Consider the following 61,133-nt stretch of genomic DNA (forward strand, 5'->3'; position numbering starts at 1 on the left):
TTGCAGCCAAGAATTTTTAACTACTGAGTCATCTCTCCAGCTCTCACTATTGCTTTTATTTTTTTTTTTAAATTCTCTGAGTCTTGGTGGGTGTGTTTTAATTTTTTTTAATTATTTATTTATTTATTTATTTGAGAGCGACAGACACAGAGAGAAAGACAGGTAGAGGGAGAGAGAGAGAATGGGCGCGCCAGGGCTTCCAGCCTCTGCAAACGAACTCCAGACGCGTGCGCCCCCTTGTGCATCTGGCTAACGTGGGACCTGGGGAACCGAGCCTCGAACCGGGGTCCTTAGGCTTCACAGGCAAGCGCTTAACCGCTAAGCCATCTCTCCAGCCCTCACTATTGCTTTTATTGATGAATATATTAATATCAGTGGTCTATTCTGTCTGCTATTGGTGTTTACTGGGAATGTTTCATTTGGAGAACATGGTAACATATGGTATAGAAAATTTATAGGGTGCTAAGAATATCTTTAGAGCTCTCTGACTATATGAGGCCCTGGTCCACTGTCATATGAACAAGAACAGCAGAGCTGAGAAGCAGTGCTGTAGTGGCTGAGGAGCAGAAAGGGGTAGAAGGCTGGGTAGCATGCAGACATTGCTACTTTGGCATTAAGCATCCAGAAAGTGGTGACATCAAATAAGTGAAAACATACAGTTAACATGGAAGAGGTCGTGTATAAGAGCAGGAAGATGGTAACTAGGGCGAGGATGCTTTTGGTGGCTCTGATCTCAGGCAGTGACCGAGTAGACAGTGATTTGTGGAGGTGCTGTACCCTCTGTTTGTGCTTCCATAACATAAGCACCATCGAGGCACTGGCCCACAACATGAGTCCCACACATGTGAAGTCAATGAAGGATAACAGGAATAGATACGGTGGGTGCTTTAAGTTATCTGGGTCTATCACAGCACAGTGTACAAAATCTCTCAGCACAGTCAGATTTCTTACCCTCCTCGTGTCTGCCACAGTCTTGAGACTGAAGGCATTTAGCAGCAGTTGCAGGGCCCAGCACAGGCCCAAGGAAGGACCAATGAACTTGGGGGCTCTGACCTTGAACTTTCCACACTTGGAATTACTGGGACTGATCATCAAGGCCTGGAAAATACTCAAGACTGATGTGGAACCAAGAGATACTCCTCTGGCTACTCTATAAAAATAAAACACAAGTTTACATGAAACCTCATCTAGAAAATAAATCAGACCAAAAGAAGCCATTGTCTGAGGGATTCCTTTAAAGAGAAGAACTATGAAGTTGGCCCAGGTCAGATGTTTGACAATGAGATCTGTGGGCTTCGCCCTTCTCCCAGTGATGTCAGTGAGAATGAAGTAGCCCAGGCAGGCACAGTTCCCCAGGACTCCCAGTGCCGTCTGTGACAGGAACATGATCCCCATGGTCAGGTTTGTGGGCATTATGTCATTTTCCTGGCATGTCTCCTAACAACATATGTGCAGGACTCTTGGTAGACAGGCAGGATGATTTTCCTTATGGCAAGTAAAATACTATGCCACCTTCCATAGCCATCCTTTCAGTAATTGGTAATAATGACATTTGTTCTTTCCATGAGTTTCATAGTATTTTATGTTTCTTCAATTGCAGGAAAATTTTAGTCATGGCTTTGGAGTGAATCATAAAGTGTATATTGTTCTCACTCAGACTCAGGTTTTTTCACCATGCTTTGCAAGTGATAAGTATTTCAATTTAAGAATGGTCTTGTCCATAGTTTCAACTGGAGAGGTTAATGGTGAGTGCAAAGATCCTCAGATCTTCCAGAGACACCAGGGGAGACAACGCAGACTTGCCATAACTCAGACTGTCTGCAACAGAAAAAATAACAACTAACAGAACAGAAGAAACAAGACTGCTTCATTTCATCTTGGTAAATGAATATTATCTCAATTTTTCATTTCATGACTTTTCTGCTTGTTTTTTTTTTATGAAGGAAACATGAGAAGATACTAGTGACAAATTACAGGAAAAAATAAGACTACTTATTTGGTGAATGTGTTGAGTGCAAAACTAGCGTGATATTAGGATGGCACAGCTTACATAATATGCCATTTTTAAACCTAGACAGTTTCCCCTGATATATTAAAGATTTCTAAAAATGTAGGAAATAAAATAATTATTAAACTATGCTTCACATAGTTAATATGATATACATTATGTTAGTCCTGAACAAGTTGGAAAAGGAACCAAGCACATGAGACATAGTTTCACTCAGAAACAAAAGTAATACATATATAAACACAAATCCAGAATAATTGAAAATACATCCAGTGCTATGAGAAAAATCTTACTGGGAACACTGAAATTGAATATTTAGGAGTCTTCTTTTACACAAACTATGAAACTTAGTGTTTTTCATTGTCCTGTCTCCAAGAGTGATGGAGAAGCCTGCCATGCTGCAGAACACGTGTGCTTAAAACACAGGGACGGATCCTGCTATGACCTTGGAGTCCAGGGTCAGAAAAGCCAGGAAGCTGAATCCAGCCCCCTCTAATCTGTGGGAAGTGCTCTCATCACTCAATTAAGCCTGCAAGATTTTCTACCATCTGATTCAATAGCTTCTGAGTGAATTTCAGTAGAAATGAAGAGAAACTTAGCTCTGAAACACAATCACAACCCATTTTAGTCACTGTGAATCCCCCTTCTCTGCAGTTTCTAAGCAACCCACAGAGGCTCCCTTGGCAAATAGATTCAAGAAAGACAATCCAGGGCTCAGGCATCCTCGGTCCTACAGGATCCCTGCACCAGTGGTGAGCACAGCCTCAGGTGAGATCCTCTCCTCTGTGTGAATTCTTCCTGTGCGGGATCCTTTCCCTGAAAGAATGAGACCACCTCTGAGAGCAGCACTCACCTAGCTCCAGTGTGGAAGGTGCCGCTGTCTAACGGTGGAGAAACTCACCTATGCAAGGAGAACGCTCCTTTGATATCAGCTGTGGCCTGGCGAGTCAGTGGTCAGAGGGACAGCTATGCCATGCAAACAATGGAAGGACTCCGTAACCCAGGGTGAGCTGTTGATATTCTGAGATATCATCTCCCCTGTGGTCAACCTGATCATGTCACAGGAGGCAGTGATGACAGTGCCTGCTCAGGGAGATGACATCAACCCTGAAAGACACTTCTTCCTGTCACTAACTAGAAGAAACTTTTGTGTCATGAACTTCTGTAAAGGGACATGCTGGGGATCTAGAGGGGACTGTCTCTTCTGGAGTGTGAGGATCAGAGAGGGTGTCCAGGGATTGGCAGTATATACGGCTTGTGTTCTGATGAAGAAGAGTGAGGATGAAAGGAAGCTGTGACCTGTCTTTGATTTTCCCAGCAGTCAGTCTCCCACATTAGACTGAGGTACAAACTGCCAGTGCCCTGACTTCACTGACACATGGACCCTTTGCTCACAGCTTTCAGTCCTGCAAGACAAAACCTCCTATAATGACTGCATGGATATGCTAAGTAACTGACTATGACACCATCCTTCATTTTGTCAAATGAAGGGGAATGCTATTGTTTTAATTTAGCAACCCATTAAGGATGTTGAGTATGTTGAGAATGCACTGTTAAAAATCACATATATTTTTCCTTACAGGTAGTTAGTATTCCTACTGGACTCTATGTCACTCTGCTTCAACCAGACACCCCAAGACCTCTCCTATTGGTTTTTTTTTTTTTTTTTTTTTTTTTTTTTTTTGAGGCTGTCTCTGAAGACTCCCTGCCTGTCACATGCTCTGGGTACATCTTCTCTGCCTGCTCTCTCCTTTGGGTTGTATTCTACTGGTATATTCTGTTTTTTGTTTTTTGGGTTTTTTTTGCTTCAGTTTTTGAGATTGGGTAGCCCAATATTGCTTGAAATTAGCATGTACCCGGGCTGGATTACCATTCTCTACCTTCTTTGTTTACTTGTACAGAAGAGTGGATGAACTGGATGTGTCCCACCTTCTATGTGCAGATTTCATTCCTCACACAAACAAGTGATGAAGTAATTAGAACACCTCTGCTCTCCAAGCTAGACTTGCTTAGGATCCTTTATTTGATCTGTAGTCAGCACAGTATCTTGGTGAATTGTATTTTTTCATATCAGGATCTCTATACATAAAGACATGCAAGAACAATAGGCCATATTAAAGTCCAAAGATGTCATACTTAATATTAATTTGTAATATATCAAAAGCCTGCTAATATATAAAATCAGTTAAATGCAAAAGAAAACATGAGGGCTGCAGGGATTGCTCAGTGGTTATGTCGCTTGCCTATAAACCCAAAGGACCCAGGTTTAACTCTTTAGGTTCCACATAAACCAGATGCACAAGGTTGCATATGCATCTGGAGTTTGCAGTGGCTGGAGGTCCTGGTGTGCCCATTCTCTCATTCTATTTGTCTCTTTCTCTCTCTCAAATAAATAAAATATTTAAAAAAAACATGTGAATAAAAATAAATAAAAAGTGACCTTGCAATGTAGATAGTGGACAGTTTGGGTGCGTTTTATGTAATTTTTAATCAAGTTCAACAATATGACCTCAAGTATAAATGTTATGGCATGTAACTATGGATTATCACATTGTTGGAAATAACCTAATGACAAATGAAGTCAAATACACTCCAGGTGATTCTGGAAGTTCTCACCTAAGAAGCTCTAGATGATGCATGAAGAGAAAGCATTGTGCAGCTTGATTGACAGAAGTCACTGACAGAAGTCACGCTGAGGATGGAAGGACAGGTGCTGTCAGATTCACGTTCATTTTTATTCTGGGCTCTTTCAAGCCATTCCCTGTGTGCCCTATGGAAACATCATTCCAGAGATCACAGAACATGGGACAGGAACTGTGAGAGAGTGCGGACGGAATGCCGTCATGGGATAGGACCAAAGCAGCGCAGCACACTCAGAGGAGCAGCCATTACACAATGGGGCTGATTTCAAAGCCGTGTCCCAACGTTTCAGTATACAGAAGCTGCAGGTCAGGAGCGAAGTAGGGGTTGTAAGGTATATCATGAAGTTCCACATGAATAGTCTAGAAATATTGAATTTATTACGTTTTAAAATATTTATTTGCTTGTTTTAGAGAGAGAGAGAGCAAGAATCAGATACAGAAAGAGAATAGGCACGCAGGGACCTCTAGCCACTACAAACTCCATACACATGCTACCTTGTGCATTTGGGTTTACATGGGTGCTGGGGGAAAGAATGTGGGTCCTTTTACTTTGCAGGCATGTGCCTTGACCACCAAGCATTCTCACCAGTCCCTATGGTGATTTTTAGCTGCGAAGATGGATGTCTAAGGGCAGATATACAATGGACAGAAGGATGGTCTTAGTGTTCCATGAACATTCAGAAGATATCAAATCCATCAATGCCCTGAGCCCTCAGAGAAGGTTGTGAACCTGTGCACTCAACAGACTCTGGTTTCAAGTGTATTTCTTTTACTTAATATAAGATTTAGCCAAGATTATAGAAATGGCTCCATATGCAAAGTGCTTGATGTACAAGCACAAGACCCTCAGTTTGGATCCATAGAACCCACATAAGTTGTCAGACCGAATGGCATTCATTGGGAATTTCAGTTCCTGCAGGACAGACAAGGAATCCATCCGGGAGGCATGCTCGCTAGTCTAACTGGTGAGCAGTTGGTTCAGTGAAGCATCTTGTCTCAAACAATAAAATAGACAGCGATTGATGTAGATGCCCGAGGTTGAACTCAAGCCTCCAAATGTGCAATAACGTATGCACATGAGACTAACACATGAATATGAAACTGCCCATACACATACCCTCACACGGGTATAAATATGTATAGTAACAGCACACACACACACACACACACACACACACACACTCACGCAGAGGGGGCTGAGATAACAGATTAATTGTGCAAAAAGATAATAGAAACATAGGGCTGCAGATATCCACTTGCAAAGGAAATAATTTTATAGTGAAGACATCAAAGTTCATGGTTTTTTCTCTTTTCATTCTTCACTTTCCTTCACTCCCCTATTATCTTTACTCTTCCTTTCCTTCCTACCTCATCTCCTCTCCTCTCCTCCTTCTCAAAGCACTCTTTTCATCCTCTCTCCTTATAACATTTAAGAACGAGTGTTCCTGATACAAGCTTCTATATCTTAAACAAGGAAATGAGATGGTCTATTTCTCTTTTCCTCCGCCTCAGGAGGAGGAAACTAAATGCATGTCATTGCACCCCTGCTTGGTCCTTCTATCCTCTTTCTACAAAGCAAAACTACAGAAAGCAAAAGCCCACACACATACCAGCACTTCTCATTCAGACACAAGGTGTAGCTGGGCACATAAGGGCTCAGGTGATATCAAGTCATTTATCCCATGTTAGTGGCATAAAGTTTTAGCATTGATGCAATGTTAATGGCATGTCTATTAATGGTTATTCAGGACAATTTAACAGAGTTCTGTACAAAAGGATAAGAGAAATGGCACACAATCATGAGCAAAGAGTGAACAGTCAGTTTCTAGAAAAAACATCAGCCCTTAATATGTTTTCCTATGAATAGTACTGTATTCCAAATCACAATTCCAGGCCTTTATTTTTATGTAATTAGGGTTTCTGATGCCTGCCTCAAAAAGAAAAAAGAAAAAAGAAAATCAATTCATACCATAGCAGAGCAGAGGTGGCCAGGTGTACTCAAGTGCGTTGTCTTCCCTTCCAGTAGTTTAGAGTGATCAGAGACTTCTAATCAGCAAGATCAAAGGATACAATATAGACAAGAAATCCAGAAATCCTTGATGTGCTGCCATGGAGAATCAGAAAGAGCTCATACTGGATGTTTCATTACTCATCCAGATGTATGGTTAGCACTGATTTGAATGGACTTCCTAAAATCAACTTCGCATGTCATTATGTGGATGCTATCAACCCAAAAAGTTCATCAAAGATAATATAAAAATAATCAAGTAACTTTCATGCAATAGTTACAGCTTATGAATAACATACAAGAAAAATATATTTCACAACTGTCAAAAGAATGTGCTGCTCTTTTAAGTGGAATTTTCTTTCTGAGCAGTGAGAGTCCTCAGGCTGCATCACATGCTGTTATGCAGAGCCATGAGATGACTCTTGGGTTCCATGTTCTCACAGCATTACATGCTGAGAATTGATAATTTTTTCACTTGTAAATTCAGTGACATTCTCTGAATGTGGACTGAAGACTGAGTGTGGAATGAAGTGCATTGAAATAGAAGTCCCATGAAACAAACAGTACTCTCAAGGTACATTGACAGAACACATGAGAGAGGAAGTTGAATGTATAGTTCTTTTATTAGAGTTTTCTAGACAAACAGAATAAGTCGAATGCATATGCATATATTTTTTTAATTTTTTTTAAATTTATTTAATTTGAGAGTGACAGACACAGAGAGAAAGACAGATAGAGGGAGAGAGAGAGAATGGGCGCACCAGGGCTTCCAGCCTCTGCAAACGAACTCCAGATGTGTGCACCCCCTTGTGCATCTGGCTAATGTGGGACCTGGGGAACCGAGCCTCGAACCAGGGTCCTTAGGCTTCACAGGCAAGCACTTAACCGCTAAGCCATCTCTCAAGCCCTGCATATGCGTATTTATATATTCAAAAGGAGGTTTTATTCGATCTGCACACACACTGGGGATGGGTAATCAACGATAGCCATCAGCAAGTGTAGAGGGAGAGAACCTGAGAGCTGCTCGATCCGTGGAGGTGGATGTCTCAGCTGTCCTAACCCACTGCTGAATCCCTGCCGCGTCCTGCAGAGGAAGCTGTACTGAGTCCCTGGAAGAAGCTGAAGAAGCAGGGCTGGACGTCAGCACAGGAAGACAGCAACGACAACACCGTCACTAGTCAAGTAGAAAAACAGGAAGGAGAAGCACAGACATCATTCCTGAACTTTCCTTGTCTATGGCATGCACACTGAAAGGTTACACTGATTTTAAAGGTGAATCATCCCACTTAGCTAATTTTTTCTGGACAGACACTCTGATATGTGTGGATCAAAATGAGATTCTAAATTCCGTGAATTCAAAAGCACGGACGAACTACCAATGGTGTAGCTCTTTTAAAGCTGGCAGCAAGCACATATCCTTATATGGTGCCTAATTTCCAAATGACGGCAGCCACAAAGTCCCAATTCGCTCTAACATGACACAAATAGTTCCCAAACAGCTAAAATGTAGTTATACAGATAGAAAAGGCCCTTGAGGAACGTTTACACTTTCAATATCTGATAATTTTAACATAGCGATAAAGATTTAACTACATTGAATTACTCATAATAACTCAATGGCCATAAAGTTATACAGTAAGGCACTAGGAAAGGAATGAGGGAACATACATTTACATAGTGCATTTACACTGTGTATGGAAGTATATAAGACAGAAAATTACTAATAAACACTATAGTACTTGTTTTTGAATTGTGGTTGCAACTGATATTTATAATGAAATTAAATTATTTGTGATTAAAAGTGATACTTTGCAACCATTACACAGGCTGAAGAGTTTATTCCAAATGGATATTAGGGAGTAGACACTGTCTACAATGGGTGTTTAATGGGAAGATTTCATGTTGAAAGATTGATCAGACAGTAGAATTTAATAGAAGAATGAATGGAAAGAGTACACAGAGTTTTCGTCTTAGAGCTCTCTGTACAAAGGCCGTGTATTGTCTTACATGTGCAGCAAAGCACAGGAACAGTGGAGTCATGTCTCATGAGTAGAAAGGAGCAGAAGGCTGGGAAGCATGCGGTCATTGTTCCATTGTCTCATGATCAGAAAGGGGCAGAAGGCTGGGAAGCATGTGGTCATTGCTCCATTGTCTCATGATCAGAAAGGGGCAGAAGGCTGGGAAGCATGCTGCCATTGCTCCATTGGCATTGATCAGCCACCTGCTGGTAACATCAACACACACAGATAAGATGACCGAGGTCACATAAAAGAGCACAACGATGCTCACTAGGGCAAGGATGCTCTTGGTGGCTCTGATCTCAGGGCATGATCTTGGACACAGGGAGCTGTGAATGTGTCTGGCCCCCTCTACCTGTGCTTCCATAGAATCCACACAACGGAGCCACTAACCCATATTATGAAGCCAAACATATGGTATCAATGGAGGCCAACAGAACTGAAAAAAGTATGCTAATTGTGTGGGGAAGTTCTACAGCACAGTACACATAATCTCTAATCCCTGTCAGATTTCTGGCCTCCAAGATGTGAGTCGTCCTTGTGGGAATGAAAACATTTACCAGCATGTGCAGGGCCCAGCACAGGGCCTCGCCCAGTGACCTTGGGGGCTCTGACCTTGAGCTTTACCCACTTGGAATAACTGGGGATAGTTGTTATGGCCTGATTGACACTCAAGAAGGATGTGGAACTAAGGGAGACTCCTCTGGCAATTCGACTAAAGTAAGAGACAAATTTACACGAAATATCATCCAGAAAACTGATCTGACCCAAAGCAGCAACTGTGTGTGGGATTCCCTTAAAAAGAACAACCATGAGGTTGGCCCAGGTCAGGTTCATGACGACCAGGTCTGTTGGCTTGGTCCTATTCCCCGTGTCAGCAAGGATGAAGCGACAAATGTAGCATTCCCCAGCATTCCCAGAGCCGTCAGGAACGGGAAGTTCATTCCAATGGCTAACGTTGTGAAGACCATTCTGTTATCTGCTTGGGAAGGTCAATGACAGATGAACCCTAATAGATTGGCAAGATTAATTTCTTCAGTAAATGTAAAATACAATGCTATTAAGTAATGACAACTTTCCTAAGTAATAATAAAATGTGTTTTTATTTTTTTTGTTCTTTTGGTATTTAATATTTTTATTAATTAGTTTTGTATTCAGCAAATACAGGCAGTTTGGTACCATTATTAGGCTCATCTGTGACTTACCCCCTCCCCTTAGGCCCTCCTTGTGGAGGTATATGGGTCATGCATTATGGAGTTAGCCCACAGTTATGGCTAAGACAAATGTCTCTGCATATCATGACCCAACATGTGGCTCTGACATTATTTCCGCCCCCTCTTTGGCAAAATTTCCCTGAGCAATGTTGGGTTCATTTTTGGTCTGCTTCAGTGCTGAGGTGTTGAGGCCTCTGAGGCTCTGGCTCTCTGATTTGGTAGGAGTTGATTTTTCTCTGTGTTGATCTCCTTCCCCCTTGTGCTGGTATCCAGTTCACCAGGAAAACAACACCCTTGCTTGTTTTGCCAATTTTTCTTAGTTTCAGCCAGAGCCCTTTTAAGGTATGATGGGGTGGCTCTCTCCTTAGGATCTATATCTATCTGAAAAAGAGAAGCAGATTATCCAATGGAGAGTAAGTAAGCACCAAGACAAATGAGATAACCCTTACTTTTTCTTATAGAGAACTTAATAGGTGCATGCCCTCTTGTAGCCCATGATTGATGGTAGCTTGACAATGGAGAGCAGGCTTATGTTTGGATATGGTTCTGACTTGTTTCCCAGCTCCACCTATGGGTCTCTTACCACTGAGAGGATAAGTGAACCAAATCAAGAGCAGTTGGTTCCACAGCATGGCTGTGTGCCACTGTTGCACTTCTGTGGGCATCACAACGGGTTATTTGCTGCTAAGCAGGTTAGATGCTTGAACAGATATTGGACATTTTTCCCCAGTCGCCCATATAGCACCTTCTGGCACTAGATGCACTGACTGTCTGGGGACTGACTCCCTTCCAGCTTCCAGCCATGTCATTCCATTTTACATTTCAACCACATATAGTGTCTTCAGCAGTAGGGTCTTACCACTAACCTTTGGTGGGTCATCAAGTACTCAGGCAGAAATCTGTCTTTCTTTTAGGAAACCTTATAGGTCTCTCTGATCAAAAGCTCATTGTGGATGATAACCACATGCTGATACTGGGAGTTACAGGTCAGTGCCACTAAGAAAAGGAAGAAAAAAGATAACTAAAAGATAACTAGGGAGGGAAGCGGTAGAAGATTAAGGTTGGTCTTCATGATACCGTCTCCAGTGTCTTGTAGGAAAATTTTAGTTATGGCTTTGGAGTGAATCATAAAGTGTATATAGTTCTCACTCAGGGTCAGGGTTTTTCACCATGCTTTGCAAGTAATAAGTATTTCAATTAAAGAATGGTCTTGTCCACAGTTTCAACTGAAGAGGTTAATGATGAGTGCAAAGATCCTTAGATCTTTTTGAATACTGCCTTCCTACTTTATGTACAATAGGGAATCCCCAGAGAGAAATCCTTGCTTTTCTCATCACACGTGTTCACACAATGTGTGTAGCAATTTCATACAAACTGAAACATCCCATCCCAGAAGGAGGCTCTTTAGGCAGTTCCAGTTGAAACATAGATTCATTAGGAAGCAGAAGGTTCTGGAGTCCATTACCAGAATTCTAAATGACACATGATATCAAACCCGCCCAAGTCCCAGGAACCTTCTGAAACTTACAGGGTCCACAAGGCTATTCTCAAGGTTATATAAAAAGTAATAATTAATGGGGAAAAGACACACATGCAGCAGACAAACTGCTGCGGAGTCAGGCAGTGAGCCTCAGGAATACGTCTTTCAGGAGCCATCACCTGTTCTGGGATGTGGTTTTGCTGAAGCAGCTGCCTCTGAGGGATCCACTCTCTTTAAGTCCATCCTCCCCCCCACTCCTGTCAATTATTACTTTGAACACATTGCTCCACTAACACATTGGGTGCTACTGTCATTGTGTTGGGTCTGTTGACTGTACCCACCTGTTAAATTCTCACACAGCACGGATATTGACTCCAGGTTCATTGGTTCTACAAGCAAGCTGAGGTTGGAATTCTCTTTTTGGTATTTAGTCAGTACCTTATCTGGGTAACAAATGTTTAGTCATATTACAAAGGAAAAGTTCTTCAATAACAGTGGGTCTTCCTCGTATCCACAAAGCTCATACACTTTCAAACCAATTTTAATATGTAATGTGTAGAAAATGTGCCAATGAAATTTCAGTCTTATAGGAGGACCATGTGAATCAAAATGTGAATTGTCTAGCTGTATAAATGTTTGGAGCTATTAATATACTATGTAACTTTTAAACATATCTGTATTTCTGATTTCTCCTTAGTGAAACAAACAAATTATTGAAAAGACACCTTCTGTCTACTAATGGGGTAATATCCACTTTCCTCCCATAATGATGGAAAATTCTTAAAGATGCAGAAAACATTCTATGTTTCTCTCAAACACCCCAAATATGAAATTCCGGGAACTTTAGATAATCACCTCTTCCTATTAAGTGTCTCTGTCATCAGCCTGGGACCATCTGAGCACTTGGGCTTGCTCTTCGTTTTGTTCCTCCTTAGGCCCTAGTACCTGGTTCGTCTGGTTGCTATTATTACCTGGACTGTGGATCTCCACCTGAGCATCTTACATCTCCAAGATTTATCAAAGACTGTGTCAAGTTTTGCTCAGTTTCTTTATGTATGAGCAGTGTCAGGTCATTCCTGATCCTTTTATTTGCTTCTGTTGTAACCAGACGACTGTAAAGTTTTGTTACCATTGAAAAAGCATACAAACTGTGGGCAGAGCTTCTCAAAGGGCTTCACTTCATTAAGACCAGCAAAAGCATCAGTTTGCCAAAGAAATAGAAGATGTCCCTCTCCAAAGCAACGAAACCAGCCCTTCATCCTAGCATTGCAGATTCATGCTGTTTATCTTCAACACAGTGGAATCTTCATGGCTTTCTACCTTGAGACACCTGGATTAACAGAAATGAGGCTTTCTCTGTTCCACCTAGAGTTGTGATGGTGATGCTCCGAGGTATTTCTCAGTGAGGTATGTCGACTAACTTGATTAAATAGAACAGGCTGTGTAGAGGAGGTGAGCATGGAATCTGGGACAGGGAAGGACTGCTGGAGGATGGGTCATCCAGACATGGGATAAGTTATGTTAGAGGTCTAAGTTCTTCAGAAGGTGGAATCACAAGAGGGTGAATGGTCTGTCAGGGCAGCTTCTCCCTCTGATTGATCTGGAATTATCAACCAGAGAAAGGATACGATGGTGGTTTGAATTACATGTTATCCACAAAAGTATATGTTATGAATGCTTGGTTTCTGTCTGATGGAAGTTGGGGGAGGGATGTGGTGTTGAAGGCTGGCTCAGGGATTATTGCCAGCACCCCATTGCTAGAGTTTGGCTCACACTCCTGCTGGTGTTTCCCATGCGCTGTGGCACATGTGATATCCAGCCTCTGTTCAGGCCACTGTGCATCCAGTCATCATGTAGTTTCCCTATGTAAGCCCCTCCCTGCCAAATTCCTCCCTTTCCCTTTATACCAGGAAAGAGTGAGTAAATGCAAAGAAAAGTTGGTACAAGAAGAGTGGAATAACTGCTGCTAGAAACCCGTGTGGCTTTTTGACCTTTGGAAGCTGATTTGCTGGAGAAGTGCTGAAGGATGTGAACCTTTGGTCTAAGAGGTACCTTGAAATGCTAAAGGCAAATATTCATGGATCATTTTGGTTAAAGTTTGAGAGATTTTAATGCAGGGGAATAAAAGCTATGAACTGTACAGGCTTGGTTAAGGGGAAGAAATTTTGTGCAGACTGAGATAGTAGCAGTTTGTCTCAGAGTCTAGCTGTGTTCTTACTTTGTCCTGTGAACTTGCACAGTTTTGAGTTTAGAAGAAATGGATAGGTATAAACAGAGGGCTATGACACAGGAAGAAATTAAAGTCAGCCTGGAGATGACAACCCCACTCAGCCGCAGATGTTTGAGATATTACCACCATTGAGATTGCACCAGGTGTTCTACATTGGAAAGCGGGAAGAAGGCAGATGTTTTTGAAAGTAGGTGGACAGAATGCTAAGTGAAATTTCTTGCTTTGTGAAGTCAGCTTTACTCCCCACTGGACTAACAAATTTGAATGCCCACCTTGTGGTATGGGAGTAAAAAAAAAAAAAATGCAGGGAATAGAAGACCATGGAAACTTCAAAGTGGTATTTCAAAATTCTCACTGAGGAATGTGAGGCAGGGTTGTGAGAGTCCCTGCATGATGACTGCCTGGAGCCATGAGAATGAACATGGGTTGCAATGGAGATTTCAGCCAGGGCTCTGTTCAGTTACTGAGGAGAGCTGCTGCTATGGGCTGGATTGTTCCCCTGGCTGTATGAAGCCTGGCTGGAGGGGACAATCAGAAATCCAGACTCTGTAACTAGTTACAGATATTAGAGGTGAAGCTACAAGATTTGATCTTTGTTGTGTTTATTTTAGATATTACATTGGTTCAATATTTTCTTGCTATGCCATATTTTGTAGTGTGGCTCTTGACTCTATGCAATTATGTGATTTGGTTTTACAGCTCCTATTAAAGAGATACTGGGCTATGGGAAAATTTGAATTTTATTGAGACTTCAAAAATTTACGGGGCTTTTGAAGTTTGACTGAATAACACTTTTCACTATGGATGGTCAGTCATTAGTTTATGGGGTCAGGGGTGGAGCGTGGTGATTTTAGTCAGATGTCCCACATAAAATCATGGGTTTTGAGTGCTTCATTACCAGCTGGTGGCAATTTGAGAAGTGTAGCCTTGCTAGAGAATGTGTATTTTGGGGGGAGGATTTAGGATTGTCCTAGTCAGCTCCCTTTTCCTAAAAACTGGATCACCCTCCTGCCGCTGTTTTCCACTGCTGTGGCAGACATGATGTCCAGCCTCTGCTCAAGCCCATCTTTCCTGCCATCACGGAGCTTCCCATCCAGACCCTGTGCAGGGATAAAAATGCATTCCTCCCATCTCCTGCTTTTTGTCACTCATGTGTTTAGTCCCAGCAATGAGACGGTAACTGCACAGGTATAGCAGCATTTCTTACTATCTCAGTGTTGTCAGGGCCTTACATCTTCTCTTGCTGGTCTCCTCCTTTCCTGTGGTGACTTTTGATGACTGCCGAGGATTCTGCTCATGCCCTTAGCATCCCATTCCTCACAATTAGAAGAATAAGTTCACCCAATTGGCACATTTAGATCTTTTCCCTATTATGGAAAGCTTCACTGAGGTTCTAGGATCAAGAGAGTACTGAAGTCTCAAGATTATTGAGTTAACACTTTCAACACCTGTGGGAGGTAATACTCTTTTTCTCTAAGGACTCAACAAATGTTTGCTGTCAAAGGGAACAAGTGATAATCTGCTTTGTCATTTCCTCCTTTGTTTCTTTCCTTTCTACTTTCCCTAGTGGTCTGCATATGCTCCAAAAGAAAAAAAAAGAAGTTGGGAAATAAGTCAACCTAGGGTATGGTATTGAGAACAACTTTTAAATTAATTTGACCATAGGCATATTTAGATAAAAATACTTTAAAAAGTGATTAAGTAAATTGTTTAGCAACCTTCTGAAAGGAAATTGTGTTAATATACGTGTTAGGTAGTATTAAAGAGCTCTTAGTGGTCAGGAACCTTGGGTTCTGCACCTGACTAAACTTCAGTTACTTCACAACAGTAATTTATTTTTATTTTTATTTTTATTTATCAGTTTTATATTCAGTGAATACAGTCAAGCTGGCACCATGGAGTCTTCAGCAATAGGGTCTTACCACTGGCCTTTGGTGGGTCATCAATTACTCTGACAGAAGTCTGTCATTGTTTTGGGAAACCTTGAAGGTTTCTCTGATCAAAAGCTCATTGTGGATTGTAGGCCCAAGCTGGAAGTGGGGGTTACAGGTCAGTGTCCACTAAGAAATTGAGGAAAAAGATAACTAATATACAAGAGTTAGAGATGAGAGAGATAGAGGGGAGAGGGGGAGAGGGAGGGAAGGAAGATGTAGGAGATTTAGGTCAGTCTTGATCCTACCCTCTCCAGTGTCTTGTGGTTCAGGTGTTTCCTGTAAGGGACTAGTGAAGGTTCAGTCTGACACGTAAAATGGAATGACATGGCTGGAAGCCAGGAGAGAGTCAGTCCCCAGAGGTCAGCGTGTCTAGTGCCAGAAGGCGCTACATAGGCGACTGGGGGAAGTGACCAAGATCTGTCCAAGCAACACATTGTTTAACCTAAGTAGCAACAATTAACCGGATGTGATACCCACATAAGTGCAATAGTGGTACACAGCCATGGTGAGGAATCAATTGCTCTTGATTTGGCTAACTGATCCAGTCAGTGGTACTAGACCCTTAGAAGGAGCTGGGAAACAAGTCAGAACCATACCCAAACACAAGCCCACTCTACAATATCAAGCTACCATCAATCACGGGGTATAAGAGGGCCTACACCTATCAAACTGTCTATCAAAAAAGTAAGTGTTATCTCAATTTTCTGGGTGCTAACTTACTCTCCGTTGGAGAATCTGCTTCTCTTTTCCAGATAGATGCAGATCCTAAGAAGAGAGCTGCCCCAACATACCTCAGAAGGGGCCCAACTGAAACTAAGGACAACTGGCGAAATAAGCAAGGGTGATGTTTTCCTGTGAACTGGATACCAGCACAAAGGGGAAGGAGATCAATGCAGAGAAAAATCAACTCCTACCAAATCAGAGAGCCAGAGCCTCAGAGGCCCCCAACACCTCAGCACTGAAGCAGACCAAAAATGAACCCAACATGGCTCAGGGAAATCTTGCGGAAGAAGGGGCGGAAAGAATGTCAGAGTTACATGTTGGGTCATGATTTTCAGAGACATTTATCATACTAATAACTGGGGGCTAACTCCACAATGCACGACCCATTTTCAATAATAAGGAGGGTCTAGTGGGAGGGGGTAGATCACAGATGAGCCTAAATAATGGTACCAAACTACCTGTATTTACTGAAAAGAAAACTAATAAATTAAATTAAAAAAAAAAAAAGCTGGCACCATTGTTAGCCTCCTCCCTGTCCTCCTCTCCCCACTGGCCCCTCCTTGTTGGGGCATATGAGTCATGCATTGTGGGGTTCACCATCAATTATGGGTAGGAGGAAATGTTTCTTTGTATCATGACCCATCGTGTGGCTCTGACATTCTTTCTACCTCTTCTTCCACAAATTTCCCTGAGCCATGTTGTGTTCATTTTAGGTCTGCTTCAATGATGAGGTCTTGGGAGCCTCTGTGTCTCTGGATACCTGGTTTGGTAGGGGTTGATTGTTTGCTGTGTCTATCTCCTTCACCCCTATGCTGGTACCAGTTTCACCAAGAATACAGCACACTTGTTTATTTTGTCAATCATTCTTAGTTTCAGCTGGGACCCTTTTGAGGTAAGATGGGGTGGTGCTCTCCTTAGGATCTGCATCTATCTGAAAAATAAAAGCATATTCCCTGACAGAGAGTAAAGTTAGCACCAGAAAAATGGGATAACCATTATTCTTAGGGAGAATTTAATATGTGTAGGCCCTCTTGTAGCCCATGATTGGTGGTAGCTTGATAATGGAGAGCAGGCTCATTTTTGGATCTGGTTCTGACTTGTTTCCCAGCTCCAGCTATGGGTTCTGTTCCACTGAGCCAATCAGTTAGCCATATCAAGAGCAGTTGGTTTCCCATCATGACTGTGTACACTTGTGTGAGCTCATGGCAGGTTATTTGCTGCTAAGTAGGTTAAACCATGAGTTGCTTAGACAAATATTGGTCATATTCCCCCAGTTGTCCATGTAGCACCTTCTGGCACTGGCCACACTAGCTGTCTAGGGACTGACTCTCTAACAGCTTCCAGCCATTTAACTCCATGTACCGGTCTTCCAAATTCTTTCTAGGTATGTCAGCATCTTGGCTAGATTCAGGTTAGGTGCTGTGGATGAGTAAGACTATGTGGTGATTATCTTTCTGTGACTGGGTGAGTTCACTGAGAATGATCTGTTCCAGGTTCGACCATTTTTCTTCAAATTTCATTGTGTCTTTTTTTTAAAAAAAAAAAAAAACTTTTGTGTAGCATTCCATTATGTAAATATACCACATCCTAGTTATCCATTCATCTAATGATGGACATCTGGGTCTTAGCTCTTAGCTCTTAGCTATTATGAATTGAGTAGCTTTCTATAAACATGGTTGAGCAAATCTCTCTGGACTGAAGCTTGAAAGTTTTATAGTGCATGCCCAGTAAGGCATTAACTGGGTCTGTTGGTAACTCTATAGTCAGCTTTTTAAGTAGTTTCCATATTGCTTTCCAAAGTGGTTGTACCATCTTACATCTCACCAGCAGTGGATGTGGGTTCCTATTTCTCTCCATCCTCGCCAGCATTTTTCATTTGAGTTTTTAATGTTTGCTGTCCTTTCTGGGGTAAGGTGGAATTTCATAGTTTTAATTTGCATTTCCCTGATGATTAGGGATGACATTTTCTTAAGTGTGTGTTTGCCATTTGTATTTCTTCCTCTGTGAACTGCCTGTCTAGTTCCTTGCCCCATTTTGTGAGTGGGCTGTTTGACTTTTTCTTGTTTACATTTTTGAGTTCTTTGTACATTCTAGAAATTAGGCCTCTGTCAGTTGGATATTCAGCAAATGTTTTCTCCAGTTCTGTGGGTAATCTATTGTCTTTGCTTATTGTATGTTTGTCTATGAAGAAACTCTTCAACTTCATGTGATCCCATTGGTTGAGTGATTGTTTAGGATCCTGTGCTACTGGGGTTTATTAGGGAAGTCTTTTTTTATTCCTATATCATGGAAAGTTCCTCTTATATTTTCTTCCAGTATTAACTGAGTTTCTGGTCTTATATTGAGATCTTTCATCCATTTGGACTTGAATTTTGTGCATGGTGAGATGTTTAGATCAAGTTTCAATTTCCTACATATGGTTATCCATTTTGTCCAGCACCATTTGTTGAAGATGCTGTCTTTTTTTTTTTTCCATTTTATATTGTTAGGGATTTTGTCAAATATCAAGTAGCTGTTATTGCTTGACCCAAAGTCCAGCTCCTGAATTTTATAGCATTTGTCTATACTCCTTTTTTTTATGACAGCACCATGTTTTGTTTTGTTTTTATTACAATGCCTTTGTGATATAGCTTTAGGTCAGGTATGGTGATGCCTCCAGAGGTATTTCTTTTGCTGAGGATATGCTTGGATATCTGAGGTGTTTTAAATATTTTATTTGTATGAAGAGATATGATATGCAGACACACACAGACACACACATGAGAGGGAGGGGAAGTGGGCACACTACGGTTTGTAGCCTCTGCATATGCAGTCGAGATGCATGTGCTAGTTTGTACATCTGGGCTTGCATGGGTACTGGCTAATTGAGCCCAGGATATTAGGATTTGCAGACAAGGCAAGTAACTTACCTGATGATCCATCTCTCCAGTCTCCCTGTGCACAGTTTTTATGTATGTGTATTGCATATGTTGGTCATATTTCTCTCATCTACCATTTGTTCTACACTTCCCCCCCCCCAGTTATACCCTTCTTCTTCTACAGTAATACACATCTGACTTTCGTGCCTTTCTTTTCATAATCCACTGAGTTAAATTTGGGTTGCTTGCATCATGATGAGTAGATGTTTATATGCTGCGAAGTGAATGTAAAGGAGGAAGTGAGTGGAGCACCAGCATTCGTATTTGTTTTTCCTGACAGTTGATACAATGTGACACTTGCTTTGTTATCCTGCTACCATATGTCACCCACCATGCTGCACAGCACCCTCAGTTTGCGAATCAACTGTATTTTCTCCCCCAAGTTGAACTTTGTGAATAATTTTGTCATAGCAAGAAGAAACATAGCTAATACACCTAAGAACATTATTGGTGTAATGGAAGAATGTGTGCTTGGATTTGGGGTGGGAAATTGATGAACAGGATCCAAAATGACAGAAGCATTCAAGAAAGAATGTCATATTTTAAAGAGGCAAAGACTATCTCGCTTTTCTCTCAAAGGCCCCCAACACTTCATCACTGAAGCAGACCAAAAATGAACCCAACATGGCTCAGGGAAATTTTGCGGAAGAGGGGGCGGAAATAATGTCAGAGCCACATGTTGGGTCATGATATGCAGAGACATTTATCGTACCAATAACTGTGGGCTAACTCCACAATGCACGACCCATATACATCAACAAGGAGGGGACATTGGAAAGGGGGTAGGTCACGGAGGAGCCTAATAATGGTACCAAATTGCCTGTATTTGCTGAATAGAAAACTAATTTAAAAAAGAAAGAGTATCTCACTTTTCTATTTCACTTCTCTATTTTGCTAGGATGGAAGAAAAGAGTCCATGAGGAGCATATTTATAGCATCTATCCATTTGCCTGTCTCTATCTATCTATCTATCTATCTATCTATCTATCTATCTATCATCTACCTATCTTCTAGCTAATCAATGCAGTTATATATTTATCATCTATATATCTAATATGTGTTGCAGGAAGAGGAAGTGCATGCAAGGGCTAAGGGAGGGCTTTGAGTGACATAAAATGAAGATCTCAGCACAATTTATGTAAGACATGAAGCAAGAATTTGAAGTATATAATGATGAGTTTCTTGTGCTAACAATATAGTACATTCATTCATTCATCTTTTTCTTTGTTCTCACATAAAAAAAAAAGTATAGCTAATCATATAGTATCCAGACCAGTGAAAAACCCCTCTTGCCCATTTCACTGGGAGATTCTTAGGTCACTTAAAAAGTGACTATTATCATGATGCTTACTGAGTGAAAAATGTTTGTTTGATGTTAATTGTATGCCCAGAAATAAATCCCGAACACAATTGCAGAAGTAAGGCAATTATGCTTTAATGTTGCTTTCAGAATCAGAGACATTACAATAAACATTTTATGGGCACCAATTCACCCATTACAAGGTTCATCATCTTTTGTTAATACCAATTCATCATCCCAACATGTGTGTGCTCCCCCCCGTCCCCACCCATGCGTATTTCCAATCCTCAGGTACTTTCAAGTGTGTCATCTAGGAACAGGACACTTGTCTTTATAGACTCTGCTGTTGTTAGCCTTAACACTTATGCAAAATATGGTACAGTTTAGTTTTCAGTCATTGCTCAAATAATCCCTTTCTAATGTTATCTTTGCTGCTTGGACATGCCTGTTAGACACATGGCTTTTGTTAACCACATGTAAGGCACCTGAATCTGGGACACTTCTTCATGCTTTATATTTTAAGGATTTGCATTTTGTTAATTAATGGCATGTTTGAGAGAAGCAGAACACATAAATTATGAAACTGCTCGACTTCAATCTATCTTCTCTAGGGAAAACCTAAGCTCATGGATGTATCACATCCTTTCATTCTATTTCCTGTTATTAAGATGATGAAAGAGGGCTGGAGAGATGGCTTAGCAGTTAAGCGCTTGCCTGTGAAGCCTAAGGACCCCGGTTCAAGGCTCGGTTCCCCAGGTCCCACGTTAGCCAGATGCACAAGGGGGCGCACGCGTCTGGAGTTCGTTTGCAGAGGCTGGAAGCCCTGGCGCGCCCATTCTCTCTCTCTCCCCCTCTATCTGTCTTTCTCTCTGTGTCTGTCACTCTCAAATAAATAAATAAATAAATAAATAAATAAATAAATAAATAAAAGATGATGAAAGAAAATTGCACCCTATTGGCCCTGTCATCTCACACTGGCTTGGATAAATTCATGACATATATTACTCCAATAGCACCTCCTAGGTAAACACTTAATTCTATCCAAATGCCCACCAGACAAGGAAGTTAGTCACAAATTTGACTTTTTAAAAATTGGCTTATTTCTATATTTGACAGTAGGAAACAGTAGTCCATTTTATTGATTCTGAAAGACAGACTCATATCAACAGTGACATGAGAAACAGAAAAAGTAGCTACCACAAACCATCCAAGCCATGACTCCTGAAAGAATATCATTGAGGACTAGGATAAGTGAATTTCCTGTTCAAAGGAAATATATGCATTTAAAGTTTCTGTTATTACTCCCAACATATCTATTTGCATTTGTTTATATCTATTTGTATTTATGAGGTGCCGTTAAAATATGAAATTACTTACTCTGTATGACACATAATGACTTGTGTCAAGAAATTCTGTGTATATCTTGAAGAGAATAAGAACACAAAACAAGATTTATGCAAAATTTTTGGAAAGTCTGAGCATATTAGAGGAACAGAAGGAAGTCTCTGCACATAGTAGAGAAAAGAAAAAAATAGAAGTGCTAATTCCTCTGAATTGTTCAAGAAACATGTTATACATGTATTTCATGATTACACCGTACACCACCAGCACATGGTCTGATATTATGTTGTTTTTCAATAAAAGTTGTTAGGGGAGAGAAAAATGGAGGGAATCAGGAGAGCAGTGGAGGATAAGAGAAAGAGGTCAAGAATATGTTGATTAAGAGTGAAAAGAAAGAGCTAACAAAAATGGTTTTACTCTTTCAGTAAAAACTACAGAAAGAAAAAAACACACAGGACTATTTAAGCCCACTGTAAGCTGTACTTACATACATGCATACTAAGATATTTCTATATATACTTTTAAAGAGTTAAACAAATGAACTTAGTAAGCATGAGATTTGAGGGCTATCATGATGTGAAAGAAATTACAAATAGTGTATTCAGAGAGATCATGAACACATTAAAGAGTAAAGAAAGGCTCTGAGAAGTCTGAGAAGTTAATGATGCTTGCTTGTTAAGTTTGCTGGTCCAACGTACATTTCTCAGCACTCATGTAAATTCAAGTGTAAATTGATGCACGATCTGCGATCCCAATGTGCCTATAAAATGGGATGCAGAGCCAGGAGTCTCTGAATATATTGGGGAGTCTGAGATTACTTTGAAGCCTCTCAATTAATTTTTAGTACCAAGAAACCCTGTCTCAAAGCAGGTGAGCACAGACAGATCAAAGTTGATCTCTGATTTCTATGTCACTATTGTGGTATATGTACTCAAACAAGACACACACACACCAATAAACAATTAATTTTTAAATAAGTAAAAAAGGAGCTGATATCCAGTGAAATATGCTTACTCAAAATTGAGCTAAAGAGCAATAGACTAGTGGGATTAATATGAGAAAACTCACATTGAATGGCTAGATTTAAAAAGGGGGGTGCATGGGTGCTGGAGAGATGGCTTTGTGGTTAAGGCACTTGCCTGAAAAGCCAAAGGATCCCAGTTCAATTCCCCAGAACCCGTGTAAGCGCACGAAGGTACATGCATCTGAAATTTGTTTGCAGTGGCATAAGGCTCTTACTTAGTCATTTTCTCTCCCCCTTAAATAAACAGGTAAGAGGACTTCTGGGTAAGATGGCAGGATAACGGTCACACTAATGCAGCCTAGCGAGGAACCTGAGCAAAACCACAGCAAAACACACTGTCTGCAAAGTGAAGGTGTACATGTACTTTTTCCACCACAGCAGAGAAATAGGAGACACCGAGATCTATCAGAAAGGAGAAAAACGGCCAGAATCCCAGTGAGGTGCTTGTGGGCTCTGAGCCATGGGACATACGTGGATCCACATGCCCATTCGGCACCGAGCTGCAGGTGTAAAGACCAAACTAGGGGATTTTCCAACCTCATCAGCCTCCTTGCAAAGTCAAGAAATCTGAAGGGGAGAGAGCTGGACCCAGGCAGTACAATGAGCTGAGCAGATCCAGCACAACTCCAGGATTCCAAACTCTCCCACCCTCCAGAGAATACATTCAGCTGCCAGTGGCAGGGCATCCAGCACAGCTGATCAGAGCACCATACTCACGGAAAAGCACAGAGGGATTGAGGTAGGCACTCGGCATTGGTAAGATTTGAAGCCACCCCAAAAAAGTAACAAGGCCAACTGGCAACAAAATAAAGTACATATGTCTGCATTAGAAGTGCAGATCTTTCCTTCTATTGCTGGGCAGGTTATGGGTTACATATTCTTGGTTGGATTTACCATTCTTAATTAAGCTGTATTTGGGGGTTGTCTATTGTTACCTTTAATGCTTTCAGTTTCTTAGGGCCTTTTTCTTTTATTTTTTTTCCTTTTTCTTCTGTTATTTTGTAGGCAAGGTCTGATCCAGACCCAGGCAGACCTGGATCTCATTACAGAACAAAAATCTCAACCTCCCAGCTGACAAGATTAAAGTTGTAGACAACACACACCTTTAGGATTTGTGGATTTATTAGGTTATCTGTTTGTTTCAATCCCACATTTGCACAGCCATTACTGGTTTTTATTGTTTGTGTATATTGATCAGTTGAATTTTAGAAATTGGCAGTAAAATGCTCCATTCAGTTCACTAGAATACTTGAACAGCAGGCAAACTCAACATCTAGGATTAGTCCTGTGGCTGGATTGGAGAACAAGAGCTACATTTGACTCTTCAAACTCCTATTCTGAAGGTGCATGCACATGGACTTCAAAATGTAAAAGCAGCACAGACTATTAGAACACCCAAGCATCTAATCAAATCATGATGCAAAAATTTAAACATTATAATATAAGAAGCACAAAGAATCAAGATAATACAATCCCACAAAAAATTATAAATCCATCAGAAATGGTCCCCATTTGGACTGTTTTAGATAAATGCCTGATAAAGGTTAAAAAAAAAATAATTTTAGGTATACTCAAAGAAAACAAAGAAAGTAAAGAAGAAACAAATTCCTCCGGAAGGAATTCCAAGAGGACACAGGCGACCAGCTTAATGGGGCCATTATAAGACATGAGTAAGGAAATAGAAATGCTGAAGAAAAACCAGGTAGAAATTCTAGCTCTAAAAAGCAGTCAGTCAGAATAGATGAAGGAGAGAACAAAATATCTGAACTAGAAGTCTAGGTGTCATATCTAATACAGCCCAATAAAGAGAAAGACGAGCTAATAGGAAGTTATGAGTGGGAATTTCAAGATATACGGGACACTGTGAAAAGATCAAACATAAGAATTCAGGGTATAGTAGAAGAGGAAGAATTTCAATAAAGAGGCTTAGTAGATATTTTCAACAAAATCTTACAAGTAAAATTCCCCCACATTGGGAAATAAATGCTAATGTAGATACAGGTAGCTTTTAGAACACCAAACAGACAAAACATGGAAAGAACCTCTCCTCACCATTTTATAATTAAACTACTAACCACACAAAACAAAGAAAATATATTGAAAGCAGTTAGAGAGAAAAAAGCAAGTCACCTACAAAGGCAAGTCCATCAGAATAACAGCAGATTAGTCAACAAAAAGCTTAAAAGCCAGAATGGCTTGATGTATTCCAAGTTCTGAAAGATTAACAACTGTCAACAATGATTCTTTATCCTGCAAAGCTGTCTACCCAGGTTGATGGAGAAATAAGGACATCCCATAACAAAAACAGGCTAAAGGAATTTATGACAACTAAGGCAGCTTTACAGAAAATACTTGAAGGAATCTTTCACACTGAAGAGAAAGCAAAACACACACATGAGGAAATACAAAAAAAAATAATAAAAAATAAATGAATAAATAATCCATACTCAAATAACAGTTAAAACAAGAAAGTAAAAAGAGGAAGCACTAAAAACAAAGAAGAATGGAGAGAAAAAATACACATCTTTCAGTAATATCTCTTAATATCAATGGCCTCAATGCCCCAACCAAAAGACACAGGCTTGCAAACTGGATTAAAGAGCAGTATTCTGCTGTTGGTTGCCTACAGGAAACTCATCTCTCAATAAAAGATAGATACTTCCTAGGCTAAAATAATAGAAAACATTATTTCAAGAAAATGGACCTGGGAAACCAGCATGGGTTTTAGTCTTAATATCTGACAGGACATATTTCAAACCAACATTAGTGCGGAAAGATAAAGACTGTCACTTTATACTTATTAAAAGAACACTCCAATAGGAGGACATTAAAATCCTAAATGTATATGCACCTAATTTAGTGGCTCCAAATTTCATCAACAAAACACCATTAGACTTAAGGTCACAGATACCATCAAATACATTGTAGTGGATGACTTCAATACCCCACTCTCATCAACTCACAGGTCATCTCCACAAAATATAAACAGAGACATATGAATTAAATGATTTCATGGAACAAATGGACCTAATAGATACCTATGCAACATGCCATCCAAATGATACAGAATATACATTTTTCTCAGGAGCACATGGAACATTCTCTAAAATAGACCATATATTAGTACACAAAGTAAATCTTAACAAATACAGGAAAGTTGAAGTAATTCCTTGTACTCTTATCTGACCAAAATGGGATTAAGTGGCAAATCAGCAACAAGAAAAGCTATAGAGCATACACGTATTCATGGAGACTAAACAGTACATTATTGAATGATGAATGACTCATTGAAAAAAATCAAAAAGGAAATGAGTAAATTCATAGAATCAAATGATGATGATAATACAGCATACCAAAGCCTTTGGGACACAATGAAGACAGTCCTAAGTGGGAAACTTACAGCCCTAATTGCACATAGTAACAAATTAGAGAGTTCATAGATAAAAAATTTAATGCTTCACTTTGAGGCCTTAGAAAAAGAAGAACAAAGCAAACCAAAAATCAGTAGATGGGAATAAATGATAAAGATTAAGGCAGAAATTAATGAAATAGAAACAAACAAAAAAAAATTCCAAAGAATCAATGAAACAGAGCTGGTTTTTTGAAAGGATAAACAAGATTGATAAAACCTTACCAAATAGGACCAACAAAATGAGAGAAGAAACACAAATTAATGAAATTAGAAATTAAAAAGGCACAATTTAAACAGATACCAGAGAAATTCAGAAAACCATAAGGATATACTTTTAGAATATATATGCCTCTAAGTATAAAAATCTTAAATAAATAGATAATTTCCTTGGTTCATATGACCTACCAAAATTAAATAAAGATGAGATAAACCAATTAAATACACATATTATAAGTATGGAGATTGTTGTCTGTTAAGTATAGAAGTTGACAATTAAAATATATCTATATATATAGTCTCCCAACTAAAACATATCCAGGCCCAAATGGATTCACTGGTGAATTTTACCAGACTTTCATGGAAGAACTAACACCAATGCTTCTCAAACTTTTCCATAAAATAGATAATGAAGGAACTCTACCAAACTTCTATGAAGACAGCATCATCCTGATACCAAAACCCGACAAAAAAAGAAAATTACAGGCCATTTTACCTCATGAACATAGATACAAAAATTCTCAACAACCAAATTAAAATAACTGTGAGATTCTACCTTACCCCAGTAAGTATACCAAATGTTAAAAAATAAAATGAAAATAAATGCTGATGTAGATGTGGAGAAACAGGAACCCCTCATCCACTGTTGGTGGGAATGTAAGATGGTACAACCACTTTGGAAAGCAATGTGGAGACTCCTAAAAAAGTTGACTATAGAGTTAACAATAAACCCAGTTATTTTTACACTGGGCATTTATACTAAAAGTTCCATGTCTCAGTTCAGAGAGATTTGCTCAACCATGTTTATAGCTGCTCAATTTGCAATAGCTAAGAGCTGGGATCAAACCAGATGCCCATCATTAGATGAATGAATAACTAAGATGTGGTATATCTACACACTGAAATTCTATCAAGGAGTAAGGAAAACATGAGACAATGAAATTTGAAGAAAAATGGTCAAACTTGAAACTTCATTCTCAGTGAACTCACCCAATCACAGAATACAATTGCTGTATAGTCTCACTCATCTATGGCTCCTAACGTGAACCTGCCCAAGATGCCAACATACCTAATAAGCATCTCAAGGAAAGGAGAACAGGGCAGGAGGGGAGAGAGGGGAGGGAGAGGAGGTAACAGTGGGGGTGGGGATACAAAACTGGACCCAAACAACAACGGTACCATTAAATTCTACATCCTAAAACAGACTAAATAGTTGAACCTTCATCAGGCACTTATAGGGAGCACCTGAATTACAAGGCCCTGGAGAGGGAATGATGCAGTCTCACCTTAATCTTCTCCTGTTTTGTTTTTTTTTTTCTCAATCTCTCTTCTCTCTATCTCTTTTGTATTTGTTATCTTTCTTTTTTCTCTTCTTTGGTGCTGACCTGTAATTCCCAGTACCAGCATGTAGCTATCATGCAGAATGAGATCTTGATCAGACAGACCTACAAGGTTTCCCAAAAGAAGACAGATTTCTGTCAGAGTACTTGATGACCCACCAAAGATTAGTGGTATGTCCCTACTGCTGAAGACACCATACACTGATGGTATGGAACTTGACTGACATGGCTAAAAGCTGGGATAGAGTCAATCCTCAGACAGTTAGCTTGTCTAGTGCCAGTAGGTGCTACATGAGCAACTTAGGGAAAATGACGAATATCTGTCCAAGCAATCTAAACTACTCAGCAGCAAATAACCTGTCATGAAGCTCACACAAGTGCAATACTGGCACAATGCCATAGTGGGAAACCAACTGCTTTTGATGTGGCTAACTGATCTGCTCAGTGGAACCAAAGCTAGAGCTTTGAATCAAGTCAGATCCATATCCAAAATGAGCCTGTTCTTCATTACCAGGCTCTCGCCAGTAGCAGACTACAGTTAAATTCTCTCCAAAAAACAAAGGTTAACCCCTTTATCTGGGACTAATTTCACTCTCCATTGGAAAATTTGATTCTATTTTTTCAGATGGATGCAGAATCTTGGGAGAGAACCAGGCTATCACATGTCAAAAGGACCCCAGCTACAACTAAGAATAATTGGGGAAATGAGTAAGAGTGCTGCCTTCTTGCTGAATGTGGTACCAGCTCTAGGATAAAGGAGATAGACACACAAAACACCAGACTCCCATCAAACCAGATCCCAGAGACACAGAGGTTCCTAAGACCTCATCAATGGAGCCAACCTAAAATGTACTTACTCAATGACTCATGGAAATTTGCAGAAGAGGGTGCAGAAAGAATGTCAGAGCCACACATTGGGTCAGGATACAGACAGACATTGCCTCCTACTCATAACTGATGGCTATCCCCACAATGCACGACCCATATATTTCAATGAGGAGTGTCCCTGTGGAGGAGGGATGATAGGGAGGAGACTAATGACGGTACTGGCCTTACTGTATACACTGAGTACAAAACTAATAAAAATTTTTTACAAGCAAAAAAAAATTCTCAACAAAATATTGGCAAATGGAATACAAGAATATTAGAAAGATTATTCAACCTGACCAAGTAGGGTCAAGGTGCAGGGATGGTTTAAGATATGCAACTTGATGAATGCAATACACTATATAAATGAACTGAAGAGCAAATATCACACGATCATCTCAATAGATACATAAAAGGCATTTGACAAACTTAACATCCCTTCATAGTAAAAGTTCTACAGAAACTGGTAATAATAAGAACATATCTCAACATAATATAGGGTATTTTTGACCAGCAAACTGTTAGAGCTGATTAAACACATATAGTAATGTAGCAGGAAACAAAATAAACACACAGAAATCAGTAGCTTTCCTAGACACAAACAAGAAACATGTGGAGGATAAAATCAGGGAATCTCTCTCATTCACAATTGCCACAAAAAAGTACCTTGGGATAAACATAACCAAGGAAATAAAAAATCTCTACAATGAGAACTTTAAAGCACTCAGGAGAGAAATTGTAGAAGATACTAGGAAATGGAAATATATCCCATGTTCTTGGATTGGAAGGATCAGTATTGTGAAAATGTCAATTTACCAAAAGCAGTCTGCACATTTAATACAATACCCAATAAAATTCCAATGACATTTGACACATAAATAGAAAAAAGCAATACTATAGCTCATTTGGATACCCCAAAGTCCTTGAATAGCCAAAACAATTTTGAGGGACAAATATAAGGTTGATGATACCAACTATGATTTTAAGCTATATTACAAACCCAGATCTAATACAATCCAACAAAGAGAAAGACAAACTAATAGAAAAGTATGAATGGAAATTTCAACATATTTGGGACACTACTATGAAAAGATCAAACATTAGAATTCAGGGTATAGTAAAAGGAGAAGAATTTCACTCCAAAAGAAGAGCAGGTCTCCTTAACAAAATCATAGAAGAAAACTTCCCCAAACTGGGAAAGGGGTGCCAATGCAGATACAGGAATTCTTTAGAACTCCAACCAGACAACACCTGGACAGAACCTGTCCTCACCATATTATAATCAAACTACCAAACACACAAACAGAAGAAAAAATATTGAATGCAGTTAGACAGAAATATCAAGTTACCTACAAAGGTAAGCCCATCAGGATTACAGCAGATTATTCAAAACAAACTCTTAAAGCCAGAAGGGCTTGGAGTGATATATTCCAAGTTCTGAAAGATAACAACTGTCAACCAAGGTTACTTTATCCTGCAAAGCTATCCATTCAAAGAGACAGAGAAATAAGGATATTCCATAACAAAAGCAGGCTAAAAGAGTATTTGAAGACAAAACCAGCTCTATAGAAAATACTGGAAAGAATCCTCCATCCTGAAGAGAAAGAAAAACACACATATAAGGAACCTGGAGAAAAAAAAAATACTCAAAATTAGTTAACACAAGAGAGCAAAGGTAGAACTGAAAGAACTACAAAAATGGCAAACATACATACTCACCTTTCAATAATATCTTTTTAATATCTGTGGCCTCAATGCCCCAACCAAAAGACATAGGTTTCCAAACTGGGTTAAAAAGCAGGATACTACAGTTTGTTGCCTCCAGGAAATCCACCTTTTTAAAAAGGAGGGACATTATCTTAGGATGAAATATTGAAAAATCATGTTTCAAGCAAATTTGCCTAGAAAACAAACAGGAGTTGGTATCCTAATATCTGAGAAGGTAGACTTCAGTTTAAAATTAGTTAAGAAATGTAAGAAAGGACACTTTATATTGATTAAGGGAACACTCCAACAGCAGGACGTTAAAATCCTAAACATATATGCACCTAAAATGGGGGCTCCCAAATTCATCAACCAAACTCTATTAGAACTAAGGTCACAGATAACACCAAACACAGTGGTAGTGGGTGACTTCAACCCCCACTCTCATCATTTGAAAGGTCATACAGGGGAAAAATAGACAAGGAGGCACTTGGACTAAATGAGGTCATAGAAGGAATGGACCTAACAGATATCTTCAGGACATTTCATCCAAATGCTGCAGAATATACATTCTTTTCAGCAGCACATGGGACATTCTCTAAAAAAGACCATATATTAGTTCACAAAGCAAATCTTAAAAAATACAGGAAAATTGAAATAATTCCTGGCATTCTATCTGACCACAGTGGAATCAAACTACAAATCAGCAGCAAAAAAAAAAAAAAAAAAAAAAAAAAAAAAAAAAAAAAAAAAAAAGCTATAGAGCATACACAAAATCATGCAAAATAAACAATACACTCCTAAATGATGAATGGGTCAATGAAGAAATCAAGAATGAAATCAAAAAATTCATAGAGTCAAACGATAATGAGAAAACAACTTACCCAAATCTCTGAGACACAATGAAGGCAGTCCTAAGAGGTAAATTTATAGCCTTAAATGCCTATATTAAGAAATTAGAAAGGTTGAAAGTAAATAATCTAATACTTCACCTTAAAGCCTTTGAAAAAGAAGAACAAGGCAAACCACAAATCAGTAGACAGGCAAAAACAATAAGGATTAGAGCAGAAATTAATAAAATAGAACAAACAAACAAAAAAGAACCAATTCAACGAATCAATGAAACAAAGAGCTGGTTCTTTGAAAGGATAAACACAATTGATAAACCCTTAGAAAATCTGAACAAAAGGAAGATTAGAGAGACATAAATTAATAAAATTAGAAATGAAAAGAAGCAATATCACAAGTGTTACCAGAGGAATTCAAGAAGTCATAGGGACATAGTATAAAAACATACTCCACTAAGTGTGAAAATCTGAAAGAAATGGATGATTTCCTTGATTTATATGACCTACCTAAATTAAATCAAAATGAGATTAATCACTTAAATAATCCTATAACAAGTGCGGAGATCAAAGCAGTTATCAAAAAATATCCCAATGGGGGGGAAAAAAAAAAAAGCCCAGGCCCAGATGGATTTACTGCTGAATTTTACCAGATCTTTAGAGAATAACTAACACCATTGCTTCTTATGTTTTTCCATAAAATAGAAAAAGAAGGAATCCTACAAAACTCCTTTTATGATGCTAGCATCACCCTGATACCAAAACCATGCAAAGATTGAGCAAATATGAAAATTGCAGACCAATCTACCTCATGAACGTAGATGAAAAAATTCTCAAAATATTGGCAAACAGAATACAAGAGTATATCAAAAAGATCATTCACCCTGACCAAGTAGGCTTTATCCTAGAGATGCAGGGATGGTTCAACATACGCAAATCTATAAATGTAATACATTATATAAATGGACTGAAGAACAAAAATCATATGATCATCTCATTAGATGCAGAAAATAAATTTGACAAAACCCAAAATCATTTCACATCCCTTCAAGTCTTACAGAGACTAGGAGTAGAAGGAACATATCTCAACATAATAAAGGCTATTTATGACAAGCCAACAGCCAATATGTTACTAAATGGGGAAAAACTGGAAACTTTTTCACTAAAACAGGAACAAGAGAAGGGTTTCCACTGTCCCCACTTTTATTTAATATAGTTATGGAAGTCTTAGCCATAGAAATAAGGCAAGAGACACACATAAAAGGGGTACAAATTGGAAAGGAAGAGATAAAGTTATCATTATTTGCACTTGACATGATTCTATATATAAAGAACCCTAAAGACTCTACCAGCAAAATGTTAGAGCTGATCAACACCTACAGCCATGTAGCAGGATACAAAATAAATACACAGAAATCAGTAGCCTTCCTATATGCTAACAAGAAACACACAGAGGATGAAATCAGATAATCCCTCCCATTCACAATTGTATCAAAGAAAATAAAGTACCTTGGAATAAACCTAACCAAGGAAGTAAAGGATCTCTACAATGAAAACTTTAAAACACTCAAGCATGAATTTTCACAAGACACTAGGAACTGGAAAAAAAAAAAAATTCTTGTTCCTGGTTTGAGGAATTAATATTGTGAAAATGGCAATCTTACCAAAAGCAATCTACACATTTAATGTAATCCCCATCAAAATTCCAACGGCATTCTTTACGGAAATAGAAAAAAAGGATTCAAAAACTCATTTGGAATCACAAAAGCTTCAAATATCTAAACTAATACTAAGCAACAAAAACAAGGCTGGTGGTATCACCATACTTGATTTTAACCTATACTATAGAGCCATAGTAACAAAAACAGGATGGTACTGGCACAAAAGCAGACATGTAGATCAATGGAACAGAGTAGAGGATCCAGATGCAAGTCCAGGTAGCTATAGCCACCTAATATTCGATAAAAATGCCAAAAATGCTCATTGGAGAAAAGACAGCCTCTTCCACAAATGGTGATGGGAAAACTGCATATGTATCTGTGGGAAGATGAAAATAGATTCTCCTCTTTCTCCGTGCACAAGAATTAAGTCCAAATGGATTAAAGACCTTAACATCAGACCTGAAACTCTGAAACTGCTAGAGGAAAAAGGAGGGGAAACCCTTCAACATATTGGTCTTGGCAAAGACTTTCTGAATATAACCCCAATTGATCAGGCAATAAAACCACAGATTATCCGCTGGGATATCATGAAATTACAAAGATTTTGTACTGCAAAGGACATTGTGAATAAAGCAAAGAGTCAACCTACAGAATTGGGAAATAGCTTTGACAGGTATACATCTAATAGAGCATTAGTATCTAAGGTATACAAATACCTCAAAAAAGTTAAATAAGAAATCAAACAAGCCAATTAAAAAAATGACAATGGAACAAAATAGAGAGTTTGCTAAAGAAGAAATACGGATGTCATATAAGCATGTATAAACATGTTTTACATCCATTGTCATCAGGGAAATGCAGATTAAAACTACATTGAGATTCTACTTCACTTCTATCAGATTCGCTACCATCATGAAAACAAATGACTATAAATGCTGGCAAGGATGATGAAAAAGTAGAGTAACACACCTTTGCTATGTAAATATAATATTCTGCGTTTCTTATTGAGCAAACCTCCTGAAGGAAAGAAGTTCAGACCAGGAAGAACTAGAGGGATGGGCAAGATTCTCCAAAATAAACTCAATGACATAAGAGCATGGCAGTCTTTGTAAAGAAATTCCATTATCACATCACCAACAGTTGTCCATAGTGTCATGAGGATTAAAGTGCAAATCAGGAAAGAGAAAGGAAGAGAAAGAGAGAGAGATGCATTTCTCTACTGCTCAATAAAATAACCAAGGAAGTAAAGGATCTCTACAATGAAAACTTTAAAACACTCAAGCATGAATTTTCACAAGACACTAGGAACCAGAAAAAAAGAAAATCCTTGTTCCTGGTTTGAGGAATTAATATTGTGAAAATGGCACTACAAGATATAAATGAGAACTTCCTCACTGACTATTTGCAAAGTCATAAATAATTTTGTCCTCATGATTTGTTCATTTCATTCCTGACTCTGTCCACTTTCTGACTAGGTTGTGATCAGTGTTTAAATGTATGGAAGAAACAATGAATTTAACCTACTCAATCTCTAGAAGTATGCATTCTACATTCACAGTTCTGTGAACTCTTTACAGAAAGGGTTAATCATCACACAGCAGGTAAAACACAACCTGGAGACGCGGGGGTCTCTGCTGATGAGCACAAAGGGGCAAAGACAAGGGAAGCTTGCAGCCATAAGAGCGCTGGTGTCCACCAGCCAGGGACTGGGTTTATCAAATTGATCCATGTAAAGGGCAAAAAATGAAGATAGTAAGTAAAAACCGAAAAATGTGCTTACAAGAATGAGGATGCTCTGGGTGGCTCGAGTCTCAGCAGAGGATTTTGGTGAACATGTTTGGTTGTGAATGTATAGGACAGTCTGCTTATGTTTGTACAATATGAACATCATGAAGCCACTAGCACTAACCATGCACCCCAAAGACATCATATCAATGAATGAAAATATTGCTATGTACAATGTAGATATATTTTTTTCAGAAGTCACAGTAGTACAGTATCCAAAGTCCTTTAAGTTTGTGTGATTATTACTTTCTATTGGACCTTTAATATTATTAATAATGATACTATTTACCAGCACATGAAAGGTCCAGCAGAAGGTAATGGAAAATCTCGTGTACTTTACAGGTGTGGCCTTGGCCTTCATCCACCGAGGGCTGCCAGGGCTGATCTTGATGGCCTGGAAGCAACTCAGGATGCAGGTAGCCCCAAGAGACACTCCTCTGGCCACTCTGTGGAGGTAGAAAACTAGTTTGCATCCACAATCATCTAGAAAATTTTTCATTCCCAAAGATACCATTGTTCGAGGAATTCCTCTAGAAAGTAGAACCAAACAGTTGGCAAAAGTTAGGTTACTAAGAATAAAATCAATGTTCTTTAACTTTTGTCCTGTGTGTGACATGAAGATGTGACAAGAAAGGAGTAAAATGTTACCCAGAATTCCTACTCCAGTCTGTGCAGCAAAGATGATGCTCATGGTCAGGGGGCTGGATGACATTCAGTCTGGGAGTCTTATATCATTCAGAGTCAGAAAATCTTGGAAGAATGGCCACTGGTGTATTTAGCCAAGGCAATTTAAAGGCATTGCTTGCCTTTCAGAAATTCAAGCTCTGAAACTTTACTCCTGTTGTTACCAAATACTGAGTTGTTTTATTTAAGTGCATGCATGTGTGAATCTGTAGAGGCATGTGTGTTTTGTAATAAGTGGTTTAAAATCTGCATTTATTTTATTACTTTAGAGTGTGCCGTTTTCTTGTGTGATTATGCTAAGATACCCTTGGCATGTTGATTCAAATAAAGTTTCTCTGTTGGTTAAGGAGTTTCCTGTTTATGTGAAAAGAGAAGATTCCAAATTACAATATTGAAAACACATTTTGTACTATTATAATAACAAAAGAGCTCATCACTATGATATTACAATATTCCATATATGTGCCATTTCCTACTAGGCTGTTCAACCAAAGGATCAGTTTTGTTTCTTAGGATGAAAATGTACAACGACTGCAAACACTCTAAATATCCATATATATTTTAATCTATTCACTGTAGTACCAAATCAAAGTTAAATTGTGAATCACTGTGACATCAAGCCATTTAGTAACTTTTATAGAAAGAATCCAATTGACTTACTCTCACATGCAATTTAATATTTGGTAGAATTAATGGCAGACAAAGTAAAATAATTACAGCATAAATAGCTGTTATATCCCTTTGTAACAAGGAGCACAGAATATTTCAAATAATTACTTCAGAACATCTTAAATTTATTATGATGGGAAACTTGAATAACAATAAGAATAAATGAAAATTTGCAGGATCATAATATAGGAGTGAATTAAGTCCAAACATGTATATAAACACACTTCTGTTGAGAGTAATGTTTTTGTTAAAAGCTCCAGTGTTAACCAGTGATTTTACAGTATCCTTCTTATCAGTTCTTAACACATTTCTAAATTATTATTTACCAAAATTAATTAAAGAACACTGAAGTTCAATAATGCCCCAGCAGTGACAAGGCAGAGGACAGATGTCTTGAGCTCAAGGCCCTTCTTTGATGGACCCACAAAAGGTTACTACCACTTCTGCCTACATACTGCAACTTGGTTGCAAAACAAATAAAGAGGAAAATAATATAGTAAAACATGTGAGCAAGAATTGTACTTTTTATTTATAAAATTAATATATAAATCTTAGACATTCAAATTGGAGATTACATCAGAGAGAAACTCATTGGAAAATGAAAAACTGTTTGTCACCTTAAGTAAACATGAAGAGTTCTGGTCATATTGATAATGTCGGGACAGGATACCATGTCCATTAAGACAAATTCATCAGTGAGACATCTTCTCAGATGGTGCCAGGAATGTTTTGGTGAATAATAGTGATGTGTGAAAGCATTGAGCTCCTGGCTGAGCTAACAACAATGGAAATGATCAACGAAACAGACATTCTACTCAGACTAGAGACAAACTCCCAGTGTCACTGGAAAACAGGTAGGCTACATGTCTGCCATTCAGTTTAACTAACTGCAGACTCACACTCCAAAATTGCAATCAAAATTGCAGTGACATGTGTTAGAGTCCCAGTCCTTCATCATTTATTGGAGCAAGGAATATGTTATTTTAATCTGGGCTTATTTTCCATTTTGAAAGAAATAGGAATTGTCTTCCTGATCTTATTTCTTCTTTTGCTACTTATTTCATTTTGTATTATATATTCACATGTCATTCCTTAATTTACAGAATTTCTGCTATCTTCTGGACAACCAAATCCCTTCTCTCACATACACGTCAGATTTAACCAATCAGTAAATAAACTGATGAAGAAATACTGGAGGGTATGGATACTGTGGGTGGGAAATAGAGCAGAAAATAAATATGAAACATTGCAGATTTTTGACATGCATTGGATAAATCTTCCTCCATCTTAGGTTACTTCCTAGTCTTCAAAACAGAACAATATTTCTGGTTATCATAGTAGTAATCATAATCCTGCTAATCACATGAATGGGTCAATGTTAGAGTCATGAATGTTTTCATTCCAATAGTGGGCATTTGAGCTTGTATGGCTGCCACGATCTCACAATAGAGTCCATAATGCTAGACTCACATCTCCATCCATTCCACTCAATAGGACTGAAATCCTAACTACAGAGTGATCTCAACAAGTAATTCTTAATGCAGTTTATATTTCCTTGAATGCCAAAACCATCTTCTATACAGGACCATCACATCATAATTTTGGAGGAGTCAGTGATGCACTGGGTTTCTTACCTTCAACTTCAGTTCAGATGTTGAGTTCATGCTGGACCAAACATCCCTCTGCTGTGCGTGGTCCTTATGTCAGGGGGCCACTATCACCTATGCTGAAAAGGGCCTTTTCTAGGATTTGCATTTTATATCCTGGCATACAGTCCAATTTCTTCTGTGGGTCTGTCTACATGACTGCAATATTGCCACCTATATGCTTATGTTTGCCAGGACAGACCCATCAGGACACTCTGAGGATTAGTGAAGCAGAGACAACAACTTTCTCAGAGTAACTGTGAAGTATCTGACCTCACCTCCCTCCAGAGCTGTGATTATCCAATCACCTGATGCAATAGTGATAGTGTCTACTGGGGAAGTAAAATTAACTTTCAACAACTTTTGTGTTTTGTACAAATTACAAGAAACAACTGCAAGTGACCATTAACTTTCTCCCTAGTAGCTACAGGAAACAGTGGTGAGGGAAACTGACGTGAGTCCATGAACACTGACAGTTTCTCTCTGACAGAGACTGACTGGAAAAGAGTGTTATCTGGGTAAGAGGACTCTTCAACAGAACTATGTACTCTAATTGGACTGTGTGCTCCCATGTTGCAATTTCTATACAAAGTTAAGTCATTGATACACAAGATCCCAGAGACACATCTTTTCTAATAAATTAGGAAGAAAAATAGGACCTCATAAAAGAACCAGGAAATGAATGTTGGTATAGTAAGACTACATAGCACTGCAGAATCAATTTCATGATCACGGAGGACCTAAAAGTGACAAAACATACCTGGATGAACAATGGTAACTGGAAATTACAATTGCATTAAAATAAATTTGACAAAAATTAAAATAACTCCTAAAGAGATTTAAAATAAAAGTCCAGGATTAATGGACAGTCACATGAAAGGAGACGGGTGATAAAAGATGGAATGTAGGTAAGTATTTTACTAAACTTAACTATACAAGGAAAAGACATGAAAATACATTTATTGTAAGCTCTATCTTGTAACATGTTGACGTTCCCAAAAATGAAAGCATGAGAATAATGAAAAGGCTATGTGAGAAGAGACAAAAAACTTACCTATTGCCGGGGTGAGAGAAAATACACATTCATAACTGTTCAAAATTCTCAAATAAAGTAAGTAACCTAACTTCCTTTGTAGATACATTGTAGAAATGTTTCAGAAAATATCCAGAGGGCACATGTGACCTTTCATTTGGGATGAGTACAGATTATACTGGGAACTCAACCTGTGTCTGTTCTTATATGATAAAAATGGTCAAACCTGATTTCTCCTCCTCCTCCCTTTTCTCCCCACTTGTAACTTCCCAGTGACATCTGGAAAGTTGTACCTCATATCCTCCTTGGCCTTCATGGCATCTTCACATTACTTACTCCACGTCAGTTCTTTGAGAGACTGAAGATGAAATGACCTTAGAATCCCGAGAGTGAGTGAGGAGGAGAGAAGGGCAAGTGGTGTTCCCCAAATGCAACTTCTAAAATTTTCCCAGGAATACTGAAGGCCTTTTAATGTGAAATGTGAGTCTACTCTTGAGATGTCATTTCCTCAAGTTCCTGTTATCCAAAAGATGTGCTGAGCTCAGAGATTAAGAGAAGATATGCAAAGATAAGTCTGGAAGTTAAGAGAATGCCCAGGGGAAGGTGAATAGTAAAGGAGGGAAATTCCTTGCACACAAGCAATATGACCTGATTTTGGATCTCCAATGCCCATGTAAAATCCTCCTGTGCTGAATTCCACATACAATCCAAGCACTGGAGAGGTGGAGATAGAGAATTTCTGGGTAATGATTCTATGTAAATTGTTGACTGAAAGGTAAGTATGGAAGAGAGCGGAAACTTCATCTCTGCTGTCCAGGGCCACAGTGCTCGAGTGTGCTATGTAGGCTTCTGGGAGAGACAAAGTCCTCAACCATATGGTTCTTCAGCGCTGGATGAGACATCTCTCTCAACCCACTCGTGTTTGCAGAACATTGGCAGGAGATAATGGAAGCAATATTAGTGTTGCTCTCAGCTGTCCAGAGAAACTTCCATGTTGAAATGGCTGTGGATTTTAAGGACACAAAACCTTGTCAAAGTGGTGAGAGAAAAAGTTTGTGCACGGGTCAATATTAAATGTCTTCCAAGCACCAGGGAACATTTTAGAGTGGGAGGACAGAATGGAAGAGTCTGAGGTGAGGAGGAGGGCATTGGCCCACTATCCATCAGACATGAAGTTACCAGTGCATTGATGTCCTCACAGAAGCTGTGCACTGTTACCTGCACAATAGGGACAATGTCAACATTGGTCCATAGATGAAGGAGGTGGGCAGAGGGAGAGACATAAAAATAGAAATAGGACTAGTTTGAGAAAGGAATATAATCAGTGAAGTGAGCATGAATCTTGTGGGATAAAAGAAGGTAATGGGAGAGGAATATGATCAAATTTAAGTATGTTCACATATGAAAATCTCCATGAAAACTGGGAAGACAGAAAAAATTACATGAAGAAAAACTGTGGTAGACACTTGACATTGCACTCTTGTTGACCCATGAATATACACATATGAACACATATGCAAGCCCATTAAATCCAAACAAATAATGCATACATACAACACACACACACACACACACACACACACACACACACACACACACACACAGATATATATATACAAACATGTACAAATGTATGTATGTGTATATGAAGATATAGAAAGGAGTAAAATACAAAACATATATACATAGACAGGTTTATTTATGAATTTATACATGTATACATGAAGAGCATATCTGTACAATTTATATCTAAACCAGTATTATTTACAACAACCAAAGTAGGTAGGAAGTGCACTGTGATCATATTGTAATATATTACCCATGTATTAAATATAATATAATACCCATGTATTAAAATACTCATGAAACATTTTGAAGAAAAAGAACTATTTGGAGATGGCCAGTAGAAGATACTTAGTTAACCTCTGACTATAACATGCATGTAATGGTGGAGGGAGATGTGGCTGTATGGAGGCCATGTCCACACCACCCTACCCAGCTCTTCCAGGTCATAGCTGCTGCTGCCACCATTGTTGCAGGGGTCCTCTGGCCCAGGAGTGTGAGCTGCCAGCCAGCAAAATGCTCATCCTTCCCTGCTTCTTGCCAGCAGAGTCTTCCTGCTCCAGGGGTGGGTGGGTTTGTTTCCTTACACTCACACCCCACTCAGCCAAAGTTGGAGTTCCCCTAACTCCCACAGAGCGAAGATGATACTGAGGAGTGGACATACCCCATGAGACAAGAGATGCAGCAAATTTTACCCTAATTGTTCTTGGATACACATTCTAGTGCTATAAGAAGCCAGCTACCTACACTAGAGAAATATGGGGATAACTTGCATAATTTTCATATGGTAAAATATGGAAACAACCTTTCAAAATTATTTAGGTATTTAGGCTTGTATATTGCAGATAATCCAATTGAGAATATAATATGTTTTTTCCCCTATGACTAAAGACTTTATTGATGGAAGCTTACAAAATGGAGGAAAATCTCTTATCCATGAAAATGCAGACATCTCCAGAAGTGCTCCCTTTGCTATTGCATACTAATTATGGAACCATTTGGGATGAAATACAGGGATGCATTTCCTTATGCCCAAGAAAGAACATTTTGTATTAATCTTAATGCTGGATTTGTCCACCAAATTCAGGACCATGAAACAATCTACTTAGCAAAATTAACAACACAGGTGAGGTCGCCACTCCTATTGGAAATGTCCTTTCTGTCCATTCTGGTACCACAGGAGGTTTGAAAAGAATGCATGCAGAAGATGATTTTGGAAATTTGCAAGTGGAGACTGCACGGAATGGCTGATCTACAGGAATATTATAGAGGGGTGTGGGTTTCTATTTGGAAAGGAGGAAATCCTAGAGATAATAATGTAAAATAGCAAAAACACAAGTCGTTTCTTTTCAATAATGTGTTGTTTCCAGACGTTACTGTACAACTTCTTAGGCAACATTGTAAGAAGATGCTATTGAATGTCGGCTATGGTTGGTACTGATCCTTTGACTTTTTTTCTTTAAAATACTTTATTTATTTGACAGAGAGAGAGGGAGAGAGAGAGAGAGTGAGAGAATGGGCACACCAGGACCTCCAGCCACTGCAAACGAACTCCAGACACGTGTGCTCCCTTGTGCATCTGGCTAACGTGGGTCCTGGGGAATTGAACCATGGTCCTTTGGCTTTGCAGGCAAACACACCTTAACTGCTAAGCCATCTCTCCAGCCCTGACTTTTTTTTTTTAATAACATTTTACTGTTTTATTATAAACTAAGAATTTTGGACTTGAGAAGAGATATTATTGCAAGAATGTACTTTTAATAATTGAAATTTATTTGTATGATATAAATGTATTACTTTAAACAAAAATGCAAGTTAAGGGGGATTTGTTTATAAATTTTAGGTAATTTATAACAAAAGAATTTCTTAAGGTTTGCTAAAAATTCATTTTGTCTTCCTTATGTTAATTACATTTAAAATAACTTTAGCATTCAATTTTATGATAGAACCTTTAACAGAAACATTAACAAAATATAGAACTCTGCCACATTTTTTAGTATTATTCAATAACAATTACCATTTTTTAATCTTCTCGGTCCCTTAATATCTTTAAAATATGACATTACCCAAATATCCTGATTTTACTACACCTAACTAATCCAAATAATCCTTCCTAATTCATAAGAGAAAAAGTTTAATGATGAAAGAAAATGGTTGTACATTACAATACTAAATGGTCAAAATAAGGATCGTGCTATATTTCTCAAATAACTCTCGTATTTTTTCATATTTTTTTGTTGTTGTAAAGACAACTGTGTTATTGCTTTTGGAGTTGCCTAGTCCTTTTCAGCGTTTGGCCAAAAAGACACTAAATAGATAACAAACTAGTGTAGCACTACTTTTTTTTTTTTCCAAAATGAAATCTGCCAACAAAGAAAGTGCCTTGCATTGTTAGCAAAAATAAATAAGCAAACAAACAAATAAATAAATAAATCATCTTGACTTTTAAATTAGTATACAGAACACCTGTAAGTTATTTTTTTCCTATAATTTGTTTTTCTAGACCATAAATTAGTTTGAGGTGAATTGTGAGGCTTGAAGAAACATTATTAATTATTTGGAACATGGGACACTTACTTCCTTTGTCTTCATGATTCTGTGAGGTTGTTCCAGCTAAGACAGAAGCTGCTGTTTGAAGAAACATTTGTTGGGAAAGCAAGGTATGGGCAGCTTTATCATCATAATCAGTGTTTCAAGTTAACCCAAACTTCCTCCATAATTTGCATTAGTAACGTCATTTTATGGGTCTTTAGTTTTCCATGTTTTTTATGTATTTATGTATGTGTGCTTTTTGTGTTGGTGACTTTTAGGTAGCAGAGCTTTCCTATATATAAAGCACTATCGGGCAGGTCAGCAAAGATATCTTTAATCACATCATAATTTATGATGCCTCCTTGCACAAAAATTCTGCTTAAAATGGTACCCATGAAAGAAAATTCAGATTTTAAAAATGAGGTATTTGATATTTTTAAAATTAGTTTCAAAACATACATATTCTCACTATTAGTCTGGCCAAAAAATAGATTATGTTATTGATAATAATTTATAACTGGATATTTTCCACTTTTTCTAGTCACTATCATTTCTATGTTCACATTCAAAGCACCTAACCAGCTCTACACATTGAATACAGTCTCGCATACACTAGTGACTACCATCGTTGTACACTGTGCATTTCTTCTGTGGGCAAAATAAGAGGTTTCTGATCAAAAGTTTGCTTCTTCTCAGATACATTTGTTTACTTTCTGTTGAGGTATTTCTTCTTATTTACTCTATTTGGCTCCATTTCTGTGACTCTTATCTCCAGCAATGTTTTGTGATAGTGGCCTGTGATAAACATGACCAATCATGATTTATTTTCTAGATGGTTTCAATGGTATGAGTAACCACCAAGTTGAACATTAAATATGAGTTCTGGACACAGAAGAGGAAAACATGCATGTATATGTTTGAACATATATGCAAGTAACCACATAGTAAAAATATGTACATAAAATAAAAATAATATGTAAGTATGTATATGTATGTATCTATATGGAAAATAGGGAAATGGAGAAATTTATGCATACGTATAGACATATATACACATATATACAAAATATGTATGTACATATAAGTATGTGCATAGAGAGAGTGCAAGTGAGAGACAGAGAGGGTATTTGTACATTAATATCTAAAGCAGCATTACTTCGGAACAAAATGTCAAATCAATTCCAGTGTCCATCAGTGTATATAGATCTGAATCCATAATAACATAACTAGATATATGTCACATTTATAAAGTAGAATATGAGAGAATCTTCAAAAAGAAAATTTGCCATCTGCTACAAGATATTTGAAACTGTGGCCACTGTGTAAAGCAGAGGAAGTCAGTCTAAAGTGGATGAAGTCTGTTTGACTCCAGTCACATGAGTGAAAGACCTGGACTAGGAACGAGAATGGTGGTTGACATGGGCTGGGGTGTGCAGAATGGAGACTTTCAGTCTAGTGGGTGGAGACTTAATATTTTATAAGAATGAAAAAATTCTGGAGTGGGATAAAAGGGATGGCAATACAACAATACAAGTGTATTTAATTTTTTTCTGAATATTCAAATTGTATAAAATGCATGTACAAAGTTCAGGGTGTCCCAGTTATGCAAGTGGGATTTGAAGAAAAGCATCACTCAGCATGTAATGGAGACATATTCTCACACTAGGAGAGTGGAAGTTGAAGAACAGGTCAGGTCAGATGCACAGTCCTTCTCAGCTTAGGCTCTGTGGGATGGCTCAGAGTGTGTATGGTGTCATGTACCACCCTGAAGGACCACAGATCATTAAAAAAGGAAATGTTAAAGATAGCAGATGGAATGAAGTCATGTGATGGACTCAAAGGTGGAGGGAATCTTAAAAAGGAGCAGAGTTTTCATCAGGGCTGATTTCAAAGACAGGTCATGTACACAAAAGCATATTAGGAGGCAAGAAGAATAGGAAAACTTACTATGAGTAAATAACCGTTACAGGAGTCTGGAAACCATGAGTTTATGGTGGTTTTTAATCACTGAGACATACATACATACATACATACATACATACATACATACATACATACATACAGAAACTCAGAACATGACAGGCTACACATAAGCATCCATGGAAACAGAGAAGAGATGACCTCGCCCACTGCCCTGAGCCCACAGAGACCGATGTGAGCCTGTCCACCCAGTAGAGTCTTGTTTAATTTATATTTTTACTTCTTAATTGAATGCTGTACAGCTTCTTGGATGGTTCTGTATATAATTGTTGATGTACAAGCAAGAGGATTTGATTTTCAATCCCCAGAAACCACATAAAATGCCAGGTGGGTTGAGATAACTATAACTCCTGTTCTGGGGAATCACCCAGAACAAGAGGCTTGTTAGCCAGATGCTCAAGCAGAATTGGAAAGCTTCAGGTCTTGCCTGGATTGAAGATTATAACACAAATGGTGATGTGGGATAAACTGTTTCTATAAGCGATGTCCAATGTAAAGGGTGAATCTTGAGAACAGGATAACATGAAAGAATTGAGTAGAAGATATTCACAGAAAAGCTCCACGCAGTATCCCTTTTAGAGCTCTTTGAATATGTGTCAGCTGTGTGCTGCCTTGTCTAACAAGTAGAGGAGAGCTTAGGAGCAGTGGTGAACTGGCTGAGAGGTAGAAAGTGGTAAAACACCGGGAAGCATGCAGACAATGCTACACCCGCATTGAACAGCCACCTGCTGGTTACATCACAAACAAACAAGGTTAATGTCAGAGGTTACACAAAAGAGGACACAGCTGCTCACCAGGGCAAGGACGCTGTGGTTGGCTCTGGTCTCAGGGAACGGCCAAGGAGACAGGGCACTGTGAATGTGTTGGAACTTCTGCTTGTTCATCATGAGCATAAGAACCACGGAGCCACTGGATCCATCCTTTGAAGAATTTGTACCTTCCTATATCTTATATAGAAAATCACTCATCTGGGAAAAAAAAAAAAATAAAACCTTCATATCGGTATAATGTATTGTATATATATTTGAGATAGGACCTGGAGCTTATTTTGCAGTCAACACTGGCCTTAAAATACGGATGCCTTGGTTTTCTTTTCTTTTTCTTTTAAATATTTAAGTTAATTAATTTACTTATTTGACAGAGAGAGAGAATTAGGGAGGGAGGGAGGGAGGGAGGGAGGGAGGGAGGGAGGGAGAGAGAGAGCTGGGGGGGGGGATTGGTGCACTAGTGGCTCCAGCCAATGCATACAAGGTCCCGATGCAGGCTGCCACCTTGTGCATCTGGCTTTACGTGGGTCCTGGGGAATCGAATCTTGGCCCTTTGGCTTTGCAGCAAGCACCTTCACCACTAAGCCATCTCTCCAGCCCTAGCCTTAAATCTTGATGTTCATCTTGTCTCATCCCCCCAAGTGGTGTTATTACAGGAATGATCCACCACATCAGGTTAAGGGAATGTTGATGTCCTTTCTAAATAGCAGTTCATAAGAATGGAATTATTGTTTTTATTATGACAAATTATACGTGATGAAATTATGGAACATTTGACCATTCCATTATACACTTGTAAAGAAAGCACTTCTGAATTTAACAAGCTCGCATAGTGAACAACATATGTGTCTGCATTCAGTATGGATTCATGGATGAACTTGCAAAACTTGCAATGAAGTTATAAATATATAGCTTGCTTCACAGAATTACATTTTCATGGATCATATACCATTTCCATAGTTGACATTCTAATGGCACCAGTTATCACTTTCTAGACCCAGAGTGCTTGTGTTTTCAAATTCTCTCACTATACAGTGGTAAAATTTGTAGCAAAAGCAAAGATCAACATTACCAAAGTTGCAGTTAAATTGGTTTTGGGCCTACAGAGGCCCTGTGTATTTTTCGTGGAATCTGTGATTCTTAGAACCTCACTAATGAAGCATAAAACTATAATATAAGAATGTCACAAACATAGTCAATAAAATCAAGATGAGGAAGATAATATCCTAATCATTTATGTGTAATGATGGCATTCTCAATAATTCAACATATTTTGTTGATTTTAATATAACAAACATCTAAAGAATGTTAAGAAATTGGCCATACCAATAGTAAGTGGTTTGTCTGAGACAGACAAAAGAGAACAGAATAGGGAGGGGATGTCACAAAAATTTCCCAAGCACAGACAGCCATTAGTCATGACAAACACCCTGAGCAACTATTGATCTATTAATGTTCATAGAAAGCTTGGCATGTAATCTTCATATCTGTAATTGTCTTGCTCATTGAACTTCTCCAAATTCTTCCACCTGGGACCACCTGAATATTTGGGCTCCCTCAATTTTTGACCTTCAATATCTAGTTTTTCTGGTGACTACTATCATGTGGAATGTGGACATCCTCCTGCCCAACTGCCAATTCCCATGTTCAGTGTCCAAACACCTGGAAAGATTTCTCAAAGGCTAGACCAGGGAACACTCAGTCTCTCCATATGAGTATTGTGTGGTCATTCTTGATCATTATATTTGTATCTGTGTTAGGCAGAAAACTGTAAGGCTCATTTACTTATATTAGGAACAGCTTACCAAATGTGGGAGGAGCCCCCCCAAAATGGGCAGAACTACTGAAGGGACAGAGGGAGCCTAAATCTAGCACTGAAATACAAGTTCTCCCTCCTGACCAAGACACTGAAATAAGCCCTTGAACCTGGCTTCACAGATTCCTTCTCTCCACATGCTCCAACACCATGGAGTCTTCCTGGATATCTCCCTGAAATGGGCCAGAATTTGTAGAATTGTGGAGATTTCCTTTTTAAAAGTAGTGGTGATGGTGATCAAGTCATTGTCTCCTCTCCCAGGTATTTCTTAGCAAACTATGTCACCTATTCTAATTCTACAGAAGAGGCTGCATGGAAGTATGTAGACTCAGATGCTGAGATGGGAAAGAGATCTGAATTATGAGTCACCTAGGCATGGAATAAGATGTCGGAGGACTATAGATACTTCAAAGGAGGGAGTCACAAAGGGGTAAGGACATGGCTTGGCAGGGATTCCTTCTATGTGTGGAATTGCCAACCAGGGGAAGAGCCCAGTAGTAAATTGCACTAGCTGAGTGCTGCATGAAGGCTCAATAGCTGCTCTTCTTTTACTCTCCTTTCTTTCAGGGATATTTAATGATTTTTGTGCACTGTGCTCAGGATCTTAGCATTTTTATCCTCACCACCAGGAAAACTTTCCCACCCAGTTGGTACATTTAGGTCAATTTTCTCCTTTGTGTAGTATTCACAGAGAGTTCCAGGGATGAAAGAGAAAGAAGCCACCATTTTGGAGGATTAACAGTTCCAAAATTTGTGAATAATCATAGTCTTTTCCAAGAGCTCCAGAAATGTTTCTTATCAAAGGGAACCAGACATCATTTCACGGGCAGCATAAACCTCAGATCCTGAGTGGTACAGGACAATATGGTAGTGCTTTCAGGAATAAATTAGGCACCTATCCCATGGCAACATCAAGGAAAGTTGCAAAGACACCTTGGTGTGTAAAGTACCACACTTCAGCATCCAAAGATTAGAGAATGGACAATTTTCAGAGCCACAGTCTGAACTATTCTGTCTTCTCGTGATGGTTAAGTTCTCTTGCCCCCACATCAATTGGTTAGGAATCCACAGACATTCCTCTTGGGCAGGTTTCTGAGGCTGTTTCCAGGAAGGATGGACTGAAGGAGGAAGTCCTTCCCCCACAGTGTATAGCTTGCCAGATAGAGGCCTTGAGGAGAAACGTGCTGCCTGGCTGCCAGTCGGTGAGTGCCTTCACTTGCTTGTAGATCTGTCCTCTTGTGCTATCCTTCCTCGGCATTAGAACCAAGTTTCTCCAGCCTTCCAGAATGGACTGAAGACCAGGAGTTCTTCAACAGTCCTTCAAGCTGTCAGTGCTGAATTGGGGTTTCTGAGGCATATAGCCACATGGACTACAGAGCTACCAGATTTCTTTATTCTCAGTCTTGCAGGTTGCTATCATTGGACTGCTATAGGCTAATGTAATCAGTTCAGCTTCTCTAGAGAACCCAGATGAATACACCTCTGGATCTCAAAGAATCTGTTATCCTCAGTGAAAATCATGGTGATCCCATGTGAAGACCCCAAAATATCTCTTCCTATTATGATATCCCATACTCAAAATTTTTTATAATGTCATTAATTCCACAGTACCGGTATCATCATTTATAATGTCTAAATCAACTCTGATATGACTCTGTGGTAATAAATTCTAGTGCATACTTCTCCATCATCACCCTTCTAAAGCTCCTCATCTGCTCTCAAAGCCAAAGTGATTGACAAACCTAGAACCAGTAGTTGTATGTAAAACAATATTATGTCTGGAGCTTTACTAAAGTTTTCAGCAGAAGGTGCTTTTCTGATAATAGTAGCAGACAAATAACAAAATAGAAAATCATAAACCAATATCATAATGAAGTCACATGTAAAAACTATCAATTAAATATTGCCAATTGAATTTTAGAATATATTGCCTATGGAGTTCAAGGAGAAGAACTTCTGGGGTTCACAGCCTAGCCACTCTATTCTAATAATATAGTCTTTGAGTAATCCTCTTTATAAAGGTGGGTGCTACTTATGAAGGATAACATCAACCAGACATCTGCCTTCCATATGTGAGTATACCCACACATAGACAGACTAAATAATGCACTAGGACAAGAAACATGAGTCAGTTTTCAAATTCTAAGTCAATAGATTACTGCCATCTTAGCTAGGGTAATGAGTAAGGCATGCAAATAAAAATGTGATAAAGAGGGCTGGAGAGATGGCTTAGCGGTTAAGCGCTTGCCTGTGAAGTCTAAGGACCCCGGTTTGAGGCTCAGTTCCCCAGGTCCCACGTTAGCCAGATGCACAAGGGGACGCACGCATCTGGAGTTCGTTTGCAGAGGCTGGAAGCCTTCGCGCGCCCATTCTTTCTCTCTCCCTCTATCTGTCTTTCTCTCTGTGTCTGTCGCTCTCAAATAAATAAATAAATAAATAAATAAATAAAAATTTTTAAAAAATGTGATAAAGATAGGAAGCATATAAATCCAGGAATGTTTATTTCCATATAATGTGATTTTATATTTGAAAGCCTAAACTTTCTACAAGAAAACTTAGAAGTTGATAACTACTTACAGCAAAGTGGCATGACATAAATTAGTACACAAAATCATAAGCCTTCCATTAGAACAACAAAAAAAGGTGTTAAGGAAAAATTCTGGGAATAAATCTCACTCACTACCAGCTGAAAAAAATAAAATGGCTGCAGATCCTAAGAAGAGAGCTGCCCCAACATACCTCAGAAGGGGCCCAACTGAAACTAAGGACAACTGACGAAATAAGCAAGGGTGATGTTTTCCTGTGAACTGGATACCAGCACAAAGGGGAAGGAGATCAATGCAGAGAAAAATCAACTCCTACCAAATCAGAGAGCCAGAGCCTCAGAGGCCCCCAACACCTCAGCACTGAAGCAGACCAAAAATGAACCCAACATGGCTCAGGGCAATCTTGCGGAAGAGGGGGCGGAAAGAATGTCAGAGTTACATGTTGGGTCATGATTTTCAGAGACATTTATCATACTAATAACTGGGGGCTAACTCCACAATGCACGACCCATTTTCAATAACAAGGAGGGTCTAATGGGAGGGGGTAGATCGCAGATGAGCCTAAATAATGGTACCAAACTGCCTGTATTTACTGAAAAGAAAACTAATAAATTAAATTAAAAAATAATAATAATTTAGAAAAAAAAAAACCAAGGAAGCTAAAGATATCAGTGATAATTTTAAAAAAAAATCAAGAATTAAATTTAAGAATGACACAAGAAGATGGAAATACCTTACATATCATATACACATGGATTGGAAAAAAGATAATATTGTGAAATTGCTGTCTTACAAGAATCAATCTACAGGTTCAATACAATTTTTATCAAAATTCCATTGTAAGTTTTTATAAAAATAAAAATCATACAATTCTTTTTGATACACAAGGCTTTTAGATAAACAATTTTTTCTGAGGTGGGAATATGACCTATCTGATTTCAAGTTACATTACAGCAGTGATCTCAAAGTTTATATTCATTTTTTTTAGTTTTTTTTTTTTATTTTAGAGGGAGAGAGAAAGCAAGAGAGAGAAACAGAGAGAGAATTGGCATGCTAGGGCCTCAGCCACTGAAATTGAACTCCATATGCTTGTGCCACTTAGTGGGAATGTGCAACCTTACGTTTGCCTCACCTTTGTGCATCTGGCTAACTTGGAATCTGGAGGGTAGAATATGGGTCCTTAGGCTTCACATGCAAGTGCCCGAACCATTAAGCCATCTCTCCAGACCTCAAAGTTTATATTCTATATAGCCTCAGTACTCAGGAAGAAGAAGGAGGAGGAAGAAGAAGAGGAGGAGGAAGGGGAAGAGGAGAAGGAGAAAGAAGGAAGAGAGAATAGGATGTGGAAGTGGGTTAAAACTTCTCAAGCCTATCTCCGGTCACATGCTTTCTCCTGGAAGGTTCTACCTCCACAACTTTCCTAGACTACTTCATCAGGTCAGTATCAAATATTCAAATATGTGAGCCTTTGGCTGTCATTTGCCTTTAACACAAATCACAATGTGTAGTTCTTTATTGGTTTTTGAATGTTTTACATCTGAATGATTACATAAGCAGGGCAAAATAATGCTGCTGCACCCCCATATTGCATTTCCAATATTGAAACTTAATATTTGGGAAAGACAATTCTCTTAAAACCCTAAATATCACCCAGAGCCCATGAATTGTTAGCATAATGTTGCTGCCCAGGACACTTTTACCCAAGGCCATCCTTGTTCCTGGTTCCTTTTAGCAGAATGGATTTGACAATCAATTTCCCTTCTATACTATTAGAATGATGATCTAATGGTCGGCATACTGTGAGTTTTTGCTTGTCAACACAAGAGTTGTTTAACGGAAAATCCCACACTAATCTATCTGTGCATAATTGCTAAAATACCTATAGTAGCAGTGTTTAAATTTCAATACTACTGCTAAGTTATCCATCAAAAGTATCAATAGCAATTATATATGTATGCATTTACACTCTGCTTTCGATGTTCCTCTTCTTGAGAAATGTATTAAAATAATATTGGTATTCTATTACATCTAGGATTGATGTCTGATGTGAATAGCTCATTTGAAATGCATGATAGAACAGCATATAAAATACATGGAGAGTACGAAGAATATTCCTTTCAGAGCTCTCAGACTATATGAGGTTCCCGTGCAATCTCATATGAACAAGTACAGCAGAGCTTAGAAGCAGTGCTGTTGTGGCTGAGGAGCAGAAAGGGGTAGAAGGCTGGGTACCAAGCAGACGTTGCTACTTTGGCATTAAGCCTCCATACTACAGTTACATCAAAGAAATAAAAGTATACAGTTAACATGGAAGAGGTTATATATCACAGCAGGAAGATGGTAACTAGGGCAAGGGTGCTCTGGGCGGCTCTGATCTCAGGCAGTGACCGAGGAGACAGTGATGTGAGAAGGGGTCAGACCCTCTGTTTATGCTTCCTAGCATAATCATCATAGTTCCACTGGCCTACAGCATGAGTCCCACACATGTGACATCAATGAAGGCAAGGAGGAATATGTGCATTGAGTGCTGCAGATCACACGAATCAATACTAGCACAGAGTACAAAATATCTAAGCACAGTCAGGTTTTTTACCCCTCCAGATGTCTGTCACAATGATAGGAATTAAGCATTTAACAGCAATTGCAAGACCCAGCACAGGCCCAAAGAAGGACCCATGGCTTGGGGGCTCTGACCTTGAACCGTACCCACTTGGGATTGCTGGGCTGATTATTATGGCCTGAAAAATACTCAAGACACATGTGGAACCCAGAGATACTCCTCTGGCCACTCTCCAAAAATAAAGCACAAATTTACATGAAATCTCATCTAGAAAATAAGTCAGAACAAAAGCAGCCAGGTGCTTGACGATGATGTCTGTCAGCTTTGTCTCTCTCCCAGTGATGTCTGAGAGAATAAAGTGGCGAAGGTAGGCACAGTCTCCCAGGTCTCCCAGTGCAGTCTGTGACAGGAAGACAATGCCCATCATTAGGTTTTTGGAAGTCATTCTGTCATGTTCCTGGAATGTCACTTAATATCGTCTGCATAGGGCTCTTGGCCGACAGGAGAATTCAATTCATGGCACATAAAATATTATGCCCTCCATAACCACTACTTTCTAGTAATCAGTAATAATTTAAACTTTCATCTTCATAAATTTCTTAGTAATTACTATTTCTTCAGTTATAAAATGATATTATTCATGACACTGCAGTGAATCATACAATAGTTCTCACTAAGCATTCTAGTTTTTCTCTGTGCTTTACAAGTAATAACTATTTCAGTTTTTCAATGGTCATGTCCACAGTTTCAAATGGAGAGGTTAATGGTGAGTGTAAAGATCTTCAGGCTTTCCAGAGGCACCACATGGAAGCAGTACAGACTTGCCAGATGCAACAAGGAAAACAACAAATATCAGAACACAAGAAAGAAGATTGTTTTTCCTGGTAAATGCATGTTATTTCAATATAAGCACCATTTTCATTTATAGTTGTTCTTTTCATAATCCTTTTCTCTGTTCTTATATGTGTTTGGAGGAGACTCAGCATAGGCTGTGTAGCTGCCCACTAGGTGCCCAAATTAGATGACTTTAATAAATTTATATATCATGAGTAGTATTAAGTAGTAGTTCAATAACAATAGAATTACTGTTTTTATTCTGAAAACATATATCCCACCCACTTGGCGCATTTCCACCAACTCCATCCTGTTAAGTCTACACAGAGAGTTCCAGCGAAGTAATAGGAGAAGCCTCTCATTTATATGATTAACAGTCTGTATTTGTGGGGAATAATATTATCTCCCATTGACTCAGTGAAGGTTAGTTACCAAACAAAACCAGACAGCATTTAAAGAACAGCATATCCCCCATTGGATGCTCAGAAGAGCAGCACAGAATGGTGTTTGCTCAGCAGGGCTGCTTGGTTCCGTAATATGCCTAAGCAGAGGAGCAAGGTCACCAGTTAAATCCGCAGACCTGGTACAGTAGGTGCAGGTAAATCACTGGACTAATAGTGTAGAGTTGCTGAGTGTGGAAGATCCATGCAGTGGGTGGGAATGGTTTTTGGGTGAAGGGCATGGTGACATAGTTTTGAATGAAGTGGAGTTGAGTCAAGCAGCAGTGAGGATGCATGAAGATCAGCTGTGCTCAGGGAATTCCCAAGCAGTGCTAATTACGCAGGTGGAGATGTCAAGAGTCACAATGCCTGCGTCACAAGAATCTGCACCAACAGGACTTTGTGCAGGATTCCACAAGCTCAATGAGGTAAATGCATTTAAGCCAAAGTTCTCCAACTCTGTGTACTTGCTTGCCATCCAACTTCTCCCTCAGAATCAACAGTTCCCCTTGCATGTCCAGCAGTGCAAGGCCCTGGCTCTTTACCTGTGAAGTCCACCAGCTAGGGGAGTTTATTCTCTGTCCGTGGCCTCAGCAACAACTGTACACTAGCAAGCTATGTCACTTCCCAGAGGCTCCAGTGACTCACAGTCTCCTGTTTCTTTGGTGGTTTTCAGAATTTCATTACATATAGTTATAAAACTGAGCCCTCTGCATCCTTGTTGTGTGTGCATGGGTGTAGCCCTCAGCTCTTAGGGCCTCTCTGCAATTCTTTCATGCACCCTTTGTATCTCAGAACCAGCAATTGGGTTTGTATAAAACCAAACAGCGATTAATGATAAAAGCTACTGGGACAGAAATAAACCTGTATCAACATATCACAACTTTATGTAACTATGACATAGCAATTGTATGAAACTGGCAAGAAATAAAGCACATTACCATTAAAGTCTGGAATAAACCAAGTGTGTCTTATCTTCTCATTACAGTTCAAGAGAGTGCTGTTTTGTTGCCTAGAATATCAAGAAAATAGAAGCAAATTAAAAAGTAAAAAAATAAATGGAAACAAAGAAGACAAAGTATACTTATTTTCATGTGATGTGATTTTATATGAGAACCTAAAGATTTCACAATACACCTCCTATAATTGATAAGCACTTACAAGAACGTGGTGGGATAGAAAATTTCCACACAAAATCAGAAGCCTTCCTACTCACCAGCCATAAACATCTTTGGGAAGAAATAGGGAACCAGTGACACCCACAATCACCTCAACAAATTAAATAGATTGTAATAAGTCTAAGAAGGGCAGATAATGACCTCTATGATGAATATTTCAAAATTTCAGCAGATAAATTGAAGAATGGAAGTAGAAGATAGAAATAATTCATGTATTCATTGATTGAAAAAAAAAACAATATTGTGAAGCTTCTATCTTAACAATCCCAATCTGCACATGCATGTCATCCTCATTTAAATTCTGTTAAAATTTTTCATATACACCAAAAGAAACTCATACTTCTTGTGGAATCATAAAATATTTTAATAAACAGTGTTTCCTGAGAATATAGAATGATGCTGAATATCTCCCCATTCCTGATTTTAAATTACATTACAGCAGTGACATATCCTACAAAAGTTATTCTTTATTTTAATTATATTGAACATGCCCATTTACAAAAATGAAAGGAAAAGGCAGGGATGTTGGCACACAGCTTTAATACTAGCACTTGGGAGGCAGAGGTAGGAGGGTCACTGTGAGTTCGAGGCCAACCTGAGACTACCTAGTGAATTTCAGGTGAGCCTGGTCTAGAGTAAGACCCTACCTCAAAAAAATAAAGAAGGACTTGTGCAGGTATTTTTAAAGTTAACTTGTTCCACATTTTAAAAATCTCTATCTGTTTATATCTATATCAATGTTCAGTTCACAAAGCCAAACCTCACAGGAATATTAATCTGGTATAAGGAAATAAGAGAATTGAGAGTCCCTGGTCCTTCGTGCACAATGGAAATCTGAAGAAGCTAGAATGAGGTTGTGAAACACAGGGAGAGCAGCAGCAGAATCAAGACAAATGCTCACAGGAACGAGGTGAGGGCACACAAGCACCCCGCACTGACATTCCCTTGGACTTCTTTACAACTGGGCGGCCACTAGCAGATGCTGTCCACTCTGGGCATGGGAAAGGGTCTGGTTTCCCCTCAGTGAATCCATTCTGAACACGCCATCACAGACCTGCCCAGATTCCCAAATACTAACTTCTATCAGATTGGAGCACGTTGACAAAGTTGATAACAAAGGATGTATCATTTTCTTTATAATTTTTAAATGCTCAATTTATTAGATATTTTCTCATTCTTGGGTAAAAATAGTTGACATAAACCAACTTAACAAACAAAATGTTTATTTTGACTTAAATGTATAGTGGGCAGGGCTATTAAAGTTGTGCAAGGCTGGCAGCTGCAGAAGAGAAGTGGTCACAGAATCAGCACTCGAGAAGGAGGGAGAGAGGGAGGGAGGAGTGTGAAGGAGGAGGCGAGCTAACACACCGGAAGTTCCTTCCAGACCCCCACGTTTCCTTTGGAAGGTTCTACCTCCTCAGTGTCCCTTACCTGTCTGACCGAGGCCTCCCTCAGGATCACACTTCAACATGGGAGCCTTTGCAGAACACTTTACCTTCAAACACCCATGATTTCAATGTTGGGTAAAAGACATGGGGATCTAATGAGTGGGAGACGGAGTTGAACATACAGTAGCAGAGCTGTCTAGAGAAACAGACCAGTAGAACACATGTTTACAATAAAGCTGCTTTATTTGGCTGGCTTTCCCAGTTACCACCGTGTAATGAGAAATCGTGATCTATTTGCAGCAGAGGGAGAGAACCTGATAGCTGCTCAGTCCATGGAGGTGGATGCCTCAGCCGTCCTAATCCACAGCTCAGTACCTGCATCACGCTGGAGGAGTAATGCTGCTGAGTCTGTGTTGCAGGATGAAGAGCTGGACTTTGACCTCAGGAGAGGATGACAGCAACAAGACAGTCACCAGCTCAGGAAGAGTCACAGTTAAGTGGACTCACACTGAGTTTTCCTGAAGTCTTTTTATATATAGGATGCATACTGTAAGAGTACACCCATTTGAGGGCATGTCTACCTGCTGAAATAAATCTTAACAAGCCACCATTACATACATATCTTCAAATGTGGCTAATAGTGAGATTCTAAATCCCATGGGTTTGACAATATAGGCCAAACACCAAAAGATCATCAGAATAAACATGTCCTTACATCATGCATAATTTCCAAATGCAGACAGAAGTCAAAATTTGCTTTGACATGATCTAAACATCTTCTAAGCATGTAAAATGCACTGTTTTTTTTCTTCCCCTAGGGATATTTACTCTCTTAATATAATATTATTCAAAGATGACAAGAAAGGTGCCCCATCATTGCGCCAGTGTGCTGTGAGGGACGAGGAGTGGCAGAAGCACGTGGATATGTACTGCGTATGTACGGAATCATGCACGGCTCTTGTAATAAGTTAGAAAAGGAAGTCAGAAAGTTAGAGAACACATATCCTTGACTATTTACATGGTATTATCTCATATTAATGAGTAAGATAAATTGTTTTAATTAAATTAAAATGAATCATTTAAAATAAAATAAAACCAAACACTTGTAACTTGCTTAGGCATTGTCTAGGTTGAAGAATATGTTACACATGGTGTTACAGGATGAAAACTATGAATACTTGGTATCTAGTGAAAATGAATCATATTGACAGCATAGCAAAATATAATTTAATTAATAAAAGTAGAGGACACACAATACAGTCTTCAGAGCTCTCTGACAACGCGAGGCTACAGTCCTGTCTTATGTGACTTAGTGATGCAGAGCCTGGAAGCACTGCTGTACTGGTTGAGGAGCAGGAAGGGACACAAGGCTGGGAAGCATGCAGACATGGCTACATTAGCATTGACCAGCCACATAGTGGTTGAGTCAAAGAAAGGAAAACACACAGATAAGATGGCAGAGGTTACATAAAAGAGCACAAAGCTGCTCACTAGGGCAAGGACGCTCTGGGTGGCTCTGGTCTCAGGGGATGACCGAACAGACAGGGAGCTGTGAAGGTGTTGGACCCTCTGCCTGTGCTTCAGTAGCATAAGCACCATGGAGCCACTGGTCCACATCATGAGTCCCACACACGTGACATCAATGGAGACCACCACAACTGCACATACTGTGTTGCTTAGACTGTGGGCATCTGAAATGGCACAGTATACAAAATCTCTAAACCCAGTAAGATTTGCTGTGTGCCGCACATCAGTCACCCTCATGAAAATGAAGATATTTACCAGAATGTGTAAGGCCCAGCACAGGACCAGGGATGATCTAACGATCTTGTCGACTTTATTCTTGAGCTGTACCCACAAGGGAGTACTGTGGCTGATTATGATGGCCTCAGTGACACTCAAGAGTGCTGTTGAGCTAAGGGATACTCCTCTGGCCACTCGATGAAAATAAAAGACAAGTTTACATGAAATATCATCTAGAAAATGAACATGACCAAAAGTAGCCATTGTGTGAGGGACTCCTTTAAAGAGAAAAACCATGAGGTTGGCCCAGGTCAGATGTTTGGCAATCAGGTCTGTGGGCTTCGCCCTGCTCCGTGTGAAGTCAGTGAGGATGAAGTGGCACAGGCAGGCAGAGTTCCCCAGGATTCCCAGTGCAGTCTGGGACAGGAAGATGATTTTCATGGCTAAGGCTCTCAAGGACATTCTGTCATTTTCCTGAAATGCCACTCGATGTTATTAATGGAAGAGACTCAACAGACACTTTTCCTGACTTGTAAACTATTGCTCTGTGCAGTAACCACTAACTTCCTTTCATAAGTAATAATAGAATGTGTTTTTAATAATTTTGAGGTTAAAATAGTTAATATAGTTTCAGTTGTAACTACATATTTCTTATAATGCTGTCGTGAACATAAACATTATATTACATTTGCTATGTGTCATTACTCTTGCAATACTTTAAAAAGTATTCCTCATGTAAATAACGCAATGGTTCTGCCCACATATTATAATGGTAAGACTGTTAAGACAAATTCAAGAACAGATTTTCTAGGGTTAAAAATGACTAAGGATACAGATTTACCAGAACTCAGACTACCTAGTACAAGGAAGGTGAAAGAAGATTGGCTGTTCCCCTTTTAAAATACTTCAGTTTAAAAAATTAAATTTTTCTTCTCACTATTCTGGTCAGATCCATTGCAATACAATTTTATTATGTTTCAGGTAACCTCTTGATGCTTTGAATATTCTGCAGGCCTACATTGTTTATGTTTACAAAGTGCATATCTAAGGTCAATAATGATATACCATAGGAAAAGCCAGTTTTATTTTAAAAACTGTACTCAGTTAGTGCACATGTGGCTAGGTATAGGCTGATACATGTGAAATAAAGTGTCATTGTTAATATGTAGAAAAAGTCTTTGATATATTGAAATTTTCTGAAATATACTGTATATGAAATACATAGCAATTATGCTTCCATACAGATGATATTATCTTTGTACCTGATAGGACAATATTAAGTGATATATCTTTACCTACCAAGGGTCCAAACCAGAACTTGCAGTAGTTGAGCAGTTGTGCCAAATAGTATTGATAGAAATTTGAGCCAAGTGTATGTGAACATAAACTAAGTGATGTGATTCAAACCTTATTAGAATCATTTGAAATTTGAATCTATAAGAGTCTGATTTTCATGATTTATATACACAATTATGAAATCAAATCTTTATCACTGTTGCTGCCTACCTCTGTTTAAAAATAGCTCGTCAGTCTGTAACTAGGCACTTGTAATTCCAGCACAGTAATAAAAAGTAAAAACAAAACTCATTTCCCTCTGGAACCCATGGACAGAAAAGCAAGCATACCCAGTTCAGTGTCTTTTTTTTCCTGTGGAAACAGCTGGCATAATTACTTAAGTGTCCTCCACATTAGACCATCTTCCTGGATAGAACCTGAGAGCTCCACAGAGGAAAAGAGTAACTGTGGGGCTGGAGAGATGGCTTAGCGGTTAAGCGCTTGCCTGTGAAGCCTAAGGATCCCGGTTCGAGGCTCAGTTCCCCAGGTCCCACGTTAGCCAGATGCACAAGGGGGTGCACGCGTCTGGAGTTCGTTTGCAGAGGCTGGAAGCCCTGGCGCGCCCATTCTCTCTCTCTCCCTCTACCTGTCTTTCTCTCTGTGTCTGTCGCTCTCAAATAAATAAAAATAATAATAATAAAAAAAAATTAAAAAAAAAAAGAGTAACTGTGTTGGAGAAGAGTGTCAGGACAGGAGACTCTGTGAACCTCTCTCACTCAGGCTCCCTTCACCAGTGCTGAGCACAGCCTTCAAGGTAGATCACCTTTAGTGTACCTGCATCCCATTCAAGAGCCTCTTCCTGAAAGAATGGGAACAGTCGTGAGAGCAGCACTCACCCAGCTCCAGGAGAATGTCCCGTCCTCTGAAGAGTGGAGAAATGAAAGTGAGAAAGTTACCTCTGCAGGTAGGATGCATTTGGGATGAGAGCACCTTTATGCCGGCACAGTGGCTAGAGGGGCAGCCAGAGCTCCTGCACGAGGAAGGAGTCAGCAGCCGAGTGTGACATTCTCATACGCTGAGACCTCGTCTCTCCTGTGGACAGGAGGCAGCGATGACAGTGCCTACTTAGAGGGTGAAGTCAGCATCTAAACACTTCCTCCTGTCCCTAGGGTAAGAAACTTTTAATTACATCTGCACACCCCACAGAGCTACAGTCTGCAGGAGGTGAAGGAATGGTTCTGTAATGGAGTGTCAGGATTAGAAAGGGAGTCTAAGGAGGTGGAAGTGTGAAGGAGGGATAAGGAGAAAGAGGGAGCAAGCATGATGAGGGAAACGGTGTCTGGACTTTGACCTTGCAGCAAGTCAGTCTTTCTATGTGAATTGAATATATAATCTGACCATAAACAGACTGCATATAAATATACAATCCTGGTCTACAAATTTTATTCCAGTAAGCCAAATAATGGAGAATAATTATCACAAATTAAGGGTAGTATCTGGCTGTACCAGATTATAGTCTCACCAACAGTGCAGAACGGTTCCCCTTTTACCACATCCTTGGCAACATTTATTGTCATCTGTTGTTTGTTTTTTTTTTAATTTTGTTTATTTATTTATTTGAGAGTGACAGACACAGAGATAAGGACAGATAGAGGGAGAGAGACAGAATGGGCGTGCCAGGGCTTCCAGCCTCTGCAAACGAACTCCAGACGCGTGCGCCCCCTTGTGCACCTGGCTAACGTGGGACCTGGGGAACCGAGCCTTGAACCGGGGTCCTTAGGCTTCACAGGCAAGCATTTAACCGCTAAG

General features: G+C 39.1%; 3 protein-coding genes and 1 pseudogene across 3 annotated transcripts; 1 reads left to right on the top strand and 3 right to left on the bottom strand.

The window, feature by feature from the left end:
- Positions 1 to 474: 474 nt before the first annotated feature.
- On the bottom strand, positions 475 to 1,395 carry LOC101609937 (vomeronasal type-1 receptor 4-like). The gene has a single exon (XM_004672723.3). It carries the CDS (start codon positions 1,393 to 1,395, stop codon positions 475 to 477), a length of 921 nt encoding a protein of 306 aa, XP_004672780.3.
- Positions 1,396 to 34,437: 33,042 nt separating this feature from the next.
- On the bottom strand, positions 34,438 to 35,184 carry LOC123454601 (vomeronasal type-1 receptor 4-like). The gene has a single exon (XM_045133303.1). It carries the CDS (start codon positions 35,182 to 35,184, stop codon positions 34,438 to 34,440), a length of 747 nt encoding a protein of 248 aa, XP_044989238.1.
- A 5,454-nt stretch (positions 35,185 to 40,638) lies between these two features.
- LOC123454602 lies at positions 40,639 to 41,516 on the top strand (annotated as a pseudogene).
- A 16,077-nt stretch (positions 41,517 to 57,593) lies between these two features.
- Positions 57,594 to 58,511, bottom strand: LOC101598950 (vomeronasal type-1 receptor 4-like). Its single transcript, XM_004671834.2, has one exon. The coding sequence runs from the start codon at positions 58,509 to 58,511 to the stop codon at positions 57,594 to 57,596; it is 918 nt and encodes a 305-aa protein (XP_004671891.2).
- Positions 58,512 to 61,133: the final 2,622 nt, after the last annotated feature.

This window comes from Jaculus jaculus, chromosome 14 (genome assembly GCF_020740685.1).
Source record: "Jaculus jaculus isolate mJacJac1 chromosome 14, mJacJac1.mat.Y.cur, whole genome shotgun sequence".
In the NCBI taxonomy this organism is placed as follows: Eukaryota; Metazoa; Chordata; class Mammalia; order Rodentia; family Dipodidae; genus Jaculus; species Jaculus jaculus.

Bases quoted from the DNA above. Each gene is read 5' to 3' on its own strand.
- LOC123454601 (XM_045133303.1), bottom strand. From the start codon at position 35,184: ATGGTATCTTTGGGAATGAAAAATTTTCTAGATGATTGTGGATGCAAA.
- LOC101598950 (XM_004671834.2), bottom strand. From the start codon at position 58,511: ATGTCCTTGAGAGCCTTAGCCATGAAAATCATCTTCCTGTCCCAGACT.
- LOC101609937 (XM_004672723.3), bottom strand. From the start codon at position 1,395: ATGGGGATCATGTTCCTGTCACAGACGGCACTGGGAGTCCTGGGGAAC.